Source organism: Schistocerca americana, chromosome 10, assembly GCF_021461395.2.
Source record: "Schistocerca americana isolate TAMUIC-IGC-003095 chromosome 10, iqSchAmer2.1, whole genome shotgun sequence".
NCBI lineage: Eukaryota > Metazoa > Arthropoda > Insecta > Orthoptera > Acrididae > Schistocerca > Schistocerca americana.
In genome coordinates this window covers 39,481,079-39,553,167 of record NC_060128.1, presented here as the reverse complement: position 1 = coordinate 39,553,167, position 72,089 = coordinate 39,481,079, and positions in this window count along the sequence as shown.

Here is a 72,089-nt window from a genome sequence, read left to right as displayed (position 1 = left end):
GACTCAAAGGAGTGGTTCAAATCATAGATAGCTAGAGTGTCAGTACTCTTGTACTGAAGTCGGCATTGTTTCTTTTGAATTTAATTCCGATGCAATTTCTGTGTTTCATCGTCAATAAGAAGCTGCAAGTTATACAGTAAACCAGAAGTGACGCATCGGAATCTAAAACTGGACTCACAGGAGAGGTTCAAATCATAGAGTGTTGGAGTGTCAGTCCTCTTTACTTAAGTCGGCATTGTGCCTTTTGAATTTAATTCCGACGCAATTTCTGTTTTTCATCGTCAATAAGAAGGTGCAAGGTATACAGTAAACCTGAAGTGAAGCATCGGAATCGAAAACTGGACACACAGGAGAGGTTCAAATCATAGAAAGAGAGAGTGTCAGACCTCTTTTACTTAAGTCGGCATTGTGCCATTTGTATTAAATTCGGATGCAATTTCTGTATGTCATCGTCAATAAGAAGGTCCAAGTGATACAGTAAACCTGAAGTGAAGCATCGGAATCTAAAACTGGACTCACAGGAGAGATTCAAATCATAGAAAGAGCGAGTGTCACTTCTCTTTTACTTAAGTCTGCATTGTGCCTTTTATATTAAATTCCGATGCAATTTCTGTGTTTCATCGTCAATAATATGATCCAAAGGATACAGTAAACCGGAAGTGAAGCATCGGAATCTAAAACTGGTCTCACAGGAGAGGTTCAAATCATAGAAAGAGAGAGTGTCAGTCCTCTTTTACTTAAGTCGGCATTGAGCCTTTTGTATTAAATTCGGATGCAATTTCTGTGTTTCATCGTCAATAAGAAGGTCCAAGGGATACAGTAAACCTGAAGTGAAGCATCGGAATCTGAAACTGGACTCACAGGAGAGGTTCAAACCATAGATAGTTAGAGTGTCAGTCCTCTTGCACTTAAATCGGCATTGTGCTTTTTGAATTTAATTCCGATGCAATTTCTGTGTTTCATCGTCATTAAGAAGGTGCAAGGTATACAGTAAACCTGACGTGAAGCATCGTAATCTAAAACTGGACTCACAGGAGAGGTTCAAATCATAGAAAGTGAGAGTGTCAGTCCTCTTGTACTTAAGTCTGCATTGTACCTTTTGAATTTAATTCCGATGCAATTTTTGTGTTTCATCGTCAATATGACGGTGCAAGGTATACAGTAAACCTGAAGTGAAGCATCGGAATCTAAAACTGGACTCACAGGAGAGGTTCAAATCATAGAAAGTGAGAGTGGCAGTCCTCTTTTCTTAAGTCGGCATTGTGCCTTTTGTATTAATTTCGGATGCAATTTATGTGTTTCATCGTCAATTGGAAGGTCCAAGGGATACAGTAAACCTGAAGTGACGCATCGGAATCTTAAACTGGACTCACAGGAGAGGTTCAAATCATAGAAAGTGAGAGTGTCAGTCCTCAAGTATATAAGCCGTCATTGTGCCTTTTGTATTAAATTCGGATGCAATCTCGGTGTGTCATCGTCAATAAGAAGGGCCAAGGGATACAGTAAACCTGAAATGAAGCATCGGAATTTAAAACTGGACTCACAGGGAAGGTTCAAATCATAGAAAGTTAGAGTGTCAGTCCTCTTGTATTTAAGTCAGCATTGTGCCTTTTGAATTCAATTCCCATGCAATTTCTGTGTTTCATCGTCAATAAGAAGGTGCAAGGTATACAGTAAACCTGAAGTGAAGCATCGGAATCTAAAATTGGACTCACAGGAGAGGTTCAAAACATAGAAAGTGAGAGTGTCAGTCCTCTTTTTACTTAAGTCGGCATTGTGGTTTTGTATTAAATTCCGAAGCAATTTCTGTGTTTCATCGTCAATAAGAAGGTGCAAGGTATACAGTAAACTGGAAGTGAAGCATCGGAATCTAAAACTGGACTCACAGTAGAGGATTAAATCATAGAAACAGAGAGTGTCAGTTCTCTTTTACTTAAGTCGGCATTGTGCCTTTTGTATTAAATTCCGATGCAATTTCTGTGTTTCATCGTCAATAAGAAGGTCCAAGGGATACAGTAAACCTGAAGTGAAGCATTGGAATCTAAATATGGACTCACAGGAGAGGTTCAAATCATAGAAAGAGAGAGTGGCAGTCCTCTTTTACTTAAGTCCGCATTGTGCCTTTTGTATTAAATTCGGATGCAATTTCTGTGTTTCATCGTCAATAATATGATTCAAGCGATACAGTAAACCGGAAGTGAAGCATCGGAATCTAAAACTGGACTCACAGGAGAGGTTCAAATTATAGAAAGTGAGAGTGTTAGTCCTCTTGTACTTAAGTCGGCATTGTGCCTTTTGTATTAAATTGCGATGCAATTTCTGAGTTTCATCGTCAATAAGAAGTTGCAAGGTACACAGTAAACCTGAAGTGAAGCATCGGAATCTAAAACTGGACTCACAGGAGAGGTTCAAATCATAGAAAGTGAGAGTGGCAGTCCTCTTTTACTTAAGTCGGCATTGTGCCTTTTGTATTAAATTCGGATGGAATTTATGTGTTTCATCGACAATTGGAAGGTCCAAGGGATACAGTAAACCTGAAGTGAAGCATCGGAATCTAAAACTGGACTCACAGGAGAGGTTCAAATCATAGAAAGTGAGAGTGTCAGTCCTCAAGTATTTAAGTCGTCATTGTGCCTTTTGTATTAAATTCGGATGCAATTTCGGTGTGTCATCGTCAATAAGAAGGGCCAAGGGATACAGTAAACCTGAAATGAAGCATCGGAATCTAAAACTGGACTCACAGGGAAGGTTCAAATCATAGAAAGTTAGAGTGTCAGTCCTCTTGTACTTAAGTCAGCATTGTGCCTTTTGAATTTAATTCCGATGCAATTTCTGTGTTTCATCGTCAATAAGAAGGTGCAAGGTATACAGTAAACCTGAAGTGAAGCATCGGAATCTAAAACTGGACTCACAGGAGAGGTTCAAATCATAGAAAGTGAGAGTGTCAGTCCTCAAGTATTTAAGTCGTCATTGTGCCTTTTGTATTGAATTCGGATGCAATTTCGGTGTGTCATCGTCAATAAGAAGGGCCAAGGGATACAGTAAACCTGAAATGAAGCATCGGAATCTAAAACTGGACTCACAGGGAAGGTTCAAATCATAGAAAGTTAGAGTGTCAGTCCTCTTGTACTTAAGTCAGCATTGTGCCTTTTGAATTTAATTCCGATGCAATTTCTGTGTTTCATCGTCAATAAGAAGTTGCAAGGTATACAGTAAACCTGAAGTGAAGCATCAGAATCTAAAACTGGACGCACAGGGAAGGTTCAAATCATAGAAAGTTAGAGTGTCAGTCCTCTTGTACTTAAGTCGGCATTGTGCCTTTTGTATTAATTTCGGATGCAATTTATGTGTTTCATCGTCAATTGGAAGGTCCAAGGGATACAGTAAACCTGAAGTGAAGCATCGGAATCTTAAATTTGGACTCACAGGAGAGATTCAAATCATAGAAAGTGAGAGTGTCAGTCCTCAAGTATTTAAGTCGTCATTGTGCCTTTGTATTAAATTCGGATGCAATTTCGGTGTGTCATCGTCAATAAGGAGGGCCAAGGGATACAGTAAACCTGAAATGAAGCATCGGAATCTAAAACTGGACTCACAGGGAAGGTTCAAATCATAGAATGTTAGAGTGTCAGTCCTCTTGTACTTAAGTCAGCATTGTGCCTTTTGAATTTAATTCCGATGCAATTTCTGTGTTTCATCGTCAATAAGAAGGTGCAAGGTATACAGTAAACCTGAAGTGAAGCATCAGAATCTAAAACTGGACTCACAGGGAAGGTTCAAATCATAGAAAGTTAGAGTGTCAGTCCTCTTGTACTTAAGTCAGCATTGTGCCTTTTGAATTTAATTCCGATGCAATTTCTGTGTTTCATCGTCAATAAGAAGGTGCAAGGTATACAGTAAACCTGAAGTGAGCATCGGAATCTAAAACTGGACTCACAGTAGAGGATCAAATCATAGAAAGAGAGAGTGTCAGTCCTCTTTTACTTAAGTCGGCATTGTGCCTTTTGTATTAAATTCCGATGCAATTTCTGTGTTTCATCGTCAATAAGAAGGTCCAAGGGATACAGTAAACCTGAAGTGAAGCATTGGAATCTAAATCTGGACTCACAGGAGAGGTTCAAATCATAGAAAGAGAGAGTGGCAGTCCTCTTTTACTTAAGTCGGCATTGTGCCTTTTGTATTAAATTCGGATGCAATTTCTGTGTTTCATCGTCAATCATATGATCCAAGGGATACAGTAAACCGGAAGTGAAGAATCGGAATCTAAAACTGGACTCACAGGAGAGGTTCAAATCATAGAAAGTGAGAGTGTTAGTCCTCTTGTACTTAAGTCATCATTGTGAATTTTGTATTAAATTGCGATGCAATTTCTGAGTTTCATCGTCAATAAGAAGTTGCAAGGTATACAGTAAACCTGAAGTGAAGCATCGGAATCTAAAACTGGACTCACAGGAGAGGTTCAAATCATAGAAAGTGAGAGTGTCAGTCCTCTTGTACTTAAGTCAGCATTGTGCCTTTTGAATTTAATTCCGATGCAATTTCTGTGTTTCATCGTCAATAAGAAGGTGCAAGGTATACAGTAAACCTGAAGTGAAGCATCGGAATCTAAAACTGGACTCATAGGAGAGGTTCAAAACATAGAAAGTGAGAGTGTCAGTCCTCTTTTTACTTAAGTCGGCATTGTGCCTTTTGTATTAAATTCCGAAGCAATTTCTGTGTTTCACCGTCAATAAGAAGGTGCAAGGTATACAGTAAACTGGAAGTGAAGCATCGGAATCTAATACTGGACTCACAGTAGAGGATCAAATCATAGAAAGAGAGAGTGTCAGTCCTCTTTTACTTAAGTCGGCATTGTGCCTTTTGTATTAAATTCCGATGCAATTTCTGTGTTTCATCATCAATAAGAAGGTCCAAGGGACACAGTAAACCGGAACTGAAGTATCGGAATCTAAATCTGGACTCACAGGAGAGGATCAAATCATAGAAAGAGAGAGTGGCAGTCCTCTTTTACTTAAGTCGGCATTGTGCCTTTTGTATTAAATTCCGATGGAATTTCTGTGTTTCATCATCAATAAGAAGGTCCAAGGGACACAGTAAACCGGAACTGAAGTATCGGAATCTAAATCTGGACTCACAGGAGAGGTTCAAATCATAGAAAGAGAGAGTGTCAGTCCTCTTGTATTTAAGTCGGCATTGTGCCTTTTGTATTAAATTCGGATGTAATTTCTGTATTTCATCGTCAATAAGATGTTCCAAGGAATACAGTAGACCTGAAGTGAAGCATCAAAATCTAAAACTGGACTCACAGGAGAGGTTCAAATCATAGAAAGTGGGAGTGTCAGTCCTCTTGTACTTATGTCGGAATTGTGCCTTTTGAATTTAATTCCGATGCAATATGTGTGTTTCATCGTCAATAAGAAGGTGCAAGGTATACAGTAAACCTGAAGTGAAGCATCGGAATCCAAAACTGGACTCACAGGGGAGGTTCAAATCATAGAGAGTTAGAGTGTCAGTCCTCTTGTACTTAAGACGGCATTGTGCCTTTTGAATTTAATTCCGATGCAATTTTTGTGTTTCATCGTAAATAAGAATGTGCAAGGTATACAGTAAACCTGAAGTGAAGCATTGGAATCTAAAACTGGACTCACAGGAGAGGTTCAAAGCATAGAAGGTTATGTGTCAGTCCTCTTGAACTTAAGTCTCCATTGTGCCTTTTGTATTATATTCGGATGCAATTTCTGTATTTCATCGTCAATAAGAAGGACCAAGGGATACAGTAAACCTGAAGTGAAGCATCGGAATCTAAAACTGCACTCACAGGAGAGGTTCAAAACATAGAAAGTTAGAGTGTCAGTCCTCTTGTACTTAAGTCTTCATTGTTCCTTTTGAATTTAATTCCGATGCAATTTTTGCTTTCATCGTCAATAAGACGGTGAAAGGCATACAATAAACCTGAAGTCAAGCATCGGAAACTAAAACTGGAATCACAGGAGGGGTTCAAATCATAGAAAGTGAGAGTGTCAGTCCTCTTGTACTTAAGTCGGCAATGTGCCTTTTGTATTAAATTCCGATGCAATTTTTGTGTTTCAGCGTCAATAAGAATGTGCAAGGTTTACAGTAAACCTGAAGTTAAGCATCGGAATCTAATACTGGACTCACAGGATAGGTTCAAATCATAGCAAGTGAGTGTTTCAGTCCTCTTTTACTTATGTCGGTATTGTGCCTTTTGTATTAAATTCGGATGCTATATCTGTGTTTCATCGTCAATAAGAAGGTCCAAGGGATACAGTAAACCTGAAGTGAAGCATCGGAATCTAAAACTGGACTCACAGGAGAGGTTCAAAACATAGAAAGTGAGAGTGTCAGTCCTCATGTATTTAGGTCGTCATTGTGCCTTTTGTATTAATTTCGGATGCAATTTCTGTGTGTCATTGCCAATTAGAAGGTCCAAGGGATACAGTAAACCTGAAATGAAGCATCGGAATTTAAAACTGGACTCACAGGAGAGGTTCAAATCATAGAAAGTTAGAGTGTCAGTCCTCTTGTACTTAAGTCGGCATTGTGCCTTTTGAATTTAATTCCGATGCAATTTCTGTGTTTCATCGTCAATAAGAAGGTGCAAGGTATACAGTAAACCTGAAGTGAAGCATCGTAATCTAAAACTCGACTCACAGGAGAGGTTCAAATCACAGAAAGTGAGTGTGTCAGTCCTCTTTTACTTAAGTCGGCATTGTGCCCTTTTTTATTAACTCGGATGCAATTTCTGTGTTTTATCGTCAATAAGAAGGTCCAAGGGATACAGTAAACCTGAAGTGAAGCATCGGAATCTAAAACTAGACTCACAGGTGACGTTCTAATCATAGAAAGTTAGAGTGTCAGTCCTCTTGTTCTTAAGTCGGCATTGTGCCTTTTGTATTAAATTCGGATGCAAACTCTGTGTTTCATCGTCAATAAGAAGGTCCAGGGAATACAGTAAACCTGAAGTTAAGCATCGGAATCCAAAAGTGGACTCATAGGAGAGGTTCTAATCATAGAAAGTGAGAGTGTCAGTCCTCATTTTACTTAAGTCGGCATTGTGCCTTTTGTATTAAATTCCGATGCAATTTCTGGGTTTCATCGTCAATAAGGAGGTGCGAGGTATACAGTAAACCTGAAGTTAAGCATCGGAATCTAAAACTGGACTCACAGGAGAGGTTCAAATCATAGAAAGAGAGACTGACAGTCCTCTTTTACTTAAGTCGGCATTGTGCCTTTTGTATTAAATTCAGATGGAATTTCTGTGTTTCATCGTCAATAAGAAGGTTCAAGGTATACAGTAAACCTGATGTGAAGCATCGGAATCTAAAACTGGACTCACAGGAGAGGTTCAAATAGTAGAAAGTTAGAGTGTCAGTCCTCGTGTACTTAAGTCGGCATTGTGCCTTTGTATTAAAATTGGATGCAATTTCTGTATTTCATCGTCAATAAGAAGGTCAAGGCGATACAGTAAACCTGAAGTGAAGCATCAGAATCAAAAACTCGACTCACAGGAGAGGTTCAAATCATAGAAAGTTAGAGTGTCAGTCCACTTTTACTTAAGTCTGTATTGTACCTTTTGAATTTAATTCCGATGCAATTTTTGTGCTTCATCGTCAAGAAGACGGTGCAAGGTGTACAGTATACCTGACGTGAAGCATCGGAATCTAAAACTGGAATCACAGGAGAGGTTCAAATCATAGAAAGTGGGAGTGTCAGTCCTCTTGTACTTAAGTCGGCATTGTGCCTTTTGTATTAAATTCGGATACAATTTCTGTGTTTCATCGTCAATATGAAGGTCCAAGGGATACAGTAAACCTTTAGTGAAGCATCGGAATCTAAAACCGGACTCACAGGATCGGTTCAAATCATAGATAGCTAGAGTGTCTGTACTCTTGTACTGAAGTCGGCATTGTTTCTTTTGAATTTAATTCCGATGCAATTTCTGTGTTTCATCGTCAATAAGAAGCTGCAAGTTATACAGTAAACCAGAAGTGACGCATCGGAATCTAAAACTGGACTCACAGGAGAGGTTCAAATCATAGAGTGTTGGAGTGTCAGTCCTCTTTACTTAAGTCGGCATTCTGCCTTTTATATTAAATTCCGATGCAATTTCTGTGTTTCATCGTCAATATTATGATCCAAAGGATACAGTAAACCGGAAGTGAAGCATCGGAATCTAAAACTGGTCTCACAGGAGAGGATCAAATCATAGAAAGAGAGAGTGTCAGTCCTCTTTTACTTACGTCGGCATTGAGCCTTTTGTATTAAATTCGGATGCAATTTCTGTGTTTCATCGTCAATAAGAAGGTCCAAGGGATACAGTAAACCTGAAGTGAAGCATCGGAATCTGAAACTGGACTCACAGGAGAGTTTCAAACCATAGATAGTTAGAGTGTCAGTCCTCTTGTACTTAAATCGGCATTGTGCCTTTTGAATTTAATTCCGATTCAATTTCTGTGTTTCATCGTCATTAAGAAGGTGCAAGGTATACAGTAAACCTAACGTGAAGCATCGTAATCTAAAACTGGACTCACAGGAGAGGTTCAAATCATAGAAAGTGAGAGTGTCAGTCCTCTTGTACTTAAGTCTGCATTGTACCTTTTGAACTTAATTCCGATGCAATTTTTGTGTTTCATCGTCAATATGACGGTGCAAGGTATACAGTAAACCTGAAGTGAAGCATCTGAATCTAAAACTGGAATCACAGGAGAGGTTCAAATCTTAGAGAGTGTCAGTCCTCTTGTACTTAAGTCGGCATTGTGCCTTTTGTATTAAATTCGGATCCAATTTCTGTGTTTCATCGTCAATAAGAAGGTCCAAGGGATACAGTAAACCTGTAGTGGAGCATCGGAATCTAAAACTGGACTCAGAGGACAGCTTCAAATCATAGAAAGGGAGAGTGTCAGTCCTTTTGTACGTAAGTCGGCATTGTGCCTATTGTATTAAATTCAGATGCAATTTCTGTGTTTCATCGTCAATAAGAAGGTGCAAGGTATACAGTAAACCTGAACTGAAGCATCGGAATTTAAAACTGGACTCACAGGAGGGGTTCAAATCATAGAAAGTGAGAGTGTCAGTCCTCTTGTACTTAAGTCGGCATTGTGTCTTTTGAATTTAATTCCGATGCAATTTCTGTGTTTCATCGTCAATAAGAATTTGCAAGGTATGCAGAAAACCAGAAGTGAAGCATCGGAATCTAAAACTGGACACTCAGGAGAGGTTCAAATCATAGAAAGAGAGAGTGTCAGTTCTCTTTTACTTAAGTCGGCAGTGTGCCTTTTGTATTAAATTCGGATGCAATTTCTGTGTGTCATCGTCAATAAGAAGGTCCAAGGGATACAGTAAACCTGAAGTTAAGCATCGGAATGTAAAACTGGACTCACAGGAGAGGTTCAAATCATAGAAAGTGAGAGTGTTAGTCCTCTTGTACTTAAGTCGGCATTGTGAATTTAGTATTAAATTCCGATGCAATTTCTGTATTTCATCGTCAATAAGAAGGTGCAAGGTATACAGTAAACCTGAAGTGAAGCATCGGAATCTAAAACTGGACTCACAGGTGAGGCTCAAATCATAGAAAGAGAAAGTGACAGTCCTCTTTTACTTAAGTCGGCATTGTGCCTTTTGTATTAAATTCGGATGCAATTCCTGTGTTTTTATCGTCAATAAGAAGGTGCAAAGTATACAGTAAACCAGAAGTGAAGCGTCGGACTCTAAAACTGGACTCGCAGGAGAGGTTCAAATCATAGAAAGAGAGAGTGACAGTCCTCTTTTACTTAAGTCGGCATTGTGCCTTTAGTATTAAATTCGGATGCAATTTCTGTGTTTCATCGTCAATAAGAAGGTCCAAGTGATACAGTAAACCTGAAGTAGAGCATCGGAATCTAAAACTGGACTCACAGGAGAGGTTCAAATCATAGAAAGGGAGAGTCTCGGTCCTCTTGTACTTAAGTCTGCATTGTGCCCTTTGTATTAAATTCGGATGCAATTTCTGTGTTTCATCGTCAATAAAAAGGTGCAAGGTATACAGTAAACTTGAAGTGAAGCATCGGAATCTAAAACTGGACTCACAGGAGAGGTTCAAATCATAGAAAGTTAGAGTGTCAGTCCTATTGTACATAAGTCGGCATTGTGCCTTTTGTATTAAATTCGGATGCAATTTCTGTGTTCCATCGTTAATAAGATGTCCAAGGGATACAGTAAACCGTAAGTGAAGCATCGGAATCCATAACCTGACTCACAGGAGAAGTTCAAATCATCGAAAGTAAGAGTGGCAGTTCTCTTGTACTTAAGTCGACATTGTGCCTTTTGTATTTAATTCCGATGCAATTTCTGTGTTTCATCGTCAATAAGAAGGTGCAAGGTATACAGTAAACCTGAAGTGAAGCATCGGAATCTAAAACTGGACTCACAGGAGAGGTTCACATCATATAAAGAGAGAGTGTCAGTCCTCATGTATTTAAGTCGCCATTGTGCCTTTTGTATTAAATTCGAATGCAATTTCTGTGTTTCATCGTCAATAAGAAGGTGCAAGGTATACAGTAAACCTGAACTGAAGCATCGGAATTTAAAACTGGACTCACAGGAGAGGTTCAAATCATAGAAAGTGAGAGTGTCGGTCCTCTTGTACTTAAGTCGGCATTGTGTCTTTTGAATTTAATTCCGATGCAATTTCTGTGTTTCATCGGCAATAAGAAGCTGCAAGGTATACAGTAAACCAGAAGTGAAGCATCAGAATCTAAAACTGGACTCACAGGAGAGGTTCAAATCATAGAGAGTTAGAGTGTCAGTCCTCTTTACTTAAGTCGGCATTGTGCCTTTTGAATTTAATTCCGATGCAATTTCTGTGATTCATTGTCAATAAGAAGGCTCAAGGTATACAGTAAACCAGAAGTGAAGCATTGGAATCTAAAACTGGACTCACAGGAGAGGTTCAAATCATAGCAAGTGAGTGTTTCAGTCCTCTTTTACTTATGTCGGTATTGTGCCTTTTGTATTAAATTCGGATGCTATATCTGTGTTTCATCGTCAATAAGAAGGTCCAAGGGATACAGTAAACCTGAAGTGAAGCATCGGAATCTAAAACTGGACTCACAGGAGAGGTTCAAAACATAGAAAGTGAAAGTGTCAGTCCTCATGTATTTAGGTCGTCATTGTGCCTTTTGTATTAATTTCGGATGCAATTTCTGTGTGTCATTGCCAATTAGAAGGTCCAAGGGATACAGTAAACCTGAAATGAAGCATCGGAATTTAAAACTGGACTCACAGGAGAGGTTCAAATCATAGAAAGTTAGAGTGTCAGTCCTCTTGTACTTAAGTCGGCATTGTGCCTTTTGAATTTAATTCCGATGCAATTTCTGTGTTTCATCGTCAATAAGAAGGTGCAAGGTATACAGTAAACCTGAAGTGAAGCATCGTAATCTAAAACTCGACTCACAGGAGAGGTTCAAATCACAGAAAGTGAGTGTGTCAGTCCTCTTTTACTTAAGTCGGCATTGTGCCCTTTTTTATTAACTCGGATGCAATTTCTGTGTTTTATCGTCAATAAGAAGGTCCAAGGGATACAGTAAACCTGAAGTGAAGCATCGGAATCTAAAACTAGACTCACAGGTGACGTTCTAATCATAGAAAGTTAGAGTGTCAGTCCTCTTGTACTTAAGTCGGCATTGTGCCTTTTGTATTAAATTCGGATGCAAACTCTGTGTTTCATCGTCAATAAGAAGGTCCAGGGAATACAGTAAACCTGAAGTTAAGCATCGGAATCCAAAAGTGGACTCATAGGAGAGGTTCTAATCATAGAAAGTGAGAGTGTCAGTCCTCATTTTACTTAAGTCGGCATTGTGCCTTTTGTATTAAATTCCGATGCAATTTCTGGGTTTCATCGTCAATAAGAAGGTGCGAGGTATACAGTAAACCTGAAGTTAAGCATCGGAATCTAAAACTGGACTCACAGGAGAGGTTCAGATCATAGAAAGAGAGACTGACAGTCCTCTTTCACTTAAGTCGGCATTGTGCCTTTTGTATTAAATTCAGATGGAATTTCTGTGTTTCATCGTCAATAAGAAGGTTCAAGGTATACAGTAAACCTGATGTGAAGCATCGGAATCTAAAACTGGACTCACAGGAGAGGTTCAAATAGTAGAAAGTTAGAGTGTCAGTCCTCGTGTACTTAAGTCGGCATTGTGCCTTTGTATTAAAATTGGATGCAATTTCTGTATTTCATCGTCAATAAGAAGGTCAAGGCGATTCAGTAAACCTGAAGTGAAGCATCAGAATCAAAAACTCGACTCACAGGAGAGGTTCAAATCATAGAAAGTTAGAGTGTCAGTCCACTTTTACTTAAGTCTGTATTGTACTATTTGAATTTAATTCCGATGCAATTTTTGTGCTTCATCGTCAAGAAGACGGTGCAAGGTGTACAGTATACCTGACGTGAAGCATCGGAATCTAAAACTGGAATCACAGGAGAGGTTCAAATCATAGAAAGTGGGAGTGTCAGTCCTCTTGTACTTAAGTCGGCATTGTGCCTTTTGTATTAGATTCGGATACAATTTCTGTGTTTCATCGTCAATATGAAGGTCCAAGGGATACAGTAAACCTTTAGTGAAGCATCGGAATCTAAAACCGGACTCACAGGATCGGTTCAAATCATAGATAGCTAGAGTGTCTGTACTCTTGTACTGAAGTCGGCATTGTTTCTTTTGAATTTAATTCCGATGCAATTTCTGTGTTTCATCGTCAATAAGAAGCTGCAAGTTATACAGTAAACCAGAAGTGACGCATCGGAATCTAAAACTGGACTCACAGGAGAGGTTCAAATCATAGAGTGTTGGAGTGTCAGTCCTCTTTACTTAAGTCGGCATTCTGCCTTTTATATTAAATTCCGATGCAATTTCTGTGTTTCATCGTCAATATTATGATCCAAAGGATACAGTAAACCGGAAGTGAAGCATCGGAATCTAAAACTGGTCTCACAGGAGAGGATCAAATCATAGGAAGAGAGAGTGTCAGTCCTCTTTTACTTACGTCGGCATTGAGCCTTTTGTATTAAATTCGGATGCAATTTCTGTGTTTCATCGTCAATAAGAAGGTCCAAGGGATACAGTAAACCTGAAGTGAAGCATCGGAATCTGAAACTGGACTCACAGGAGAGTTTCAAACCATAGATAGTTAGAGTGTCAGTCCTCTTGTACTTAAATCGGCATTGTGCCTTTTGAATTTAATTCCGATTCAATTTCTGTGTTTCATCGTCATTAAGAAGGTGCAAGGTATACAGTAAACCTAACGTGAAGCATCGTAATCTAAAACTGGACTCACAGGAGAGGTTCAAATCATAGAAAGTGAGAGTGTCAGTCCTCTTGTACTTAAGTCTGCATTGTACCTTTTGAACTTAATTCCGATGCAATTTTTGTGTTTCATCGTCAATATGACGGTGCAAGGTATACAGTAAACCTGAAGTGAAGCATCTGAATCTAAAACTGGAATCACAGGAGAGGTTCAAATCTTAGAGAGTGTCAGTCCTCTTGTACTTAAGTCGGCATTGTGCCTTTTGTATTAAATTCGGATCCAATTTCTGTGTTTCATCGTCAATAAGAAGGTCCAAGGGATACAGTAAACCTGTAGTGGAGCATCGGAATCTAAAACTGGACTCAGATGACAGCTTCAAATCATAGAAAGGGAGAGTGTCAGTCCTTTTGTACGTAAGTCGGCATTGTGCCTATTGTATTAAATTCAGATGCAATTTCTGTGTTTCATCGTCAATAAGAAGGTGCAAGGTATACAGTAAACCTGAACTGAAGCATCGGAATTTAAAACTGGACTCACAGGAGAGGTTCAAATCATAGAAAGTGAGAGTGTCAGTCCTCTTGTACTTAAGTCGGCATTGTGTCTTTTGAATTTAATTCCGATGCAATTTCTGTGTTTCATCGTCAATAAGAATTTGCAAGGTATGCAGAAAACCAGAAGTGAAGCATCGGAATCTAAAACTGGACACTCAGGAGAGGTTCAAATCATAGAAAGAGAGAGTGTCAGTTCTCTTTTACTTAAGTCGGCATTGTGCCTTTTGTATTAAATTCGGATGCAATTTCTGTGTGTCATCGTCAATAAGAAGGTCCAAGGGATACAGTAAACCTGAAGTTAAGCATCGGAATGTAAAACTGGACTCACAGGAGAGGTTCAAATCATAGAAAGTGAGAGTGTTAGTCCTCTTGTACTTAAGTCGGCATTGTGAATTTAGTATTAAATTCCGATGCAATTTCTGTATTTCATCGTCAATAAGAAGGTGCAAGGTATACAGTAAACCTGAAGTGAAGCATCGGAATCTACAACTGGACTCACAGGTGAGGCTCAAATCATAGAAAGAGAAAGTGACAGTCCTCTTTTACTTAAGTCGGCATTGTGCCTTTTGTATTAAATTCGGATGCAATTCCTGTGTTTTTATCGTCAATAAGAAGGTGCAAAGTATACAGTAAACCAGAAGTGAAGCGTCGGACTCTAAAACTGGACTCGCAGGAGAGGTTCAAATCATAGAAAGAGAGAGTGACAGTCCTCTTTTACTTAAGTCGGCATTGTGCCTTTAGTATTAAATTCGGATACAATTTCTGTGTTTCATCGTCAATAAGAAGGTCCAAGTGATACAGTAAACCTGAAGTAGAGCATCGGAATCTAAAACTGGACTCACAGGAGAGGTTCAAATCATAGAAAGGGAGAGTCTCGGTCCTCTTGTACTTCAGTCTGCATTGTGCCCTTTGTATTAAATTCGGATGCAATTTCTGTGTTTCATCGTCAATAAAAAGGTGCAAGGTATACAGTAAACTTGAAGTGAAGCATCGGAATCTAAAACTGGACTCACAGGAGAGGTTCAAATCATAGAAAGTTAGAGTGTCAGTCCTATTGTACATAAGTCGGCCTTGTGCCTTTTGTATTAAATTCGAATGCAATTTCTGTGTTTCATCGTCAATAAGAAGGTGCAAGGTATACAGTAAACCTGAACTGAAGCATCGGAATTTAAAACTGGACTCACAGGAGAGGTTCAAATCATAGAAAGTGAGAGTGTCGGTCCTCTTGTACTTAAGTCGGCATTGTGTCTTTTGAATTTAATTCCGATGCAATTTCTGTGTTTCATCGGCAATAAGAAGCTGCAAGGTATACAGTAAACCAGAAGTGAAGCATCAGAATCTAAAACTGGACTCACAGGAGAGGTTCAAATCATAGAGAGTTAGAGTGTCAGTCCTCTTTACTTAAGTCGGCATTGTGCCTTTTGAATTTAATTCCGATGCAATTTCTGTGATTCATTGTCAATAAGAAGGTGCAAGGTATACAGTAAACCAGAAGTGAAGCAACGGTATCTAAAACTGGACACACAGGAGAGGTTCAAATCATAGAAAGAGAGAGTGTCAGAACTCTTTTACTTAAGTCGGCATTGTGCCTTTTGTACTAAATTCAGATGCAATTTCAGTATTTCATTGTCAACAAGAAGGTCCAAGGGATACAGTAAACCTGCAGTTAAGCATGGGAATCTAAAACACGACTCACAGGAGAGGTTCAAATCATAGAAAGTGAGAGTGTCAGTCCTCTTTTACTTAAGTCTGCATTGTGCCTTTTGTATTAAATTCGGATGCAATTTCTGTGTTTCATCGTCAATTAGAAGGCGCAAGGTATGCAGTAAACTTGAAGTGAAACATCGGAATCTAAAACTGGACTCACAGGAGAGGTTCAAATCATAGAAAGTTAGAGTGTCAATCCTATTGTACTTAAGTCGGCATTGTGCCTTTTGTATTAAATTCGGATGTAATTTCTGTGTTCCATCGTTAACAAGATGTCCAAGGGATACAGTAAGCCGTAAGTGAAGCATTGGAATATATAACCTGACTCACAGGAGACGTTCAAATCATAGAAAGTGAAAATGTCAGTCCTCTTGTACTTAAGTCGACATTGTGCCTTTTGTAATTAATTCCGATGTAATTTCTGTGTTTCATCGTCAATAAGAAGGTGCAAGGTATACAGTAAACCTGCAGTGAAGCATCGGAATCTAAAACTGGACTCACAGGGGAGGTTCAAATCATATAAAGAGAGAGTAACAGTCCTCTTTTACTTAAGTCGGCATTGTGCCTTTTGTATTAAATTCGAATGCAATTTCTGTGTTTCATCGTCAATAAGAACTTGCAAGGTATACAGTAAACCTGAACTGAAGCATCGGAATTTAAAACTGGACTCACAGGAGAGGTTCAAATCATAGAAAGTGAAAGTGTCAGTCCTCTTGTACGTAAGTCGGCATTGTGTCTCTTGAATTTAATTCCGATGAAATTTCTGTGTTTCATCGTCAATAAGAAGCTGCAAGGTATACAGTAAACGAGAAGTGAAGCATCGGAATCTAAAACTGGACTCACAGGGAAGGTTCAAATCATAGAGAGTTAGAGTGTCAGTCCTCCTTACTTAAGTCGGCATTGTGCCTTTTGAATTTAATTCCGATGCAATTTCTGTGATTCATTGTCAATAAGAAGGTGCAAGGTACAGTAAACCAGAAGTGAAGCAACGAAATCTAAAACTGGACACACAGGACAGGTTCAAAACATAGAAAGAGAGAGTGCCAGAACTCTGTTACTTAAGTCGGCATTGTGCCTTTTGTATTAAATTCGGATGTAATTTCTGTGTTCCGTCGTTAATAAGATGTCCAAGGGATACAGTAAACCGTAAGTGAAACACTGGAATATATAACCTGACTCACAGGAGAGGTTCAAATCATAGAGTGTTAGAGTGTCAGTCCTCTTTACTTAAGTCGGCATTGTGCCTTTTGTATTAAATTCAGATGCAATTTCTGTATTCCATTGTCAACAAGAAGTTCCAAGGGATACAGTAAACCTGCAGTTAAGCATCGGAATCTAAAACTGGACTCACAGGTGAGGCTCAAATCATAGAAAGAGAGGGTGACAGTCCTCTTTTACTTAAGTCGGCATTGTGCCTTTTGTATTAATTTCGGATGCAATTCCTGTGTTTTTATCGTCAATAAGAAGGTGCAAGGTGTACAGTAAACCAGAAGTGAAGCATCGGAATACAAAACTGGACTCACAGGAGAGGTTCAAATCTTAGAAGGAGAGAGTGACAGTCCTCTTTTACTTAAGTCGGCCATGTGCCTTTTGTATTAAATTCGGATGCAATTTCTGTGTTTCATCGTCAATAAGAAGGTCCAAGGGATATAGTAAACCTGAAGAGGAGCATCGGAATCAAAAACTGGACTCACAGGAGAAGTTCAAATCATAGAAAGGGAGAGTGTCGGTCCTTTTGTACTTAAGTCGGCATTGTGCATTTTGTATTAATTTCGGATGCAATTTCTGTGTTTCATCGTCAATAAGAAGGTGCATGGTATACAGTAAACCTGAAGTGAAGCATCGGAATCTAACAATGGCGTCACAGGTGAGGTTCAAATCATAGAAAGTGAGAGTTTCAGTCCTCTTGTACTTAAGTCGGCATTGTGCCTTTTGTATTAAATTTGGATGCAACTTCTGTATTTCATCGTCAATAACAAGGTCCAAAAGATACAGTAAACCTGAAGTGAAGCATCATAATCTAAAACCGGACTCACAGGAGAGGTTCAAATCATAGATAGTAGAGTGTCAGTCCTCTTGTAATTAAGTCGGCATTGTGTCTTTTGAATTTAATTCCGATGCAATTTCTAGGTTTCATCGTCAATATGAAGATGCAAGGTATACAGTAAACCAGAAGTGAAGCATCGGAATCTAAAACTGGACTCACAGGAGCGGTTCAAATCATAGATTGTTAGAGTGTCAGTCCTCTTTACTTAAGTCGGCATTGTGCCTTTTGAATTTAATTCCGATGCAATTTCTGTGTTTCATCGTCAATAAGAAGGTGCAAGGTATACAGTAAAGCTGAAGTGAAGCATCGGAATCTAAAAATGGACACACAGGAGAGGTTCAAATCATAGAAAGAGAGAGTGTCAGTCCTCTTTTACTTAAGTAGGCATTATGCCTTTTATATTAAATTCCGATGCAATTTTTATGTTTCATCGTCAATAATATGGTCCAAGGGATACAGGAAACCGGAAGTGAAGTATCGGAATCTAAAACTGGACTCACAGGAGAGGTTCAAATCATAGAACGGGAGAGGCTCGGTCCTCTTGTACTTAAGTCTGCATTGTGCTTTTGTATTAAATTCGGATGCAATTTCTGTGTTTCATCGTCAATTAGAAGGTGCAAGGTATACAGTAAACTTGAAGTGAAACATCGGAATCTAAAACTGGACTCACAGGAGAGGTTCAAATCGTAGAAAGTTAGAGTGTCAGTCCTATTGTACTTAAGGCGACATTGTGCCTTTTGTATTTAATTCCGATGCAATTTCTGTGTTTCATCGTCAATAGGAAGGTGCAAGGTATACAGTAAACCTGAACTGAAGCATCGGAATTTAAAACTGGACCAACAGGAGAGGTTCAAATCATAGAAAGTGAGAGTGTCAGTCCTCTTGTACTTAAGTCGGCATTGTGTCTTTTGAATTTAATTCCGATGCAATTTCTGTGTTTCACCGTCAATAAGAAGCTGCAAGGTATACAGTAAACCAGAAGTGCAGCATCGGAATCTAAAACTGGACTCACAGGAGAGGTTCAAATCATAGAGAGTTAGAGTGTCAGTCCTCTTTACTTAAGTCGGCATTGTGCCTTTTGAATTTAATTCCGATGCAATTTCTGTGATTCATTGTAAATAAGAAGGTGCAAGGTATACAGTAAACCAGAAGTGAAGCAACGGAATCTAAAACTGGACTCACAAGAGAGGTTCAAATCATAGGAAGTGAGAGTGGCAGTCCTCATGTACTTTAGTCGGCATCGTGCCTTTTGTATTAAAATCGGATGCAATTTCTGTGTGTCATCGTCAATAAGAAGGTCCAAGGGATACAGTAAACCTGAAGTTAAGCATCACAATCTAAAACTGGACTCACAGGAGAGGTTCAAATCATAGAAAGTGAGAGTGTTAGTCCTCTTGTACTTAAGTCGGCATTGTGCTTTTTGTATTAAATTCCGATGCAATTTCTGAGTTTTATCGTCAATAAGAAGGTGCAAGGTATACAGTAAACCTGAAGTGAAGCATCGGAATCTAAAACTGGACTCACAGGTGAGGCTCGAATCATAGAAAGAGAGGGTGACAGTCCTCTTTTACTTAAGTCGGCATTGTGCCTTTTGTATTAATTTCGGATGCAATTCCTGTGTTTTTATCGTCAATAAGAAGGTGCAAGGTGTACAGTAAACCAGAAGTGAAGCATCGGAATGTAAAACTGGACTCACAGGAGAGGTTCAAATCTTAGAAAGAGAGAGTGACAGTCCTCTTTTACTTAAGTCGGCAATGTGCCTTTTGTATTAAATTCGGATGCAAGTTCTGTGTTTCATCGTCAATAAGAAGGTCCAAGGGATACAGTAAACCTGAAGTGGAGCATCGGAATCAAAAACTGGACTCACAGGAGAGGTTCAAATCATAGAAAGGGAGAGTGTTGGTCCTTTTGTACTTAAGTCGGCATTGTGCCTTTTGTATTAATTTCGGATGCAATTTCTGTGTTTCATCGTCAATAAGAAGGTGCATGGTATACAGTAAACCTGAAGTGAAGCCTCGGAATCTAACTATGGCCTCACAGGTGAGTTTCAAATCCTAGAAAGTGAGAGTGTCAGTCCTCTTGTACTTCAGTCGGCATTGTGACTTTTGTATTATATTCGGATGCAATTTCTGTGTTTCATCGTCAATAAGAAGGTCCAAAAGATACAGTAAACCTGAAGTGAAGCATCGGAATCTAAAACCGGACTCACAGGAGAGGTTCAAATCATAGATAGTAGAGTGTCAGTCCTCTTGTACTTAAGTCGGCATTGTGTCTTTTGAATTTAATTCCGATGCAATTTCTGTGTTTCATCGTCAATAAGAAGGTGCAAGGTATACAGTAAACCTGAAGTGAAGCATCGGAATCTAAAAATGGACACACAGGAGAGGTTCAAATCATAGAAAGAGAGAGTGTCAGACCTCTTTTACTTAAGTCGGCATGTGCCTTTTGTATTAAATTCGGATGCAATTTCTGTATGTCATCGTCAATAAGAAGGTCCAAGGGATACAGTAAACCTGAAGTGAAGTATCGGAATCTAAAACTGGACTCACTGGAGAGATTCAAATCATAGAAAGAGAGAGTGTCAGTCCTCTTTTACTTAAGTAGGCATTATGCCTTTTATATTAAATTTCGATTCAATTTTTATGTTTCATCGTCAATAATATGGTCCAAGGGATACAGGAAACCGGAAGTGAAGCATCGGAATCTAAAACTGGACTCACAGGAGAGGTTCAAATCATAGAAAGGAAGAGTGTCTGTCCTCTTTTACCTAAGTCGGCATTGTGCCTTTTGTATTAAATTCGGATGCAATTTCTGTGTTTCATCGTCAATAAGAAGGACCAAGGGATACAGTAAACCTGAAGTGAAGCATCGGAATCTAACACTGGACTCACAGGAGAGGTTCAAACCATAGATAGTTAGAGTGTTAGTCCTCTTGCACTTAAATCATCATTGTGCCTTTTGAATTTATTTACGATGCAATTTCTGTGTTTCATCGTCAATAAGAAGGTGCAAGGTATACAGTAAACCTGAAGTGAAGCATCGGAATATAAAACTGGACTCACAGGAGAGGTTCAAATCATAGAAAGGGAGAGTGTCGGTCCTCTTGTACTTAAGTCGGCATTGTGCCTTTTGTATTAAATTCGAATGCAATTTCTGTGTTTCATCGTCAATAAGAAGGTGCAAGGTATACAGTAAACCTGAACTGAAGCATCGGAATTTAAAACTGGACTCATAGGAGAGGTTCAAATCATAGAAAGTGAGAGTGTCGGTCCTCTTGTACTTAAGTCGGCATTGTGTCTTTTGAATTTAATTCCGATGCAATTTCTGTGTTTCATCGTCAATAAGAAGCTGCAAGGTATACAGTAAACCAGAAGTGGAGCATCAGAATCTAAAACTGGACTCACAGGAGAGTTTCAAATCATAGAGAGTTAGAGTGTCAGTCCTCTTTATTTAAGTCGGCATTGTGCCTTTTGAATTTAATTATGATGCAATTTCTGTGATTCATTGTCAATAAGAAGGTGCAAGGTATACAGTAAACCAGAAGTGAAGCAACGGTATCTAAAACTGGACACACAGGAGAGGTTCAAATCATAGAAAGAGAGAGTGTCAGAACTCTTTTACTTAAGTCGGCATTGTGCCTTTTGTACTAAATTCAGATGCAATTTCAGTATTTCATTGTCAACAAGAAGGTCCAAGGGATACAGTAAACCTGCAGTTAAGCATGGGAATCTAAAACACGACTCACAGGAGAGGTTCAAATCATAGAAAGTGAGAGTGTCAGTCCTCTTTTACTTAAGTCTGCATTGTGCCTTTTGTATTAAATTCGGATGCAATTTCTGTGTTTCATCGTCAATTAGAAGGCGCAAGGTATACAGTAAACTTGAAGTGAAACATCGGAATCTAAAACTGGACTCACAGGAGAGGTTCAAATCATAGAAAGTTAGAGTGTCAATCCTATTGTACTTAAGTCGGCATTGTGCCTTTTGTATTATATTCGGATGTAATTTCTGTGTTCCATCGTTAACAAGATGTCCAAGGGATACAGTAAACCGTAAGTGAAGCATTGGAATATATAACCTGACTCACAGGAGAGGTTCAAATCATAGAAAGTGAGAGTGTCAGTCCTCTTGTACTTAAGTCGACATTGTGCCTTTTGTATTTAATTCCGATGCAATTTCTGTGTTTCATCGTCAATAAGAAGGTGCAAGGTATACAGTAAACCTGCAGTGAAGCATCGGAATCTAAAACTGGACTCACAGGGGAGGTTCAAATCATATAAAGAGAGAGTGACAGTCCTCTTTTACTTAAGTCGGCATTGTGCCTTTTGTATTAAATTCGAATGCAATTTCTGTGTTTCATCGTCAATAAGAACTTGCAAGGTATACAGTAAACCTGAACTGAAGCATCGGAATTAAAAACTGGACTCACAGGAGAGGTTCAAATCATAGAAAGTGAGAGTGTCAGTCCTCTTGTACTTAAGTCGGCATTGTGTCTTTTGAATTTATTTCCGATGAAATTTCTGTGTTTCATCGTCAATAAGAAGCTGCAAGGTATACAGTAAACCAGAAGTGAAGCATCGGAATCTAAAACTGGACTCACAGGGAAGGTTCAACTCATAGAGAGTTAGAGTGTCAGTCCTCCTTACTTAAGTCGGCATTGTGCCTTTTGAATTTAATTCCGATGCAATTTCTGTGATTCATTGTCAATAAGAAGGTGCAAGGTACAGTAAACCAGAAGTGAAGCAACGGAATCTAAAACTGGACACACAGGACAGGTTCAAATCATAGAAAGAGAGAGTGCCAGAACTCTGTTACTTAAGTCGGCATTGTGCCTTTTGTATTAATTTCGGATGTAATTTCTGTGTTCCGTCGTTAATAAGATGTCCAAGGGATACAGTAAACCGTAAGTGAAACATTGGAATATATAACCTGACTCACAGGAGAGGTTCAAATCATAGAGAGTTAGAGTGTCAGTCCTCTTTACTTAAGTCGGCATTGTGCCTTTTGTATTAAATTCAGATGCAATTTCTGTATTTCATTGTCAATAAGAAGGTCCAAGGGATATAGTAAACCTGAAGTGGAGCATCGGAATCAAAAACTGGACTCACAGGAGAAGTTCAAATCATAGAAAGGGAGAGTATCGGTCCTTTTGTACTTAAGTCGGCATTGTGCATTTTGTATTAATTTCGGATGCAATTTCTGTGTTTCATCGTCAATAAGAAGGTGCATGGTATAGAGTAAACCTGAAGTGAAGCATCGGAATCTAACAATGGCGTCACAGGTGAGGTTCAAATCATAGAAAGTGAGAGTGTCAGTCCTCTTTTACTTAAGTCGGCATTGTGCCTTTTGTATTAAATTTGGATGCAACTTCTGTATTTCATCGTCAATAACAAGGTCCAAAAGATACAGTAAACCTGAAGTGAAGCATCATAATCTAAAACCGGACTCACAGGAGAGGTGCAAATCATAGATAGTAGAGTGTCAGTCCTCTTGTACTTAAGTCGGCATTGTGTCTTTTGAATTTAATTCCGATGCAATTTCTAGGTTTCATCGTCAATATGAAGCTGCAAGGTATACAGTAACCCAGAAGTGAAGCATCGGAATCTAAAACTGGACTCACAGGAGCGGTTCAAATCATAGAGTGTTAGAGTGTCAGTCCTCTTTACTTAAGTCGGCATTGTGCCTTTTGAATTTAATTCCGATGCAATTTCTGTGTTTCATCGTCAATAAGAAGGTGCAAGGTATACAGTAAAGCTGAAGTGAAGCATCGGAATCTAAAAATGGACACACAGGAGAGATTCAAATCATAGAAAGAGAGAGTGTCAGTCCTCTTTTACTTAAGTAGGCATTATGCCTTTTATATTAAATTCCGATGCAATTTTTATGTTTCATCGTCAATAATATGGTCCAAGGGATACAGGAAACCGGAAGTGAAGCATCGGAATCTAAAACTGGACTCACAGGAGAGGTTCAAATCATAGAACGGGAGAGGCTCGGTCCTCTTGTACTTAAGTCTGCATTGTGCTTTTGTATTAAATTCGGATGCAATTTCTGTGTTTCATCGTCAATTAGAAGGTGCAAGGTATACAGTAAACTTGAAGTGAAACATCGGAATCTAAAACTGGACTCACAGGAGACGTTCAAATCGTAGAAAGTTAGAGTGTCAGTCCTATTGTACTTAAGTCGTCATTATGCCTTTTGTATTTAATTCCGATGCAATTTCTGTGTTTCATCGTCAATAAGAAGGTGCAAGGTATACAGTAAACCTGAACTGAAGCATCGGAATTTAAAACTGGACCCACAGGAGAGGTTCAAATCATAGAAAGTGAGAGTGTCAGTCCTCTTGTACTTAAGTCGGCATTGTGTCTTTTGACTTTAATTCCGATGCAATTTCTGTGTTTCACCGTCAATAAGAAGCTGCAAGGTATACAGTAAACCAGAAGTGCAACATCGGAATCTAAAACTGGACTCACAGGAGAGGTTCAAATCATAGAGAGTTAGAGTGTCAGTCCTCTTTACTTAAGTCGGCATTGTGCCTTTTGAATTTAATTCCGATGCAATTTCTGTGATTCATTGTAAATAAGAAGGTGCAAGGTATACAGTAAACCAGAAGTGAAGCAACGGAATCTAAAACTGGACTCACAGGAGAGGTTCAAATCATAGGAAGTGAGAGTGGCAATCCTCATGTACTTTAGTCGGCATCGTGCCTTTTGTATTAAAATCGGATGCAATTTCTGTGTGTCATCGTCAATAAGAAGGTCCAAGGGATACAGTAAACCTGAAGTTAAGCATCAGAATCTAAAACTGGACTCACAGGAGAGGTTCAAATCATAGAAAGTGAGAGTGTTAGTCCTCTTGTACTTAAGTCGGCATTGTGCTTTTTGTATTAAATTCCGATGCAATTTCTGAGTTTTATCGTCAATAAGAAGGTGCAAGGTATACAGTAAACCTGAAGTGAAGCATCGGAATCTAAAACTGGACTCACAGGTGAGGCTCGAATCATAGAAAGAGAGGGTGACAGTCCTCTTTTACTTAAGTCGGCATTGTGCCTTTTGTATTAATTTCGGATGCAATTCCTGTGTTTTTATCGTCGATAAGAAGGTGCAAGGTGTACAGTAAACCAGAAGTGAAGCATCGGAATGTAAAACTGGACTCACAGGAGAGGTTCAAATCTTAGAAAGAGAGAGTGACAGTCCTCTTTTACTTAAGTCGGCAATGTGCCTTTTGTATTAAATTCGGATGCAATTTCTGTGTTTCATCGTCAATAAGAAGGTCCAAGGGATACAGTAAACCTGAAGTGGAGCATCGGAATCAAAAACTGGACTCACAGGAGAGGTTCAAATCATAGAAAGGGAGAGTGTTGGTCCTTTTGTACTTAAGTCGGCATTGTGCCTTTTGTATTAATTTCGGATGCAATTTCTGTGTTTCATCGTCAATAAGAAGGTGCATGGTATACAGTAAACCTGAAGTGAAGCCTCGGAATCTAACTATGGCCTCACAGGTGAGTTTCAAATCGTAGGAAGTGAGAGTGTCAGTCCTCTTGTACTTCAGTCGGCATTGTGACTTTTGTATTATATTCGGATGCAATTTCTGTGTTTCATCGTCAATAAGAAGGTCCAAAAGATACAGTAAACCTGAAGTGAAGCATCGGAATCTAAAACCGGACTCACAGGAGAGGTTCAAATCATAGATAGTAGAGTGTCAGTCCTCTTGTACTTAAGTCGGCATTGTGTCTTTTGAATTTAATTCCGATGCTATTTCTAGGTTTCATTCTCAATAAGAAGCTGCAAGGTATACAGTAAACCAGAAGTGAAGCATCGGAATCTAAAACTGGACTCACAGGAGAGGTTCAAATCATAGAGTGAAAAAGTGTCAGTCCTCTTTACTTAAGTCGGCATTGTGCCTTTTGAATTTAATTCCGATGCAATTTCTGTGTTTCATCGTCAATAAGAAGGTGCAAGGTATACAGTAAACCTGAAGTGAAGCATCGGAATCTAAAAATGGACACACAGGAGAGGTTCAAATCATAGAAAGAGAGAGTGTCAGACCTCTTTTACTTAAGTCGGCATGTGCCTTTTGTATTAAATTCGGATGCAATTTCTGTATGTCATCGTCAATAAGAAGGTCCAAGGGATACAGTAAACCTGAAGTGAAGTACCGGAATCTAAAACTGGACTCACTGGAGAGATTCAAATCATAGAAAGAGAGAGTGTCAGTCCTCTTTTACTTAAGTAGGCATTATGCCTTTTATATTAAATTCCGATGCAATTTTTATGTTTCATCGTCAATAATATGGTCCAAGGGATACAGGAAACCGGAAGTGAAGCATCGGAATCTATAACTGGACTCACAGGAGAGGTTCAAATCATAAAAGGGAGAGTGTCTGTCCTCTTTTTCCTAAGTCGGCATTGTGCCTTTTGTATTAAATTCGGATGCAATTTCTGTGTTTCATCGTCAATAAGAAGGACCAAGGGATACAGTAAACCTGAAGTGAAGCATCGGAATCTAACACTGGACTCACAGGAGAGGTTCAAACCATAGATAGTTAGAGTGTTAGTCCTCTTGCACTTAAATCGTCATTGTGCCTTTTGAATTTATTTACGATGCAATTTCTGTGTTTCATCGTCAATAAGAAGGTGCAAGGTATACAGTAAACCTGAAGTGAAGCATCGGAACCTAAAACTGGACTCACAGGAGAGGTTCAAATCATAGAAAGGGAGAGTGTCGGTCCTCTTGTACTTAAGTCGGCATTGTGCCTTTTGTACTAATTCGGATGCAATTTCTGTGTTTCATCGTCAATAAGAAGGGGCAAGGTATACAGTAAACCTGAAGTGAAGCATCGGAATCTAAAACTGGACTCACAGGAGAGGTTCAAATCATAGAAAGTTAGAGTGTCAGTCCTCTTGTACTTAAGTCGGCATTGTGCCTTTAGTATTAAATTCCGATGCAATTTCTGTATTTCATCGTCAATAAGAAGGTGCAAGGTATACAGTAAATCTGAAGTGAAGCATCGGAATCTAAAACTGGACTCACAGGTGAGGCTCAAATCATAGAAAGAGAGAGTGACAGTCCTCTTTTACTTAAGTCGGCATTGTGCCTTTTGTATTAAATTCGGATGCAATTCCTGTGTTTTTATCGTCAACAAGAAGGTCCAAGTGATACAGTAAACCTGAAGTGGAGCATCGGAATCTAAAACTGGACTCATAGGAGAGGTTCAAATCATAGAAAGGGAGAGTCTCGGTCCTCTTGTACTTAAGTCTGCATTGTGCCTTTTGTATTAAATTCGGATGCAATTTCTGTGTTTCATCGTCAATTAGTTGGCGCAAGGTATACAGTAAACTTGAAGTGAAACATCGGAATCTAAAACTGGACTCACAGGAGAGGTTCAAATCATAGAAAGTTAGAGTGTCAGTCCTCTTGTACTTAAGTCGGCATTGTGCCTTTAGTATTAAATTCCGATGCAATTTCTGTATTTCATCGTCAATAAGAAGGTGCAAGGTATACAGTAAATCTGAAGTGAAGCATCGGAATCTAAAACTGGACTCACAGGTGAGGCTCAAATCATAGAAAGAGAGAGTGACAGTCCTCTTTTACTTAAGTCGGCATTGTGCCTTTTGTATTAAATTCGGATGCAATTCCTGTGTTTTTATCGTCAACAAGAAGGTCCAAGTGATACAGTAAACCTGAAGTGGAGCATCGGAATCTAAAACTGGACTCATAGGAGAGGTTCAAATCATAGAAAGGGAGAGTCTCGTTCCTCTTGTACTTAAGTCTGCATTGTGCCTTTAGTATTAAATTCCGATGCAATTTCTGTATTTCATCGTCAATAAGAAGGTGCAAGGTGTACAGTAAACCTGAAGTGAAGCATCGGAATCTAAAACTGGACTCACAGGGGTGGTTCAAATCATATAAAGAGAGAGTGACAGTCCTCTTTTACTTAAGTCGGCATTGTGCCTTTTGTATTAAATTCGAATGCAATTTCTGTGTTTCATCGTCAATAAAAAGGTGCAAGGTATACAGTAAACCTGAACTGAAGCATCGGAATTTAAAACTGGACTCACAGGAGAGGTTCAAATCGTAGAAAGTGAGAGTGTCAGTCCTCTTGTACTTAAGTCGGCATTGTGTCTTTTGAATTTAATTCCGATGCAATTACTGTGTTTCATCGTCAATAAGAAGCTGCAAGGTATACAGTAAACCAGAAGTGAAGCATCGGAATCTAAAACTGGACTCACAGGAGAGGTTCAAATCATAGAGAGTTAGAGTGTCAGTCCTCTTTACTTAAGTCGGCATTGTGCCTTTTGAATTTAATTCCGATGCAATTTCTGTGATTCATTGTCAATAAGAAGGTGCAAGGTACAGTAAACCAGAAGTGAAGCAACGGAATCTAAAACTGGACACACAGGACAGGTTCAAATCATAGATAGAGAGAGTGCCAGAACTCTGTTACTTAAGTCGGCATTGTGCCTTTTGTATTAAATTCGGATGTAATTTCTGTGTTCCATCGTTAATAAGATGTCCAAGGGATACAGTAAACCGTAAGTGAAACATTGGAATATATAACCTGACTCACAGGAGAGGTTCAAATCATAGAAAGTGAGAGTGTCAGTCCTCTTTTACTTAAGTCGGCATTGTGCCTTTTGTATTAAAGTCGGATGCAATTTCTGTGTTTCATCTTCAATAAGAAGGTCCAAGGGATAGAGTAAACCTTTAGTGAAGCATCAGAAACTAAAACTGTACTCACAGGAGAGGTTCAAATCATAGGAAGTGAGAGTGGCAGCCCTCATGTACTTTAGTCGGCATCGTGCCTTTTGTATTAAAATCGGATGCAATTTCTGTGTGTCATCGTCAATAAGAAGGTCCAAGGGATACAGTAAACTTGAAGTGAAGCATCGGAATCTAAAACTGGACTCACAGGTGAGGCTCAAATCATAGAAAGAGAGGGTGACAGTCCTCTTTTACTTAAGTCGGCATTGTGCCTTTTGTATTAATTTCGGATGCAATTCCTGTGTTTTTATCGTCAATAAGAAGGTGCAAGGTGTACAGTAAACCAGAAGTGAAGCATCGGAATACAAAACTGGACTCACAGGAGAGGTTCAAATCTTACAAAGAGAGAGTGACAGTCCTCTTTCACTTAAGCCGGCATTGTGCCTTTTGTATTAAATTCGGATGCAATCTCTGTGTTTCATCGTCATTAAGAAGGTCCAAGGGATATAGTAAACCTGAAGTGGAGCATCGGAATCAAAAACTGGACTCACAGGAGAAGTTCAAATCATAGAAAGGAAGAGTGTCGGTCCTTTTGTACTTAAGTCGGCATTGTGCCTTTTGTATTAATTTCGGATGCAATTTCTGTGTTTCATCGTCAATAAGAAGGTGCATGGTATACAGTAAACCTGAAGTGAAGCATCGGAATCTAACAATGGCGTCACAGGTGAGGTTCAAATCATAGAAAGTGAGAGTGTCAGTCCTCTTGTACTTAAGTCGGCAATGTGCCTTTTGTATTAAATTCGGATGCAACTTCTGTGTTTCATCGTCAATAACAAGGTCCAAAAGATACAGTAAACCTGAAGTGAAGCATCGGAATCTAAAACCGGACTCACAGGAGTGGTTCAAATCATAGATAGTAGAGTGTCAGTCCTCTTGTACATATGTCGGCATTGTGTCTTTTGAATTTAATTCCGATGCAATTTCTGTATGTCATCGTCAATACGAAGGTCCAAGGGATACAGTAAACCTGAAGTGAAGTATCGGAATCTCAAACTGGACTCACAGGAGAGATTCAAATCATAGAAAGAGAGAGTGTCAGTCCTCTTTTACTTAAGTAGGCATTATGCCTTTTATATTAAATTCCGATGCAATTTTTATGTTTCATCGTCAATAATATGGTCCAAGGGATACAGGAAACCGGAAGTGAAGTATCGGAATCTAAAACTGGACTCACAGGAGAGGTTCAAATCATAGAAGGGGAGAGGCTCGGTCCTCTTGTACTTAAGTCTGCATTGTGCTTTTGTATTAAATTCGGATGCAATTTCTGTGTTTCATCGTCAATTAGAAGGTGCAAGGTATACAGTAAACCTGAACTGAAGCATCGGAATTTAAAACTGGACCCACAGGAGAGGTTCAAATCATAGAAAGTGAGAGTGTCAGTCCTCTTGTACTTAAGTCGGCATTGTGTCTTTTGAATTTAATTCCGATGCAATTTCTGTGTTTCACCGTCAATAAGAAGCTGCAAGGTATACAGTAATCCAGAAGTGCAGCATCGGAATCTAAAACTGGACTCACAGGAGAGGTTCAAATCATAGAGAGTTAGAGTGTCAGTCCTCTTTACTTAAGTCGGCATTGTGCTTTTTGAATTTAATTTCGATGCAATTTCTGTGATTCATTGTAAATAAGAAGGTGCAAGGTATACAATAAACCAGAAGTGAAGCAACGGAATCTAAAACTGGACACGCAGGAGAGGTTCAAATCATAGAAAGAGAGAGTGTCAGAACTCTTTTACTTAAGTCGGCATTGTGCCTTTCATATTAAATTCGGATGCAATTTCTGTGTTTCATCATCAATAAGAAGGTCCAAGGGATAGAGTAAACCTTAAGTGAAGCATCAGAAACTAAAACTGGACTCACAGGAGAGGTTCAAATCATAGGAAGTGAGAGTGGCCGTCCTCATGTACTTTAGTCGGCATCGTGCCTTTTGTATTAAAATCGGATGCAATTTCTGTGTGTCATCGTCAATAAGAAGGTCCAAGGGATCCAGTAAACCTGAAGTTAAGCATCAGAATCTAAAACTGGACTTACAGGAGAGGTTCAAATCATAGAAAGTGAGAGCGTTAGTCCTCTTGTACTTAAGTCGGCATTGTGCTTTTTGTATTAAATTCCGATGCAATTTCTGAGTTTTATCGTCAATAAGAAGGTGCAAGGTATACAGTAAACCTGAAGTGAAGCATCGGAATCTAAAACTGGACTCACAGGTGAGGCTCAAATCATAGAAAGAGAGGGTGACAGTCCTCTTTTACTTAAGTCGGCATTGTGCCTTTTGTATTAATTTCGGATGCAATTCCTGTGTTTTTATCGTCAATAAGAAGGTGCAAGGTGTACAGTAAACCAGAAGTGAAGCATCGGAATGTAAAACCGGACTCAAAGGAGAGGTTCAAATCATAGATAGTGGAGTGTCAGTCCTCTTGTACTTAAGTCGGCATTGTGTCTTTTGAATTTAATTCCGATGCAATTTCTAGGTTTCATCGTCAATAAGAAGCTGCAAGGTATACAGTAAACCAGAAGTGAAGCATCGGAATCTAAAACTGGACTCACAGGAGAGGTTCAAATCATAGAGTGTTAAAGTGTCAGTCCTCTTTACTTAAGTCGGCATTGTGCCTTTTGAATTTAATTCCGATGCAATTTCTGTGTTTCATCGTCAATAAGAAGGTGCAAGGTATTCAGTAAACCTGAAGTGAAGCATCGGAATCTAAAAATGGACACACAGGAGTGGTTCAAATCATAGAAAGAGAGAGTGTCAGACCTCTTTTACTTAAGTCGGCATGTGCCTTTTGTATTAAATTCGGATGCAATTTCTGTATGTCATCGTCAATAAGAAGGTCCAAGGGATACAGTAAACCTGAAGTGAAGTATCGGAATCTAAAACTGGACTCACTGGAGAGATTCAAATCATAGAAAGAGAGAGTGTCAGTCCTCTTTTACTTAAGTAGGCATTATGCCTTTTATATTAAATTCCGATGCAATTTTTATGTTTCATCGTCAATAATATGGTCCAAGGGATACAGGAAACCGGAAGTGAAGCATCGGAATCTAAAACTGGACTCACAGGAGATGTTCAAATCACAGAAAGGGAGAGTGTCTGTCCTCTTTTACCTAAGTCGGCATTGTGCCTTTTGTATTAAATTCGGATGCCATTTCTGTGTTTCATCGTCAATAAGAAGGACCAAGGGATACAGTAAACCTGAAGTGAAGCATCGGAATCAAACACTGGACTCACAGGAGAGGTTCAAACCATAGATAGTTAGAGTGTCAGTCCTCTTGTACTTAAATCGTCATTGTGCCTTTAAATTTATTTACGATGCAATTTCTGTGTTTCATCGTCAATAAGAAGGTGCAAGGGATACAGTAAACCTGAAGTGAAGCATCGGAATCTAAAACTGGACTCACAGGAGAGGTTCAAATCATAGAAAGTGAGAGTGTCGGTCCTCTTGTACTTAAGTCGGCATTGTGCCTTTTGTATTAAATTCGGATGCAATTTCTGTGTTTCATCGTCAATAAGAAGGGGCAAGGTATACAGTAAACCTGAAGTGAAGCATCGGAATCTAAAACTGGACTCACAGGAGAGGTTCAAATCATAGAATGTGAGAGTGTCAGTCCTCTTGTACTTAAGTCGGCATTGTGCCTTTTGTATTAAATTCGGATCCAATTTCTGTGTTTCATCGTCAATAAGAAGGTCCCAGGGATACAGTAAACCTGTAGTGGAGCATCGGAATCTAAAACTGGACTCAGAGGAGAGCTTCAAATCATAGTAAGGGAGAGTGTCAGTCCTCTTGTACGTAAGTCGGCATTGAGCCTTTTGTATTAAATTCGGATGCAATTTCTGTGTTTCATCGCCCATAAGAAGGTGCAAGGTATACAGTAAACCTGAACTGAAGCATCGGAATTTAAAACTGGGCTCACAGGAGAGATTCAAATGATAGAAAGTGAGAGTGTCAGTCCTCTTGTACTTAAGTCTGCATTGTGACTTTTGTATTTAATTCATATGCAATTTCTGTGTTTCATCGTCAATAAGAAGGCCCAAGGTATACAGTAAACCTGAAGTGAAGAATCGGAATCTAAAACTGGACTCACAGGAGAGGTTCAAATCATAGAAAGTGAGAGTGTCAGTCCTCTTGTACTTAAGTCGGCATTGTGCCTTTTGTATTAAATTCGGATCCAATTTCTGTGTTTCATCGTCAATAAGAAGGTCCAAGGGATACAGTAAACCTGTAGTGGAGCATCGGAATCTAAAACTGGACTCAGAGGAGAGCTTCAAATCATAGAAAGGGAGAGTGTCAGTCCTCTTGTACGTAAGTCGGCATTGAGCCTTTTGTATTAAATTCGGATGCAATTTCTGTGTTTCATCGCCCATAAGAAGGTGCAAGGTATACAGTAAACCTGAACTGAAGCATCGGAATGTAAAACTGGGCTCACAGGAGAGATTCAAATCATAGAAAGTGAGAGTGTCAGTCCTCTTGTACTTAAGTCGGCATTGTGACTTTTGTATTTAATTCATATGCAATTTCTGTGTTTCATCGTCAATAAGAAGGCCCAAGGGATACAGTAAACCCGAAGTGAAGCATCGGAATCTAAAGCTGGACTCACAGGAGAGGTTCAAATCATAGATAGTTAGAGTGTCAGTGCTCTTGTACTTAAGTCGGCTTTGTGTCTTTTAAATGTAATTCCGATGCAATTTCTGTGTTTCATCGTCAATAAGAAGCTGCAAGGTATACAGTAAACCAGAAGTGCAGCATCGGAATCTAAAACTGGACTCACAGGAGAGGTTCAAATCATAGAGAGTTAGAGTGTCAGTCCTCTTTACTTAAGTCGGCATTGTGCCTTTTGAATTTAATTCCGATGCAATTTCTGTGATTCAATGTAAATAAGAAGGTGCAAGGTATACAGTAAACCTGAAGTGAAGCAACGGAATCTAAAACTGGACACACAGGAGCGGTTCAAATCATAGAAAGAGAGAGTGTCAGAACTCTTTTACTTAAGTCGGCATTGTGCCTTTTGTATTAAATTCAGATGCAATTTCTGTATTTCATTGTCAACAAGAAGGTCCAAGGGATACAGCAAACCTGCAGTTAAGCATCAGAATCTAAAACTGGACTCACAGGAGAGGTTCAAATCATAGGTAGTTAGAGTGTCAATCCTCTTGTACTTGAGTCGGCTTTGTGTCCTTTGAATTTAATTCCGATGCAATTTCTGTGTTTCATCGTCAATAAGAAGGTCCAAAAGCTACAGTAAACCTGAAGTGAAGCATCGGAATCTAAAACCGGACTCACAGGAGAGGTTCAAATCATAGATAGTAGAGTGTCAGTCCTCTTGTACTTAAGTCGGCATTGTGTCTTTTGAATTTAATTCCGATGCAATTTCTAGGTTTCATCGTCAATAAGAAGCTGCAAGGTATACAGTAAACCAGAAGTGAAGCATCGGAATCTAAAACTGGACTCACAGGAGAGGTTCAAATCATAGAGTGTTAAAGTGTCAGTCCTCTTTACTTAAGTCGGCATTGTGCCTTTTGAATTGAATTCCGATGCAATTTCTGTGTTTCATCGTCAATAAGAAGGTGCAAGGTATACATTAAACCTGAAGTGAAGCATCGGAATCTAAAAATGGACACACTGGAGAGGTTCAAATCATAGAAAGAGAGAGTGTCAGACCTCTTTTACTTAAGTCGGCATGTGCCTTTTGTATTAAATTCGGATGCAATTTCTGTATGTCATCGTCAATAAGAAGGTCCAAGGGATACAGTAAACCTGAAGTGAAGTATCGGAATCTAAAACTGGACTCACTGGAGAGATTCAAATCATAGAAAGAGAGAGTGTCAGTCCTCTCTTACTTAAGTAGGCATTATGGCTTTTATATTAAATTCCGATGCAATTTTTATGTTTCATCGTCAATAATATGGTCCAAGGGATACAGGAAACCGGAAGTGAAGCATCGGAATCTCAAACTGGACTCACAGGAGAGGTTCAAATCATAGAAAGGGAGAGTGTCTGTAATCTTTTACCTAACTCGGCATTGTGCCTTTTGTATTAAATTCGGATGCAATTTCTGTGTTTCATCGTCAATAAGAAGGACCAAGGGATACAGTAAACCTGAAGTGAAGCATCGGAATCGAACACTGGACTTACAGGAGAGGTTCAAACCATAGATAGTTAGAGTGTCAGTCCTCTTGTACTTAAATCGTCATTGTGCCTTTTGAATTTATTTACGATGCAATTTCTGTGTTTCATCGTCAATAGGAAGGTGCAAGGTATACAGTAAACCTGAAGTGAAGCATCGGAACCTAAAACTGGACTCACAGGAGAGGTTCAAATCATAGAAAGGGAGAGTGTCGGTCCTCTTGTACTTAAGTCGGCATTGTGCCTTTTGTATTAAATTCGGATGCAATTTCTGTGTTTCATCGTCAATAAGAAGGTGCAAGGTATACAGTAAACCTGAAGTGAAGCATCGGAACCTAAAACTGGACTCACAGGTGAGGTTCAAATCATAGAAAGGGAGAGTGTCGGTCCTCTTGTACTTAAGTCGGCATTGTGCCTTTTGTATTAAATTCGGATGCAATTTCTGTGTTTCATCGTCAATAAGAAGGTGCATGGTATACAGTAAACCTGAAGTGAAGCATCGGAATCTAACAATGGCGTCACAGGTGAGGTTCAAATCATAGAAAGTGAGAGTGTCAGTCCCCTTGTATTTAAGTCGGCATTGTGCCTTTTGTATTAAATTCGGATGCAACTTCTGTGTTTCATCGTCAGTAACAAGGTCCAAAAGATACAGTAAACCTGAAGTGAAGCATCGGAATCTAAAACCTGACTCACAGGAGATGTTCAAATCATAGAAAGAGAGAGTGTCAGACCTCCTTTACTTAAGTCGGCATTGTGCCTTTTACATTAAATTCGGATGCAATTTCTGTATGTCATCGTCAATAAGAAGGTCCAAGGGATACAGTATACCTGAAGTGAAGTATCGGAATCTCAAACTGGACTCACAGGAGAGATTCAAATCATAGAAAGAGAGAGTGTCAGTCCTCTTTTACTTAAGTAGGCATTATGCCTTTTATATTAAATTCCGATGCAATTTTTATGTTTCATCGTCAATAATATGGTCCAAGGGATACAGGAAACCGGAAGTGAAGTATCGGAATCAAAAACTGGACTCACAGGAGAGGTTCAAATCATAGAAGGGGAGAGGCTCGGTCCTCTTGTACTTAAGTCTGCATTGTGCTTCTGTATTAAATTCGGATGCAATTTCTGTGTTTCATCGTCAATTTGAAGGTGCAAGGTATACAGTAAACCTGAACTGAAGCATCGGAATTTAAAACTGGACCCACAGGAGAGGTTCAAATCATAGAAAGTGAGAGTGTCAGTCCTCTTGTACTTAAGTCGGTATTGTGTCTTTTGAATTTAATTCCGATGCAATTTCTGTGTTTCACCGTCAATAAGAAGCTGCAAGGAATACAGTAAACCAGAAGTGCAGCATCGGAATCTAAAACTGGACTCACAGGAGAGGTTCAAATCATAGAGAGTTAGAGTGTCCGTCCTCTTTACTTAAGTCGGCATTGTGCTTTTTGAATTTAATTCCGATGCAATTTCTGTGATTCATTGTAAATTAGAAGGTGCAAGGTATACAGTAAACCAGAAGTGAAACAACGGAATCTAAAACTGGACACACAGGAGAGGTTCAAATCATAGAAAGAGAGAGTGTCAGAACTCTTTTACTTAAGTCGGCATTGTGCCTTTTGTATTAAATTCAGATGCAATTTCTGTATTTCATTGTCAACAAGAAGGTCCAAGGGATACAGTAAACCTGCAGTTAAGCATCGGAATCTAAAACTGGACTCACAGGAGAGGTTCAAATCATAGAAAGTGAGAGTGTCAGTCCTCTTTTACTTAAGTCGGCATTGTGCCTTTTGTATTAAATTCGGATCCAATTTCTGTGTTTCATCGTCAATAAGAAGGTCCAAGGGATACAGTAAACCTGTAGTGGAGCATCGGAATCTAAAACTGGACTCAGAGGAGAGTTTCAAATCATAGAAAGAGACAGTGTCAGAACTCTTTTACTTAAGTCGGCATTGTGCCTTTTGTATTAAATTCAGATGCAATTTCTGTATTTCATTGTCAATAAGAAGGTCCAAGGGATACAGTAAACCTGTAGTGGAGCATCGGAATCTAAAACAGGACTCAGAGGAGAGCTTCAAATCATAGAAAGGGAGAGTGTCAGTCCTCTTGTACGTAAGTCGGCATTGAGCCTTTTGTATTAAATTCGGATGCAATTTCTGTGTTTCATCGCCCATAAGAAGGTGCAAGGTATACAGTAAACCTGAACTGAAGCATCGGAATTTAAAACTGGGCTCACAGGAGAATATCAAATCATAGAAAGTGAGAGTGTCAGTCCTCTTGTACTTAAGTCGGCATTGTGACTTTTGTATTTAATTCGGATGCAATTTCTGTGTTTCATCGTCAATAAGAAGGCCCAAGGGATACAGTAAACCCGAAGTGAAGCATCGGAATCTAAAAATGGACACACAGGAGAGGTTCAAATCATAGAAAGAGAGAGTGTCAGACCTCTTTACTTAAGTCGGCATGTGCCTTTTGTATTAAATTCGGATGCAATTTCTGTATGTCATCGTCAATAAGAAGGTCCAAGGGATACAGTAAACCTGAAGTGAAGTAACGGAATCTAAAACTGGACTCACTGGAGAGATTCAAATCATAGAAAGAGAGAGTGTCAGTCCTCTTTTACTTAAGTAGGCATTATGACTTTTATATTAAATTCCGATGCAATCTTTACGTTTCATCGTCAATAATATGGTCCAAGGGATACAGGAAACCGGAAGTGAAGCATCGGAATCTCAAACTGGACTCACAGGAGAGGTTCAAATCATAGAAAGGGAGAGTGTCTGTCCTCTTTTACCTAAGTCGGCATTGTGCCTTTTGTATTAAATTCGGATGCAATTTCTGTGTTTCATCGTCAATAAGAAGGACCAAGGGATTCAGTAAACCTGAAATGAAGCATCGGAATCTAACACTGGACTCACAGGAGAGGTTCAAACCATAGATAGTTAGAGTGTCAGTCCTCTTGTACTTAAATCGTCATTGTGCCTTTTGAATTTATTTACGATGCAATTTCTTTGTTTCATCGTCAATAAGAAGGTGCAAGGTATACAGTAAACCTGAAGTGAAGCATGGAACCTAAAACTGGACTAACAGGAGAGGTTCAAATCATAGAAAGGGAGAGTGTCGGTCCTCTTGTACTTAAGTCGGCACTGTGCTTTTGTATTAAATTCGGATGCAATTTCTGTGTTTCATCGTCAATAAGAAGGGGCAAGGTATACAGTAAACCTGAAGTGAAGCATCGGAATCTAAAACTGGACTCACAGGAGAGGTTCAAATCATAGAAAGTTAGAGTGTCAGTCCTCTTGTACTTAATTCGGCATTGTGCCTTTTGTATTGAATTCGGATCCAATTTCTGTGTTTCATCGTCAATAAGAAGGTCCAAGGGATACAGTAAACCTGTAGTGGAGCATCGGAATCTAAAACTGGACTCAGAGGAGAGCTTCAAATCACAGAAAGGGAGAGTGTCAGTCCTCTTGTACGTAAGTCGGCATTGAGCCTTTTGCATTAAATTCGGATGCAATTTCTGTGTTTCATCGCCCATAAGAAGGTGCAAGGTATACAGTAAACCTGAACTGAAGCATCGGAATTTAAAACTGGGCTCACAGGAGAGGTTCAAATCATAGAAAGTGAGAGTGTCAGTCCTCTTGTACTTAAGTCGGCATTGTGACTTTTGTATTTAATTCGGATGCAATTTCTGTGTTTCATCGTCAATAAGAAGGCCCAAGGGATACAGTAAACCCGAAGTGAAGCATCGGAATCTAAAACTGGACTCACAGGAGAGGTTCAAATCATAGATAGTTAGAGTGTCAGTCCTCTTGTACTTAAGTCGGCTTTGTGTCTTTTGAATTTAATTCCGATGCAATTTCTGTGTTTCATCGTCAATAAGGAGCTGCAAGGTATACAGTAAACCAGAAGTGAAGCATTGGAATCTAAAACTGAACTCACAGGACAGGTTCAAATCATAGAGAGTTAGAGTGTCAGTCCTCTTTACTTAAGTCGGCATTGTGCCTTTTGAATTTAATTCCGATGCAATATCTGTGATTCATCGTCAATAAGAATTTGCAAGGTATACAGAAAACCGGAAGTGAAGCATCGGAATCAAAAACTGGACACACAGGAGAGGTTCAAATCATAGAAAGAGAGAGTGTCAGATCTCTTTTACTTAAGTCGGCATTGTGCCTTTTGTATTAAATTCGGATGCAATTTCTGTGTGTCATCGTCAGTAAGAAGGTCCAATTGATACAGTAAACCTGAAGTTAAGCATCGGAATCTAAAACTGGACTCACAGGAGAGGTTCAAATCATAGAAAGTGAGAGTGTTAGTCCTCTTTTACTTAAGTCGGCATTGTGCCTTTAGTATTAAATTCCGATGCAATTTCTGTATTTCATCGTCAATAAGAAGGTGCAAGGTGTACAGTAAATCTGAAGTGAAGCATCGGAATCTAAAACTGGACTCACAGGTGAGGCTCAAATCATAGAAAGAGAGAGTGACAGTCCTCTTTTACTTAAGTCGGCATTGTGCCATTTGTATTAAATTCGGATGCAATTCCTGTATTTTTATCGTCAATAAGAAGGTGCAAGGTATACATTAAACCAGAAGTGAAGCGTCGGACTCTAAAACTGGACTCACAGGAGAGGTTCAAATCATAGAAAGAGAGAGTGACTGTACTCTTTTACTTAAGTCGGCATTGTGCCTTTAGTATTAAATTCGGATGCAATTTCTGTGTTTCATCGTCAATAAGAAGGTCCAAGTGATACAGTAAACCTGAAGTGGAGCATCGGAATCTAAAACTGGACTCACAGGAGAGGATCAAATCATTGAAAGGGAGAGTCTCGGTCCTCTTGTACTTAAGTCTGCATTGTGCCTTTTGTATTAAATTCGGATGCAATTTCTGTGTTTCATCGTCAATAAGAAGGTGCAAGGTATACAGTAAACTTGAAGTGAAGCTTCGGAATCTAAAACTGGACTCACAGGAGAGGTTCAAATCATAGAAAGTTAGAGTGTCAGTCCAATTGTACTTAAGTCGGCATTGTGCCTTTTGTATTAAATTCGGATGCAATTTCTGTGTTGCATCGTTAATAAGATGTCCAAGGGATACAGTAAACCGTAAGTGAAGCATCGGAATCTATAACCTGACTCACAGGAGAGGTTCAAATCATAGAAAGTAAGAGTGCCAGTCCTCTTGTACTTAAGTCGACATTGTGCCTTTTGTATTTAATTCCGATGCAATTTCTGTGCTTCATCGTCAATAAGAAGGAGCAAGGTATACAGTAAACCTGAAGTGAAGCATCGGAATCTAAAACTGGACTCACAGGGGAGTTTCAAATCATATAAAGAGAGAGTGACAGTCCTCTTTTACTTAAGTCGGCTTGTGCTTTTTGTATTAAATTCTAATGCAATTTCTGTGTTTCATCGTCAATAAGAAGGTGCAAGGTATACAGTAAACCTGAACTGAAGCATCGGAATTTAAAACTGGACTCACAGGAGAGGTTCAAATCATAGAAAGTGAGAGTGTCAGTCCCCTTGTACTTAAGTCGGCATTGTGTTTTTGAATTTAATTCCGATGCAATTTCTGTGTTTCATCGACAATAAGAAGCTGCAAGGTATACAGTAAACCAGAAGTGAATCATCGGAATCTAATACTGGACTCACAGGAGAGGTTCAAATCATAGAGAGTTAGAGTGTCAGTCCTCTTTACTTAAGTCGGCATTGTGCTTTTTGAATTTAATTCCGATGCAATTTCTGTGATTCATTGTCAATAAGAAGGTGCAAGGTATACAGTAAACCAGAAGTGAAGCAACGGAATCTAAAACTGGACACACAGGAGAGGTTCAAATCATAGAAAGAGAGAGTGTCTGAACTCTTTTACTTAAGTCGGCATCGTGCCTTTTGTATTAAATTCGGATGCAATTTCTGTGTGTCATCGTCAATAAGAAGGTCCAAGGGATTCAGTAAACCTGAAGTTAAGCATCGGAATCTTAAACTGGACTCACAGGAGAGGTTCAAATCATAGAAAGTGAGAGTGTTAGTCCTCTTGTACTTAAGTCGGCATTGTGCCTTTTGTATTTAATTCCGATGCAATTTCTGAGTTTTATCGTCAATAAGAAGGTGCAAGGTATACAGAAAACCTGAAGTGAAGCATCGGAATCTAAAACTGAACTCACAGGTGAGGCTCAAATCATAGAAAGGGAGGGTGACAGTCCTCTTTTACTTAAGTCGGCATTGTGCCTTTTGTATTAATTTCGGATGCAATTCCTCTGTTTTTATCGTCAATAAGAAGGTGCAAGGTGTACAGTAAACCAGAAGTGAAGCATCGGAATGTAAAACTGGACTCACAGGAGAGATTCAAATCTTAGAAGGAGAGAGTGAAAGTCCTCTTTTACTTAAGTCGGCATTGTGCCTTTTGTATTAAATTCGGATGCAATTTCTGTGTTTCATCGTCAATAAGAAGGTCCAAGGGATACAGTACACCTGAAGTGGAGCATCGGAATCAAAAACTGGACACACAGGAGAGGTTCAAATCATAGAAAGGGAGAGTGTCGGTCCTTTTGTACTTAAGTCGGCATTGTGCCTTTTGTATTAATTTCGGATGCAATTTCTGTGTTTCATCGTCAATAAGAAGGTGCATGGTATACAGTAAACCTGAAGTGAAACATCGGAATCTAAAAATGGCCTCACAGGTGAGGTTCAAATCATAGAAAGTGAGAGTGTCAGTCCTCTTGTACTTAAGTCGGCATTGTGCCTTTTGTATTAAATTCGGATGCAATTTCTGTGTTTCATCGTCAATAAGAAGCTCCAAAAGATACAGTAAACCTGAAGTGAAACATCGGAATCTAAAACCGGACTCACAGGAGAGGTTCAAATCATAGATAGTAGAGTGTCAGTCCTCTTTTACTTAAGTCGGCATTGTGTATTTTCAATTTAATTCCGATGCAATTTCTAGGTATCATCGTCAATAAAAAGCTGCAAGGTATACAGTAAACCAGAATGAAGCATCGGAATCTAAGACTGGACTCACAGGAGAGGTTCAAATCGTGCAGTGTTAGAGTGTCAGTCCTCTTTACTTAAGTCGGCATTGTGCCTTTTGAATTTAATTCCGATGCAATTTCTGTGTTTCATCGTCAATAAGAAGGTGCAAGGTATACAGTAAACCTGAAGTGAAGCATTGGAATCTAAAAATGGACACACAGGAGAGGTTCAAATCATAGAAAGAGAGAGTGTCAGACCTCTTTTACTTAAGTCGGCATTGTGCCTTTTGTATTAAAATCGGATGCAATTTCTGTATGTCATCGTCAATAAGAAGGTCCAAGGGATACAGTAAACCTGAAGTGAAGCATCGGAATCTATAACCTGACTCACAGGAGAGGTTCTAATCATAGATAGTAAGAGTGTCAGTCCTCTTGTACTTAAGTCGACATTGTGCCTTTTGTATTTAATTCCGATGCAATTTCTGTGTTTCATCGTCAATAAGATGGTGCAAGGTACACAGTAAACCTGACGTGAAGCATCAGAATCTAAAACTGGACTCACAGGAGAGGTTCAAATCATATAAAGAGATAGTGACAGTCCTCTTTTACTTAAGTCGGCATTGTGCCTTTTGTATTAAATTCGAATGCAATTTCTGTGTTTCATCGTCAATAAAAAGGTGCAAGGTATACAGTAAACCTGGACTGAAGGATCGGAATTTAAAACTGGACTCACAGGAGAGGTTCAAATCATAGAAAGTGAGAGTGTCAGTCCTCTTGTACTTAAGTCGGCATTGTGCCTTTTGTATTAAATTCGGATGCAATTTCTGTGTTTCATTGTCAATAAGAAGGTCCAAGGGATACAGTAAACCTAAAGTGAAGCATCGGAATCTAAAACTGGACTCACAGGAGAGGTTCAAATCATAGAGAGTTAGAGTGCCAGTCCTCTTTACTTAAGTCGGCATTGAGCCTTTTGATTTTATTTCCGATGCAATTTCTGTGATTCATCGTCAATAAGAAATTGCAAGGTATACAGTAAACCAGAAGTGAAGCAACGGAATCTAAAACTGGACACACAGGAGAGGTTCAAATCATAGAAAGTGGGAGTGTCAGTCCCCTTTTACTTAAGTCGGCATTGTGCCTTTTGTATTAAATTCGGATGCAATTTCTATGTTTCATCATCAATAAGAAGGTCCAAGGGATTGAGTCAACCTTAAGTGAAGCATCAGAAACTAAAACTGGACTCACAGGAGAGGTTCAAATCATAGGAAGTGAGAGTGTCAGTCCTCATGTACTTTAGTCGGCATCGTGCCATTTGTATTAAAATCGGATGCAATTTCTGTGTGTCATCGTCAATAAGAAGGTCCAAGGGATACAGTAAACCTGAAGTTAAGCATCGGAATCTAAAACTGGACTCACAGGAGAGGTTCAAATCATAGAAAGTGGGAGTGTCAGTCGCCTTTTACTTAAGTCGGCATTGTGCCTTTTGTATTTAATTCGGATGCAATTTCTGTGTTTCATCGTCAATAAGAAGGTGCAAGGGATAGAGTAAACCTTTAGTGAAGCATCAGAATCTAAAACTGGACTCACAGGTGAGGTTCAAATCATAGAAAGTGAGAGTGTCAGTCCTCTTGTACTTAAGTCGGCATTGTGTCTTTTGAATTTAATTCCGATGCAATTTCTGTGTTTCATCGTCAATAAGAAGCTGCAAGGTATACAGTAAACCAGAAGTGAAACATCGGAATCTAAAACTGGACTCACAGGAGAGGTTCAAATCATAGAGAGTTAGAGTGTCAGTCCTCTTTACTTAAGTCGGCATTGTGCCTTTTGAATTTAATTCCGTTGCAATTTCTGTGTTTCATCGTCAATACGAAGGTGCAAGGTATACAGTAAACCTGAAGTGAAGCATCGGAATCTAAAACTGGACACACAGGAGAGGTTCAAATCATAGAAAGAGAGAGTGTCAGACCTCTTTTACTTAAGTCGGCATTGTGCCTTTTGTATTAAATTCGGATGCAATTTCTGTATGTCATCGTCAATAAGAAGGTCCAAGGGATACAGTAAACCTGAAGTGAAGCATCGGAATTTAAAACTGGACTCACAGGAGAGGTTCAAACCATAGATAGTGAGTGTGTCAGTCCTCTTGTACTTAAGTCTGCATTGATCCTTTTGAATTTAATTCCGATGCAATTTTTGTGTTTCATCGTCAACATGACGGTGCAAGGTATACAGTAAACCTGAAGTGAAGCATCGGAATCTAAAACTGGACTCACAGGAGAGGTTCAAATCATAGAAATTTAGAGTGTCAGTCCTCTTGTACTTAATTCGCCGTTGTGCCTTTTGTATTAAATTCGGATCCAATTTCTGTGTTTCATCGTCAATAAGATGGTCCAAGGGATACAGTAAACTTGTAGTGGAGCATCGGAATCTAAAACTGGACTCAGAGGAGAGCTTCAAATCATAGAAAGGGAGAGTGTCAGTCCTCTTGTACGTAAGTCGGCATTGTGCCTTTTGTATTAAATTCGGATGCAATTTCTGTGTTTCATCGCCCATAAGAAGGTGCAAGGTATACAGTAAACCTGAACTGAAGCATCGGAATTTAAAACCGGGCTCACAGGAGAGGTTCAAATCATAGAAAGTGAGAGTGTCAGTCCTCTTGTACTTAAGTCGGCACTGTGACTTTTGTATTTAATTCGGATGCAATTTCTGTGTTTCATCGTCAATAAGAAGGCCCAAGGGATACAGTAAACCCGAAGTGAAGCATCGGAATCTAAAACTGGACTCACAGGAGAGGTTCAAATCATAGATAGTTAGAGTGTCAGTCCTCTTGTACTTAAGTCGGCTTTGTGTCTTTTGAATTTAATTCCGATGCAATTTCTGTGTTTCATCGTCAATAAGAAGCTGCAAGGTATACAGTAAACCAGAAGTGAAGCATTGGAATCTAAAACTGAACTCACAGGAGAGGTTCAAATCATAGAGAGTTAGAGTGTCAGTCCTCTTTACTTAAGTCGGCATTGTGCCTTTTGAATTTAATTCCGATGCAATATCTGTGATTCATCGTCAATAAGAATTTGCAAGGTATACAGAAAACCGGAAGTGAAGCATCGGAATCTAAAACTGGACACACAGGAGAGGTTCAAATCATAGAAAGAGAGAGTGTCAGATCTCTTTTACTTAAGTCGGGATTGTGCCTTTTGTATTAAATTCGGATGCAATTTCTGTGTGTCATCGTCAATAAGAAAGTCCAGGGGATACAGTAAACCTGAAGTTAAGCATCGGAATCTAAAACTGGACTCACAGGAGAGGTTCAAATCATAGAAAGTGAGAGTGTTAGTCCTCTTGTACTTAAGTCGGCATTGTGCCTTTAGTATTAAATTCCGATGCAATTTCTGTATTTCATCGTCAATAAGAAGGTGCAAGGTGTACAGTAAATCAGAAGTGAAGCATCGGAATCAAAAACTGGACTCACAGGTGAGGCTCAAATCATAGAAAGAGAGAGTGACAGTGTTCTTTTACTTAAGTCGGCATTGTGCCTTTTGTATTAAATTCGGATGCAATTCCTGTATTTTTATCGTCAATAAGAAGGTGCAAGGTATACAGTAAACCAGAAGTGAAGCGTCGGACTCTAAAACTGGACTCACAGGAGAGGTTCAAATCATAGAAAGAGATTGTGACAGTACTCTTTTACTTAAGTCGGCATTGTGCCTTTAGTATTAAATTCGGATGCAATTTCTGTGTTTCATCGTCAGTAAGAAGGTCCAAGTGATACAGTAAACCTGAAGTGGAGCATCGGAATCTAAAACTGGACTCACAGGAGAGGTTCAAATCATTGAAAGGGAGAGTCTCTGTCCTCTTGTACTTAAGTCTGCATTGTGCCTTTTGTATTAAATTCGGATGCAATTTCTGTGTTTCAACGTCAATTACAAGGTGCAAGGTATAGAGTAAACTTGAAGTGAAGCATCGGAATCTAAAACTGGACTCACAGGAGCGGTTCAAATCATAGAAAGTTAGAGTGTCAGTCCAATTGTACTTAAGTAGGCATTGTGCCTTTTGTATTAAATTCGGATGCAATTTCTGTGTTGCATCGTTAATAAGATGTCCAAGGGATACAGTAAACCGTAAGTGAAGCATCGGAATCTATAACCTGACTCACAGGAGAGGTTCAAATCATAGAAAGTAAGAGTGTCAGTCCTCTTGTACTTAAGTCGACATTGTGCCTTTTGTATTTAATTCCGATGCAATTTCTGTGTTTCATCGTCAATAAGAAGGAGCAAGGTATACAGTAAACCTGAAGGGAAGCATCGGAATCTAAAATTGGACTCACAGGGGAGTTTCAAATCATATAAAGAGAGAGTGACAGTCCTCTTTTACCTAAGTCGGCATTGTGCCTTTTGTATTTAATTCTAATGCAATTTCTGTGTTTCATCGTCAATATGAAGGTGCAAGGTATACAGTAAACCTGAACTGAAGCATCGGAATTTAAAACTGGACTCACAGGAGAGGTTCAAATCATAGAAAGGGAGAGTGTCAGTCCTCTTGTACTTAAGTCGGCATTGTGTTTTTGAATTTAATTCCGATGCAATTTCTGTGTTTCATCGTCAATAAGAAGCTGCAAGGTATACAGTAAACCAGAAGTGAAGCAACGGAATCTAAAACTGGACACACAGGAGAGGTTCAAACCATAGAAAGAGAGAGTGTCTGAACTCTTTTACTTAAGTCGGCATCGTGCCTTTTGTATTAAAATCGGATGCAATTCCTGTGTGTCATCGTCAATAAGAAGGTCCAAGGGATACAGTAAACCTGAAGTTAAGCATCGGAATCTAAAACTGGACTCACCGGAGAGGTTCAAATCATAGAAAGTGAGAGTGTTAGTCCTCTTGTACTTAAGTCGGCATTGTGCCTTTTGTATTAAATTCCGATGCAATTTCTGAGTTTTATCGTCAATAAGAAGGTGCAAGGTATACAGAAAACCTGAAGTGAAGCATCGGAATCTAAAACTGAACTCACAGGTGAGGCTCAAATCATAGAAAGAGAGGGTGACAGGCCTCTTTTACTTAAGTCGGCATTGTGCCTTTTGTATTAATTTCGGATGCAATTCCTGTGTTTTTAACGTCAATAAGAAGGTGCAAGGTGTACAGTAAACCAGAAGTGAAGCATCGGAATGTAAAACTGGACTCACAGGAGAGATTCAAATCTTACAAAGAGAGAGTGACAGTCCTCTTTTACTTAAGCCGGCATTGTGCCTTTTGTATTAAATTCGGATGCAATTTCTGTGTTTCATCGTCAATGAGAAGGTCCAAGGGATACAGTACACCTGAAGTGGAGCATCGAAATCAAAAACTGGACTCACAGGAGAGGTTCAAATCATATAAAGAGAGAGTGACAGTCCTCTTTTACTTAAGTCGGCATTGTGCCTTTTGTATTAAATTCGAATGCAATTTCTGTGTTTCATCGTCAATAAGAAGGTGCAAGGTATACAGTAAACCTGGACTGAAGGATCGGAATTTAAAACTGGACTCACAGGAGAGGTTCAAATCATAGAAAGTGAGAGTGTCAGTCCTCTTGTACTTTAGTCGGCATTGTGCCTTTTGTATTAAATTCGGATGCAATTGCTGTGTTTCATCGTCAATAAGAAGGTCCAAGGGATACAGTAAACCTAAAGTGAAGCATCGGAATCTAAAACTGGACTCACAGGTGAGGTTCAAATCATAGATAGTTAGATTGTCGGTCCTCTTGTACTTAAGTCGGCATTGTGTCTTTTGAATTTAATTCCGATGCAATTTCTGTGTTTCATCGTCAATAAGAAGCTGCAAGGTATACAGTAAACCAGAAGTGAAGCATCGGAATCTAAAACTGGACTCACAGGAGAGGTTCAAATCATAGAGAGTTAGAGTGTCAGTCCTCTTTACTTAAGTCGGCATTGAGCCTTTTGATTTTAATTCCGATGCTATTTCTGTGATTCATCGTCAATAAGAAATTGCAAGGTATACAGTAAACCAGAAGTGAAGCAACGGAATCTAAAACTAAACACACAGGAGAGGTTCAAATCATAGAAAGAGAGAGTGTCAGATCTCTTTTACTTAAGTCGGCATTGTGCCTTTTGTATTAAATTCGGATGCAATTTCTGTGTTTCATCATCAATAAGAAGGTCCAAGGGATAGAGTCAACCTTAAGTGAAGCATCAGAAACTAAAACTGGACTCACAGGAGAGGTTCAAATCATAGGAAGTGAGAGTGTCAGTCCTCATGTACTTTAGTCGGCATCGTGCCATTTGTATTAAAATCGGATGCAATTTCTGTGTGTCATCGTCAATAAGAAGGTCCAAGGGATACAGTAAACCTGAAGTTAAGCATCGGAATCTAAAACTGGACTCACAGGAGACGTTCAAATCATAGAAAGTGGGAGTGTCAGTCCCCTTTTACTTAAGTCGGCATTGTGCCTTTTGTATTAAATTCGGATGCAATTTCTGTGTTTCATCATCAATAAGAAGGTCCAAGGGATAGAGTAAACCTTTAGTGAAGCATCAGAATCTAAAACTGGACTCACAGGTGAGGTTCAAATCATAGAGAGTTAGAGTGTCAGTCCTCTTTACTTAAGTCGGCATTGTGCCTTTTGAATTTAATTCCGATGCAATTTCTGTGTTTCATCGTCAATACGAAGGTGCAAGGTATACAGTAAACCTGAAGTGAAGCATCGGAATCTAAAACTGGACTCACAGGAGAGGTTCAAATCATAGAAAGTGAGAGTGTCAGTCATCTTGTACTTAAGTCGGCATTGTGTCTTTTGAATTTAATTCCGATGCAATTTCTGTGTTTCATCGTCAATAAGAAGCTGCAAGGTATACAGTAAACCAGAAGTGAAGCATCGGAATCTAAAACTTGACTCACAGGAGAGGTTCAAACCATAGATAGTGAGTGTGTCAGTCCTCTTGTACTTAAGTCTGCATTGTTGATTTTGAATTTAATTCCGATGCAATATTTGTGTTTCATCGTCAACATGACGGTGCAAGGTATACAGTAAACCTGAAGTGAAGCATCCGAATCTAAAACTGAACTCACAGGAGAGGTTCAAATCATAGAAAGTGAGAGTGTCAGTCATCTTGTACTTAAGTCGGCATTGTGTCTTTTGAATTTAATTCCGATGCAATTTCTGTGTTTCATCGTCAATAAGAAGCTGCAAGGTATACAGTAAACCAGAAGTGAAGCATCGGAATCTAAAACTTGACTCACAGGAGAGGTTCAAACCATAGATAGTGAGTGTGTCAGTCCTCTTGTACTTAAGTCTGCATTGTTCCTTTTGAATTTAATTCCGATGCAATTTTTGTGTTTTTATCGTCAATAAGAAGGTGCAAGGTATACAGTAACCAGAAGTGAAGCATCGGAATCTAAAACTGGACTCACAGGAGAGGTTCAAATCATAGAGAGTTAGAGTGTCAGTCCTCTTTACTTAAGTCGGCATTGTGCCTTTTGAATTTAATTCCGATGCAATTTCTGTGTTTCATCGTCAATACGAAGGTGCAAGGTATACAGTAAACCTGAAGTGAAGCAACGGAATCTAAAACTTGACTCACAGGAGAGGTTCAAACCATAGATAGTGAGTGTGTCAGTCCTCGTGTACTTAAGTCTGCATTGTTGATTTTGAATTTAATTCCGATGCAATATTTGTGTTTCATCGTCAACATGACGGTGCAAGGTATACAGTAAACCTGAAGTGAAGCATCCGAATCTAAAACTGAACTCACAGGAGAGGTTCAAATCATAGAAAGTGAGAGTGTCAGTCCTCTTGTACTTAAGTCGGCATTGTGTCTTTTCAATTTAATTCCGATGCAATTTCTGTGTTTCATCTTCAATAAGAATCTGCAAGGTATACAGGAAACCAGAAGTGAAGCATCGGAATCTATAACTGGACTCACAGGTGAGGTTCAAATCACAGAGAGTTAGAGTGTCAGTCCTCTTTTACTTAAGTCGGCATTGTGCCTTTTTTATTAAATTCCGATGCAATTTCTGTGTTTCATCGACAATAAGATGGTCCAAGGGATACAGTGAACCTGAAGTGGAGCTCGGAATCTGAACCTGGACTCACAGGAGAGGTTCAAATCATAGAAAGGGAGAGTGTCAGTCCTCTTGTACTTAAGTCGGCATTGTGCTTTTTGTATTAAATTCGGATGCAATTTCTGTGTTTCATCGTCAATAAGAAGGTGCAAGGTATACAGTAAACTTGAAGTGAAGCATCGGAATCTAAAACTGGACTCACTGGAGAGGTTCAAATCATAGAAAGTGAGAGTGTTAGTCCTCTTGTACTTAAGTCGGCATTGTGCCTTTTGTATTAAATTCCGATGCAATTTCTGAGTTTCATCGTCAATAAGAAGGTGCAAGGTATACAGTAAACCTGAAGTGAAGCATCGGAATCTAAAACAGGACTCACAGGTGAGGCTCAAATCATAGAAAGAGAGAGTGTCAGTCATCTTTTACTTAAGTCGGCATTGTGCCTTTTGTATTAAATTCGGATGCCATTTCTGTATGTCATCGTCAATAAGAAGGTCCAAGGGATACAGTAAACCAGAAGTGAAGCATCGGAATCTAAAACTGGACTCACAGGAGAGGTTCAAACCATAGATAGTTAGAGTGTCAGTCCTCATGTACTTAAATCGTCATTGTGCCTTTTGAATTTAATTCCGATGCAATTTCTGTGTTTCATCGTCAATAAGAAGGTGCAAGGTATACAGTAAATCTGAAGTGAAGCATCGGAATCTAAAAGTGGACTCACAGGAGAGGTTCAAATCATAGAAAGTGAGTGTGTCAGTCCTCTTGTACTTAAGTCTGCATTGTTCTTTTGAATTTAATTCCGATGAAATTTTTGCGTTTCATCGTCAACATGACGGTGCAAGGTATACAGGAAACCTGAAGTGAAGCATCGGAATCTAAAACTGGACTCACAGGAGAGGTTCAAATCATAGAAAGTGAGAGTGTTAGTCCTCTTGTACTTAAGTCGGCATTGTGCCTTTTGTATTAAATTACGATGCAATTTCTGAGTTTCATCGTCAATAAGAAGGTGCATGGTATACAGTAAACATGAAGTGAAGCATCGGAATCTAAAACTGGACTCACAGGTGAGGCTCAAATCATAGAAAGAGAGAGTGTCAGTCCTCTTTTACTTAAGTCGGCATTGTGCCTCTTGTATTAAATTCGGATGCAATTCCTGTGTTTTTATCGTCAATAAGAAGGTGCAAGGTATACAGTATACCAGAAGTGAAGCATCGGAATCTATAACTGGACTCACAGGAGAGGTTCAAAACATAAAAAGAGAGAGTGACAGTCCTCTTTTACTTAAGTCGGCATTGTGCCTTTTGTATTAAATTCGGATGCAATTTCTGTGTTTCATCGTCAATAAGAAGGTCCAAGGGATACAGTAAACCTGAAGTGGAGCATCGGAATCTAAAACTCGACTCAGAGGAGTGGTTCAAATCATTGAAAGGGAGAGTGTCGGAACTCTTGTATTTAAGTCGGCATTGTGCCTTTTGTATTAAATTCGGATGCAATTTCTGTGTTTCATCGTCAATAAGAAGGTGTAAGGTATACAGTAAACCCGAAGTGAAGCATTGGAATCTAAAACTGAACTCACATGAGAGGTTCAAATCATAGAAAGTGAGAGTGTCAGTCCTCTTGTACTTAAGTCGGTATTGTGCCTTTTGTATTAAATGCGGATGCAATTTCTGTGTTTCATCGTCATAAGGAGGTCCAAGGGATACAGTAAACCTGAAGTGAAGCGTCGGAATCTTTAACCGGACTCACAGGAGAGGTTCAAATCATAGATAGTTAGAGTGTCAGTCCTCTTGTACTTAAGTCGGCATTGTGTCTTTTCAATTTAATTCCGATGCAATTTCTGTGTTTCATCGTCAATAAGAATCTGCAAGGTATACAGCAAAACCAGAAGTGAAGCATCGGAATCTAAAACTGGACTCACAGGTGAGGTTCAAATCACAGAGAGTTAGAGTGTCAGTCCTCTTTTACTTAAGTCGGCATTGTGCCTTTTTTATTAAATTCCGATGCAATTTCTGTGTTTCATCGACAATAAGAAGGTCCAAGGGATACAGTAAACCTGAAGTGAAGCATCGGAATCTAAAACTGGACTCACAGGAGAGGTTCAAATCATAGAAAGTGAGTGTGTCTGTCCTCTTGTACTTAAGTCGGCATTGTGTCTTCTCAATTTAATTCCGATGCAATTTCTGTGTTTCATCGTCAATAAGAAGGTGCAAGGTATACAGTAAACTTGCAGTGACGCATCGGAAACTAAAAGTGGACTCACAGGAATGGTTCAAATCATAGAAAGTGAGAGTGTTAGTCCTCTTGTACATAAGTCGGCATTGTGCCTTTTGTATTAAATTCCGATGCAATTTCTGAGTTTCATCATCAATAAGAAGGTGCAAGGTATACAGTAAACCTGAAGTGAAGCATCGGAATCTAAAACAGGACTCACAGGTGAGGCTCAAATCATAGAAAGAGAGAGTGTCAGTCCTCTTTTACTTAAGTCGGCATTGTGCCCTTTGTATTAAATTCGGATGCAATTTCTGTATGTCATCGTCAATAAGAAGGTCCAAGGGATACAGTAAACCTGAAGTGAAGCATCGAAATCTAAAACTGGACTCACAGGAGAGGTTCAAACCATAGATAATTAGAGTGTCAGTCCTCACGTACTTAAATCGTCATTGTGCCTTTTGAATTTAATTCCGATGCAATTTCTGTGTTTCATCGTCAATAAGAAGGTGCAAGGTATACAGTAAACCTGAAGTGAAGCATCGGAATCTAAAACTGGACTCACAGGAGAGGTTCAAATCACAGAAAGTGAGTGTGTCAGTCCTCTTGTACTTAAGTCTGCATTGTTCCTTTTGAATTTAATTCCGATGCAATTTTTGTGTTTCATCGTCAACATGACGGTGCAAGGTATACAGTAAACCTGAAGTGAAGCATCGGAATCTAAAACTGGAATCACAGGAGACGTTCAAATCATACAAAGTGAGAGTGTTAGTCCTCTTGTACTTAAGTCGGCATTGTGCCTTTTGTATTAAATTCCGATGCAATTTCTGAGTTTCATCGTCAATAAGAAGGTGCAAGGTATACAGTAAACCTGAAGTGAAGCATCGGAATCTAAAACTGGACTCACAGGTAAGGCTCAAATCATAGAAAGAGAGAGTGTCAGTCCTGTTTTACTTAAGTCGGCAATGTGCCTTTGTATTAAATTCGGATGCAATTCCTGTGTTTTTATCGTCAATAAGAAGGTGCAAGGTATACAGTATACCAGAAGTGAAACATCGGAATCTAAAACTGGACTCACAGGAGAGGTTCAAATCATAGAAAGAGAGAGTGACAGTCCTCTTTTACTTAAGTCGGCATTGTGCCTTTTTTATTAAATTCGGATGCAAGTTCTGTGTTTCATCGTCAATAAGAGGGTCCAAGGGATACAGTAAACCTGAAGTGGAACATCGGAATCCAAAACTGGACTCACAGGAGTGGTTCAAATCATTGAAAGGGAGAGTGTCGGTCCTCTTGTATTTAAGTCGGCATTGTGCCTTTTGTATTAAATTCGGATGCAATTTCTGTGGTTCATCGTCAATAAGAGGGTGCAAGGTATACAGTAAACCTGAAGTGAAGCATCGGAATCTAAAACTGAACTCACAGGAGAGGTTCAAATCATAGAAAGTGAGAGTGTCAGTCCTCTTGTACTTAAGTCGGTATTGTGCCTTTTGCATTAAATTCGGATGCAATTTCTGTGTTTCATCGTCAATAAGAAGGTCCAAGGGATACAGTAAACCTGAAGTGAAGCGGCGGAATCTAAAACCGGACTCACAGGAGAGGTTCAAATCATAGATAGTTAGAGTGTCAGTCCTCTTGTACTTAAGTCGGCATTGTGTCTTTTGAATTTAATTCCGATGCAATTTCTGTGTTTCATCGTCAATAAGAATCTGCAAGGTATACAGTAAACCAGAAGTGAAGGATCGGAATCTAAAACTGGACTCACAGGTGAGGTTCAAATCACAGAGAGTTAGAGTGTCAGTCCTCTTTTACTTAAGTCGGCATTGTGCCTTTTTTATTAAATTCCGATGCAATTTCTGTGTTTCATCGACAATAAGAAGGTCCAAGGGATACAGTGAACCTGAAGTGGAGCATCGGAATCTGAAACTGGACTCACAGGAGAGGTTCAAATCATAGAAAGGGAGAAAGACAGTCCTCTTGTACTTAAGTCGGCGTTGTGCCTTTTGTATTAAATTCGGATGCAATTTCTGTGTTTCATCGTCAATAAGAAGGTGCAAGGTATGCAGTAAACTTGAAGTGAAGCATCGGAATGTAAAACTGGACCCACAGGAGAGGTTCAAATCATAGAAAGAGAGAGTGACAGTGTTCTTTTACTTAAGTCGGCATTGTGCCTTTTGAATTAAATTCGGATGCAATTTCTGTGTTTCATCGTCAATAAGAAGGTCCAAGGGATACAGTAAACCTGAAGTGGAGCATCGGAATCTAAAACTGGACTCACAGGTGAGGTTTAAATCATAGAAAGAGAGAGTGTCAGTCCTCTTTTACTTAAGTCGGCATTGTGCCTCTTGTATTAAATTCGGATGCAATTCCTGTGTTTTTATCGTCAACAAGAAGGTGCAAGGTATACAGTATACCAGAAGTGAAGCATCGGAATCTAAAACTGGACTCACAGGAGAGGTTCAAATCATAGAAAGAGAGAGTGACAGTCCTCTTTTACTTAAGTCGACATTGTGCCTTTTGTATTAAATTCGGATGCAATTTCTGTGTTCCATCGTCAATAAGAAGGTCTAAGGAATACAATAAACCTGAAGTGGAGCATCGGAATCTAAAACTGGACTCACAGGAGTGGTTCAAATCATTGAAAGGGAGGGTGTCGGTCCTCTTGTATTTAAGTCGGCATTGTGCCTTTTGTATTAAATTCGGATGCAATTTCTGTGTTTCATCGTCAATAAGAAGGTGCAAGGCATACAGTAAACCTGAAGTGAAGCATCCGAATCTAAAACTGAACTCACAGGAGAGGTTCAAATCATAGAAAGTGAGAGTGTCAGTCCTCTTGTACTTAAGTCGGCATTGTGTCTTTTCAATTTAATTCCGATGCAATTTCTGTGTTTCATCTTCAATAAGAATCTGCAAGGTATACAGGAAACCAGAAGTGAATCATCGGAATCTAAAACTGGACTCACAGGTGAGGTTCAAATCACAGAGAGTTAGAGTGTCAGTCCTCTTTTACTTAAGTCGGCATTGTGCCTTTTTTATTAAATTCCGATGCAATTTCTGTGTTTCACGACAATAAGATGGTCCAAGGGATACAGTGAACCTGAAGTGGAGCTCGGAATCTGAAACTGGACTCACAGGAGAGGTTCAAATCATAGAAAGGGAGAGTGTCAGTCCTCTTGTACTTAAGTTGGCATTGTGCTTTTTGTATTAAATTCGGATGCAATTTCTGTGTTTCATCGTCAATAAGAAGGTGCAAGGTATACAGTAAACTTGAAGTGAAGCATCGGAATCTAAAACTGGACTCACTGGAGAGGTTCAAATCATAGAAAGTGAGAGTGTTAGTCCTCTTGTACTTAAGTCGGCATTGTGCCTTTTGTATTAAATTCCGTTGCAATTTCTGAGTTTCATCGTCAATAAGAAGGTGCAAGGTATACAGTAAACCTGAAGTGAAGCATCGGAATCTAAAACAGGACTCACAGGTGAGGCTCAAATCATAGAAAGAGAGAGTGTCAGTCATCTTTTACTTAAGTCGGCATTGTGCCTTTTGTATTAAATTCGGATGCCATTTCTGTATGTCATCGTCAATAAGAAGGTCCAAGGGATACAGTAAACCAGAAGTGAAGCATCGGAATCTAAAACTGGACTCACAGGAGAGGTTCAAACCATAGATAGTTAGAGTGTCAGTCCTCATGTACTTAAATCGTCATTGTGCCTTTTGAATTTAATTCCGATGCAATTTCTGTGTTTCATCGTCAATAAGAAGGTGCAAGGTATACAGTAAATCTGAAGTGAAGCATCGGAATCTAAAAGTGGACTCACAGGAGAGGTTCAAATCATAGAAAGTGAGTGTGTCACTCCTCTTGTACTTAAGTCTGCATTGTTCTTTTGAATTTAATTCCGATGCAATTTTTGCGTTTCATCGTCAACATGACGGTGCAAGGTATACAGGAAACCTGAAGTGAAGCATCGGAATCTAAAACTGGACTCACAGGAGAGGTTCAAATCATAGAAAGTGAGAGTGTTAGTCCTCTTGTACTTAAGTCGGCATTGTGCCTTTTGTATTAAATTACGATGCAATTTCTGAGTTTCATCGTCAATAAGAAGGTGCAAGGTATACTGTAAACATGAAGTGAAGCATCGGAATCTAAAACTGGACTCACAGGTGAGGCTCAAATCATAGAAAGAGAGAGTGTCAGTCCTCTTTTACTTAAGTCGGCATTGTGCCTCTTGTATTAAATTCGGATGCAATTCCTGTGTTTTTATCGTCAATAAGAAGGTGCAAGGTATACAGTATACCAGAAGTGAAGCATCGGAATCTATAACTGGACTCACAGGAGAGGTTCAAAACATAGAAAGAGAGAGTGACAGTCCTCTTTTACTTAAGTCGGCATTGTGCCTTTTGTATTAAATTCGGATGCAATTTCTGTGTTTCATCGTCAATAAGAAGGTCCAAGGGATACAGTAAACCTGAAGTGGAGCATCGGAATCTAAAACTCGACTCAGAGGAGTGGTTCAAATCATTGAAAGGGAGAGTGTCGGAACTCTTGTATTTAAGTCGGCATTGTGCCTTTTGTATTAAATTCGGATGCAATTTCTGTGTTTCATCGTCAATAAGAAGGTGCAAGGTATACAGTAAACCTGAAGTGAAGCATTGGAATCTAAAACTGAACTCACAGGAGAGGTTCAAATCATAGAAAGTGAGAGTGTCAGTCCTCTTGTACTTAAGTCGGTATTGTGCCTTTTGTATTAAATGCGGATGCAATTTCTGTGTTTCATCGTCATAAGGAGGTCCAAGGGATACAGTAAACCTGAAGTGAAGCGTCGGAATCTTTAACCGGACTCACAGGAGAGGTTCAAATCATAGATAGTTAGAGTGTCAGTCCTCTTGTACTTAAGTCGGCATTGTGTCTTTTCAATTTAATTCCGATGCAATTTCTGTGTTTCATCGTCAATAAGAATCTGCAAGGTATACAGTAAACCAGAAGTGAAGCATCGGAATCTAAAACTGGACTCACAGGTGAGGTACAAATCACAGAGAGTTAGAGTGTCAGTCCTCTTTTACTTAAGTCGGCATTGTGCCTTTTTTATTAAATTCCGATGCAATTTCTGTGTTTCATCGACAATAAGAAGGTTCAAGGGATACAGTAAACCTGAAGTGAAGCATCGGAATCTAAAACTGGACTCACAGGAGATGTTCAAATCATAGAAAGTGAGTGTGTCTGTCCTCTTGTACTTAAGTCGGCATTGTGTCTTCTCAATTTAATTCCGATGCAATTTCTGTGTTTCATCGTCAATAAGAAGGTGCAAGGTATACAGTAAACTTGAAGTGACGCATCGGAAAGTAAAAGTGGACTCACAGGAATGGTTCAAATCATAGAAAGTGAGAGTGTTAGTCCTCTTGTACATAAGTCGGCATTGTGCCTTTTGTATTAAATTCCGATGCAATTTCTGAGTTTCATCATCAATAAGAAGGTGCAAGGTATACAGTAAACCTGAAGTGAAGCATCGGAATCTAAAACAGGACTCACAGGTGAGGCTCAAATCATAGAAAGAGAGAGTGTCAGTCCTCTTTTACTTAAGTGGGCATTGCCTTTTGTATTAAATTCGGATGCAATTTCTGTATGTCATCGTCAATAAGAAGGTCCAAGGGATACAGTAAACCTGAAGTGAAGCATCGAAATCTAAAACTGGACTCACAGGAGAGGTTCAAACCATAGATAGTTAGAGTGTCAGTCCTCACGTACTTAAATCGTCATTGTGCCTTTTGAATTTAATTCCGATGCAATTTCTGTGTTTCATCGTCAATAAGAAGGTGCAAGGTATACAGTAAACCTGAAGTGAAGCATCGGAATCTAAAACTGGACTCACAGGAGAGGTTCAAATCATAGAAAGTGAGTGTGTCAGTCCTCTTATACTTAAGTCTGCATTGTTCCTTTTGAATTTAATTCCGATGCAATTTTTGTGTTTCATCGTCAACATGACGGTGCAAGGTATACAGTAAACCTGAAGTGAAGCATCGGAATCTAAAACTGGAATCACAGGAGAGGTTCAAATCATACAAAGTGAGAGTGTTAGTCCTCTTGTACTTAAGTCGGCATTGTGCCTTTTGTATTAAATTCCGATGCAATTTCTGAGTTTCATCGTCAATAAGAAGGTGCAAGGTATACAGTAAACCTGAAGTGAAGCATCGGAATCTAAAACTGGACTCACAGGTAAGGCTCAAATCATAGAAAGAGAGAGTGTCAGTCCTGTTTTACTTAAGTCGGCAATGTGCCTTTTGTATTAAATTCGGATGCAATTCCTGTGTTTTTATCGTCAATAAGAAGGTGCAAGGTATACAGTATACCAGAAGTGAAACATCGGAATCTAAAACTGGACTCACAGGAGAGGTTCAAATCATAGAAAGAGAGAGTGACAGTCCTCTTTTACTTAAGTCGGCATTGTGCCTTTTTTATTAAATTCGGATGCAAGTTCTGTGTTTCATCGTCAATAAGAGGGTCCAAGGGATACAGTAAACCTGAAGTGGAACATCGGAATCCAAAACTGGACTCACAGGAGTGGTTCAAATCATTGAAAGGGAGAGTGTCGGTCCTCTTGTATTTAAGTCGGCATTGTGCCTTTTGTATTAAATTCGGATGCAATTTCTGTGGTTCATCGTCAATAAGAGGGTGCAAGGTATACAGTAAACCTGAAGTGAAGCATCGGAATCTAAAACTGGACTCACAGGTAAGGCTCAAATCATAGAAAGAGAGAGTGTCAGTCCTGTTTTACTTAAGTCGGCAATGTGCCTTTTGTATTAAATTCGGATGCAATTCCTGTGTTTTTATCGTCAATAAGAAGGTGCAAGGTATACAGTATACCAGAAGTGAAACATCGGAATCTAAAACTGGACTCACAGGAGAGGTTCAAATCATAGAAAGAGAGAGTGACAGTCCTCTTTTACTTAAGTCGGCATTGTGCCTTTTTTATTAAATTCCGATGCAATTTCTGTGTTTCATCGACAATAAGAAGGTCCAAGGGATACAGTGAACCTGAAGTGGAGCGTCGGAATCTGAAACTGGACTCACAGGAGAGGTTCAAATCATAGAAAGGGAGAGTGTCAGTCCTCTTGTACTTAAGTCGGCATTGTGCCTTTTGTATTGAATTCGGATGCAATTTCTGTGGTTCATCGTCAATAAGAAGGTGCAAGGTATGCAGTAAACTTGAAGTGAAGCATCAGAATGTAAAACTGGACCCACAGGAGAGGTTCAAATCATAGAAAGAGAGAGTGACAGTGTTCTTTTACTTAAGTCGGCATTGTGCCTTTTGTATTAAATTCGGATGCAATTTCTGTGTTTCATCGTCAATAAGAAGGTCCAAGGGATACAGTAAACCTGAAGTGGAGCATCGGAATCTAAAACTGGACTCACAGGAGTGGTTCAAATCATTGAAAGGGAGAGTGTCGGTCCTCTTGTATTTAACTCGGCATTGTGTCTTTTGAATTTAATTCCGATGCAATTTCTGTGTCTCATCGTCAATAAGAAGGTGCAAGATATACAGTAAACTTGAAGTGAAGCATCGGAATCTAAAACTGGACTCACAGGAGAGGTTCAAATCATTGAAAGTTAGAGTGTCAGTCCTCTTGTACTTAAGTCGGCATTGTGCCTTTTGTATTAAATTCCGATGCAATTTCTGAGTTTCATCGTCAATAAGAAGGTGCAAGGTATACAGTAAACCTGAAGTGAAGCATCGGAATCTAAAACTGGACTCACAGGTGAGGCTCAAATCATAGAAAGAGAGAGTGTCAGTCCTCCTTTACTTAAGTCGGCAATGTGCCTTTTGTATTAAATTCGGATGCAATTCCTGTGTTTTTATCGTCAATAAGAAGGTGCAAGGTATACAGTATACCAGAAGTGAAGCATCGGAATCTAAAACTGGACTCACAGGAGAGGTTCAAATCATTGAAAGGGAGAGTGTCGGTCCTCTTGTATTTAAGTCGGCATTGTGCCTTTTGTATTAAATTCGGATGCAATTTCTGTGTTTCATCGTCAATAAGAAGGTGCAAGGTAGACAGTAAACCTGAAGTGACTCATCGGAATCTAAGACTGAACTCACAGGAGAGATTCAAATCATAGAAAGTGAGAGTGTCAGTCCTCTTGTACTTAAGTCGGTATTGTGCCTTTTGTATTAAATTCGGATGCAATTTCTGTGTTTCATCGTCAATAAGAAGGTCCAAGGGATACAGTAAACCTGAAATGAAGCGTTGGAATCTAAAACCGGACTCACAGGAGAGGTTCAAATCATAGATAGTTAGAGTGTCAGTCCTCTTGTACGTAAGTCGGCATTGTGTCTTTTGAATTTAATTCCGATGCAATTTCTGTGTTTCATCGTCAATAAGAATCTGCAAGGTATACAGTAAACTAGAAGTGAAGCATCGGAATCTAAAACTGGACTCACAGGTGAGGTTCAAATCACAGAGAGTTAGAGTGTCAGTCCTCTTTTACTTAAGTCGGCATTGTGCCTTTTTTATAAAATTCCGATGCAAATTCTGTGTTTCATCGACAATAAGAAGGTCCAAGGGATACAGTGAACCTGAAGTGGAGCATCGGAATCTGAAACTGGACTCACAGGAGATGTTCAAATCATAGAAAGGGAGAGTGTCAGTCCTCTTGTACTTAAGTCGGCATTGTGCCTTTTGTATTAAATTCGGATGCAATTTCTGTGTTTCATCGTCAATAAGAAGGTGCAAGGTATACAGTAAACTTGAAGTGAAGAATCGGAATCTAAAACTGGACTCACAGGAGAGGTTCAAATCATAGTAAGTTAGAGTGTCAGTCCTCTTGTACTTAAGTCGGCATTGTGCCTTTGGATTAAATTCGGATGCAATTTCTGTGTTCCATCGTCAATAAGAAGGTCCAAGGGATACAGTAAACCTGAAGTGAAGCTTCGGAATCTAAAACCTGACTCACAGGAGAGGTCCAAATCGTAGAAAGTAAGAGTGTCAGTCCTCTTGTACTTAAGTCGGCATTGTGCCTTTTGATTTTAATTCCGATGCAATTTTTGTGTTTCATCGTCAATATGACGGTGCAAGGTATACAGTAAATCTGAAGTGAAGCATCTGAATCTAAAACAGGATTAACAGGAGAGGTTCACATCTTAGAGAGTGTCAGGCCTCTTGTACTTAAGTCGGCATTGTGCCTTTTGTATTAAATTCCGATGCAATTTCTGTGTTTCATCGTCAATAAGAAGGTGCAAGGTATTCAGTAAACCTGAACTGAAGCATCGGAATTTAAAACTGGACTCACAGGAGAGGTTCAAATCATAGAAAGAGAGAGTGTCAGTCCTCTTGTACTTAAGTCGGCATTGTGCCTTTTGTATTAAATTCGGATGCAATTTCTGTGTTTCATCGTCAATAAGAAGGTCCAAGGGATACAGTAAACCTGAAGTGAAGCATCGGAATCTAAAACTGGACTCACAGGAGAGGTTCAAATCATAGATAGTAAGAGTGTTAGTCCTCTTGTAATTAAGTCGGCATTGATACTTTTGAATTTAATTCCGATGCAATTTCTGTGTTTCATCGTGAATAAGAAGCTGCAAGGTATACGGTAAACCAGAAGTGAAGCATCGGAATCTAAAACTGGACTCACAGGTGAGGTTCGAATCACAGAGAGTTATAGTGTCAGTCCTCTTTCACTTAAGTCGGCATTGTGCCTTTTTTATTAAATTCCGATGCAATTTCTGTGTTTCATCGACAATAAGAAGGTCTAAGGGATACAGTGAACCTGAAGTGGAGCATCGGAATCTGAAACTGGACTCACAGGAGAGGTTCAAATCATAGAAAGGGAGAGTGTCAGTCCTCTTGTATTAAGTCGGCATTGTGCCATTTGTATTAAATTCGGATGCAATTTCTGTGTTTCATCGTCAATAAGAAGGTGCAAGGTATACAGTAAACTTGAAGTGAAGAATCGGAATCTAAAACTGGACTCACAGGAGAGGTTCAAATCATAGAGAGTTAGAGTGTCAGTCCTCTTTACTTAAGTCGGCATTGTGCCTTTTGAATTTAATTCCGATGCAATTTCTGTGATTCATCGTCTATAAGAAGGTGCAAGGTATACAGTAAACCAGAATTGAAGCATCGCAATCTAAAACTGGACACACAGGAGAGGTTCAAATCATAGAGAGTGTCAGACCTCTGGTACTTAAGTCGGCATTGTGCCTTTTGAATTTCATTCCGATGCAATTTTTGTGTTTCATCGTCATTAAGAGGGCGCAAGGTATATAGTAAACCAGAAGTGAAGCATCGGAATCTAAAACTGGACTCACAGGAGAGGTTCAAATCATAGAGAGTTAGAGTGTCAGTCCTCTTTACTTAAGTCGGCATTGTGCCTTTTGAATTTAATTCCGATGCAATTTCTGTGATTCATTGTCAATAAGAAGGTGCAAGGTATACAGTAAACCTGAAGTGAAGTATCGGAATCTAAAACTGGACTCACAGGAGAGATTCAAATCATAGAAAGAGAGAGTGTCAGTGCTCTTTTACTTAAGTAGGCATTATGCCTTTTATAATAAATTCCTATGCAATTTTTATGTTTCATCGTCAATAATATGGTCCAAGGGATACAGGAAACCGGAAGTGAAGCATCGGAATCTAAAACTGGACTCACAGGAGAGGTTAAATCATAGAAAGAGAGAGTGTCTGTCCTCTTTTACTTAAGTCGGGATTGTGCCTTTTGTATTAAATTCGGATGCAATTTCTGTGTTTCATCGTCAATAAGAAGGACCAAGGGATACAGTAAACCTGAAGTGAAGCATCGGAATCTAACACTGGACTCACAGGAGAGGTTCAAACCATAGATAGTTAGAGTGTCAGTCCTCTTGTACTTAAATCGTCATTGTGCCTTTTGAATTTATTTCCGATGCAATTTCTGTGTTTCATCGTCAATAAGAAGGTGCAAGGTATACAGTAAACCTGAAGTGAAGCATCGGAACCTAAAACTGGACTCACACGAGAGGTTCAAATCATAGAAAAGGAGAGTGTCGGTCCTCTTGTACTTTGGTCGGCATTGTGCCTTTTGTATTAAATTCGGATGGAATTTCTGTGTTTCATCGTCAATAAGAAGGGGCAAGGTATACAGTAAACCTGAAGTGAAGCATCGGAATCTAAAACTGGACTCACAGGAGAGGTTCAAATCATATAAAGTGAGAGTGTCAGTCCTCTTGTACTTAAGTCGGCATTGTGCCTTTTGTATTAAATTCGGATGCAATTTCTGTGTTTCATCGTCAATAAGAAGGTCCAAGGGATACAGTAAACCTAAAGCGAAGCATCGGAATCTAAAACTGGACTCACAGGAGGGGTTCAAATCATAGATAGTTAGAGTGTCAGTCCTCTTTACTTAAGTCGGCATTGTGCCTTTTGAATTTAATTCCGATGCAATTTCTGTGTTTCATCGTCAATACGAAGGTGCAAGGTATACAGTAAACCTGAACTGAAGCATCGGAATCTAAAACTGGACCCACAGGTGAGGTTCAAATCATAGAAAGTGAGAGTATCAGTCCTCTTGTACTTAAGTCGGCATTGTGTCTTTTGAATTTAATTCCGATGCAATTTCTGTGTTTCATCGTCAATAAGAAGCTGCAAGGTATACAGTAAACCAGAAGTGAAGCATCGGAATCTAAAATTGGACTCACAGGAGAGGTTCAAATCATAGAGAGTTAGAATGTCAGTCCTCTTTACTTAAGTCGGCATTGTGCCTTTTGAATTTAATTCCGATGCAATTTCTGTTTCATCGTCAGTACGAAGGTGCAAGGTATACAGTAAACCTGAAGTGAAGCGACGGAATCTAAAACTGGACACACAGGAGAGGTTCAAATCATAGAAAGAGAGAGTGTCAGACCTCTTTTACTTAAGTCGGCATTGTGCCTTTTGTATTAAATTCGGATGCAATTTCTGTATGTCATCGTCAATAAGAAGGTCCAAGGGATACAGTAAACCTGAAGTGAAGCATCGGAATCTAAAACTGGACTCACAGGAGAGGTTCAAACCATAGATAGTTAGAGTGTCAGTCCTCATGTACTTAAATCGTCATTGTGAATTTTGAATTTAATTCCGATGCAATTTCTGTGTTTCATCGTCAATAAGAAGGTGCATGGTATACAGTAAACCTGAAGTGAAGCATCAGAATCTAAAACTGGACTCACAGTAGAGGTTCAAATCATAGAAAGTGAGTGTGTCAGTCCTCTTGTACTTAAGTCTGCATTGTTCCTTTTGAATTTAATTCCGATGCAATTTTTGTGTTTCATCGTCAACATGACGGTGCAAGGTATACAGTAAACCTGAAGTGAAGCATCGGAATCCAAAACAGGACTCACTCGAGAGGTTCATCTAATTGAAAGGGAGAGTGTCGGTCCTCTTGTATTTAAGTCGGAATTGTGCCTTTTGTGTTAAATTCGGATGCAATTTCTGTGTTTCATCGTCAATAAGAATCTGCAAGGTATACAGTAAACCAGAAGTGAAGCATCGGAATCTAAAACTGGACTCACAGGTGAGGTTCAAATCACAGAGAGTTAGAGTGTCAGTCCTCTTTTACTTAAGTCGGCATTGTGCATTTTTTATTAAATTCCGATGCAATTTCTGTGTTTCATCGACAATAAGAAGGTCCAAGGGATACAGTGAACCTGAAGTGGAGCATCGGAATCTGAAACTGGACTCACAGGAGTGGTTCAAATCATAGAAAGGGAGAGTGTCAGTCCTCTTGTACTTAAGTCGGCATTGTGCCTTTTGTACTAAATTCGGATGCAATTTCTGTGTTTCATCGTCAATAAGAAGGTGCAAGGTATACAGTAAACCTGAAGTGAAGCATCGGAATCTAAAACTGGACTCAAAGGAGAGGTTCAAATCATAGATAGTAAGAGTGTCAGTCCTCTTGTACTTAAGTCGGCATTGTGTCTTTTGAATTTAATTCCGATGCAATTTCTGTGTTTCATCGTCAATAAGAAGTTGCAAGGTATACGGTAAACCAGAAGTGAAGCATCAGAATCTAAAACTGGACTCACTGGAGAGGTTAAAATCATAAATAGAGAGAGTGACAGTCCTCTTTTACTTAAGTCGGCATTGTGCCTTTTGTATTAAATTCGAATGCAATTTCTGTGTTTCATCGTCAATAAGAAGGTGCAAGGTATACAGTAAACCTGGACTGAAGCATCGGAATTTAAAACTGGACTCACAGGAGAGGTTCAAATCATAGAACGTGAGAGTGTCAGTCCTCTTGTACTTAAGTCGGCATTGTGTCTTTTGAATTTAATTCCGATGCAATTTCTGTGTTTCATCGTCAATAAGAAGCTGCAAGATATACAGTAAACCAGAAGTGAAGCATCGGAATCTAAAACTGGACTCATAGGCGAGGTTCAAATCATAGAGAGTTAGAGTGTCAGTCCCCTTTACTTAAGTCGGCATTGTGCCTTTTGAATTAAATTCGGATGCAATTTCTGTATGTCATCGTCAATAAGAAGGTCCAAGGGATACAGTAAACCTGAAGTGAAGCATCGGAATCTAAAACTGGACTCACAGGAGAGGTTCAAACCATAGATAGTTTGAGTGTCAGTCCTCATGTACTTAAATCGTCATTGTGCCTTTTGAATTTAATTCCGATGCAATTTCTGTGTTTCATAGTCAATAAGAAGGTGCAAGGTATACAGTAAACCTGAAGTGAAGCATCAGAATCTAAAACTGGACACACAGGAGAGGTTCAAATCATAGAAAGTGAGTGTGTCAGTCCTCTTGTACTTAAGTCTGCATTGTGCCTTTTGAATTTAATTCCGATGCAATTTTTGTGTTTCATCGTCAACATGACGGTGCAAGGTATTCAGTAAACCTGAAGTGAAGCATCGGAATCTAAAACTGGACTCACAGGAGAGGTTCAAATCATAGAAAGTGAGAGTGTTAGTCCTCTTGTACTTAAGTCGGCATTGTGCCTTTTGTATTAAATTCCGATGCAATTTCTGAGTTTCATCGTCAATAAGAAGGTGTAAGGTATACAGTAAACCTGAAGTGAAGCATAGGAATCTAGAACTGGACTCACAGGTGAGGCTCAAATCATAGAAAGAGAGAGTGTCAGTCCTCTTTTACTTAAGTCGGCATTGTGTATTTTGTATTAAATTCCGATGCAATTCCTGTGTTTTTATCGTCAATATGAAGGTGCAAGGTATACAGTATACCAGAAGTGAAACATCGTAATCTAAAACTGGACTCACAGGAGAGGTTCAAATCATAGAAAGAGAAAGTGACAGTCCTCTTTTACTTAAGCCGGCATTGTGCCATTTGTATTTAATTCGGATGCAATTTCTGTGTTTCGTCGTCAATAAGGAGGTCCAAGGGTTCAGTAAACCTGAAGTGGAGCATCGGAATCTAAAACTGGACTCACAGGAGAGGTTCATCTCATTGAAAGGGAGAGTGTCGGTCCTCTTGTATTTAAGTCGGAATTGTGCCTTTTGTATTAAATTCGGATGCAATTTCTGTGTTTCATCGTCAATAAGAAGGTGCAAGGTATACAGTAAACCTGAAGTGAAGCATCGGAAATTAAAACTGAACTCACAGGAGAGGTTCAAATCATAGAAAGTGAGAGTGTCAGTCCTCTTGTACTTAAGTCGGTATTGTGCCTTTTGTATTAAATTCGGATGCAATTTCTGTGTTTCATCGTCAATAAGAAGGTCCAAGGGATACAGTAAACCTGAAGTGAAGCGTCGGAATCTAAAACCGGACTCACAGGAGAGGTTCAAATCATAGATAGTTAGAGTGTCAGTCCTCTTGTACTTAAGTCGGCATTGTGTCTTTTGAATTTAATTCCGATGCAATTTCGGTGTTTCATCGTCAATAAGAATCTGCAAGGTATACATTAAACCAGAAGTGAAGCATCGGAATCTAAAACTGGTCTCACAGGTGAGGTTCAAATCACAGAAAGTTAGAGTGTCAGTCCTCTTTTACTTAAGTCGGCATTGTGCATTTTTTATTAAATTCCGATGCAACTTCTGTGTTTCATCGACAATAAGAAGGTCCAAGGGATACAGTGATCCTGAAGTGGAGCATAGGAATCTGAAACTGGACTCACAGGAGAGGTTCAAATCATAGATAGGGAGAGTGTCAAGCCTCTTGTACTTAAGTCGGCATTGTGCCTTTTGTATTAAATTCGGATGCAATTTCTGTGTTTCATCGTCAATAAGAAGGTGCAAGGTATACAGTAAACTTGAAGTGAAGCATCGGAATCTAAAACTGGACTCACAGGAGAGGTTCAAATCATAGATAGTTAGAGTGTCAGTCCTCTTGTACTTAAGTCGGCATTGTGCCTTTTGTATTAAATTCGGATGCAATTTCTCTGTTCCATCGTCAATAAGAAGGTCCAAGGGATACAGTAAACCTGAAGTGAAGCATCGGAATCTAAAACTGGACTCAAAGGAGAGGTTCAAATCATAGATAGTACGAGTGTCAGTCCTCTTGTACTTAAGTCGGCATTGTGTCTTTTGAATTTAATTCCGATGCAATTTCTGTGTTTCATCGTCAATAAGAAGCTGCAAGGTATACGGTAAACCAGAAGTGAAGCATCAGAATCTAAAACTGGACTCACAGGAGAGGTTCAAATCATATAAAGAGAGAGTGACAGTCCTCTTTTACTTAAGTCGGCATTGTGCCTTTTGTATTAAATTCGAATGCAATTTCTGTGTTTGATCGTCAATAAGAAGGTGCAAGGTATACAGTAAACCTGGACTGAAGCATCGGAATTTAAAACTGGACTCACGGGAGAGGTTCAAATCATAGAAAGTGAGAGTGTCAGTCCTCTTGTACTTAAGTCGTCATTGTGTCTTTTGAATTTAATTCCGATGCAATTTCTGTGTATCATCGTCAATAAGAAGCTACAAGGTATACAGTAAACCAGAAGTGAAGCATCGGAATCTAAAACTGGACTCACAGGAGAGGTTCAAACCATAGATAGTTAGAGCGTCAGTCCTCATGTACTTAAATCGTCATTGTGCCTTTTGAATTTAATTCCGATGCAATTTCTGTGTTTCATCGTCAATAAGAAGTTGCAAGGTATACAGTAAACCTGAAGTGAAGCATCGGAATCTAAAACTGGACTCACAGGTGAGGTTCAAATCATAGAGAGTTAGAGTGTCAGTCCTCTTTACTTAAGTCGGCATTGTGCCTTTTGAATTTAATTCCGATGCAATTTCTGCGTTTCAACGTAAATACGAAGGTGCAAGGTATACAGTAAACCTGAAGTGAAGCATCGGAATCTAAAACTGGACACACAGGAGAGGTTCAAATCATAGAAAGAGAGAGTGTCAGACCTCTTTTACTTAAGTCGGCATTGTGCCTTTTGTATTAAATTCGGAAGCAATTTCTGTATGTCATCGTCAATAAGAAGGTCCAAGGGATACAGTAAACCTGAAGTGAAGCATCGGAATCTAAAACTGGACTCACAGGAGAGGTTCAAACCATAGATAGTTAGAGTGTCAGTCCTCATGTACTTAAATCGTCATTGTGCCTTTTGAATTTAATTCCGATGCAATTTCTGTGTTTCATCGTCAATTAGAAGTTGCAAGGTATACAGTAAACCTGAAGTGAAGCATCAGAATCTAAAACTGGACACACAGGAGAGGTTCAAATCATAGAAAGTGAGTGTGTCAGTCCTCTTGTACTTAAGTCTGCATTGTGCCTTTTGAATTTAATTCCGATGCAATTTTTGTGTTTCATCGTCAACATGACGGTGCAAGGTATACAGTAAACCTGAAGTGAAGCATCGGAATCTAAAACTGGACTCACAGGAGAGGTTCAAATCATAGAAAGTGAGAGTGTTAGTCCTCTTGTACTTAAGTCGGCATTGTGCCTTTTGTATTAAATTCCGATGCAATTTCTGAGTTTCATCGTCAATAAGAAGGTGCAAGGTATACAGTAAACCTGAAGTGAAGCATCGGAATCTAGAACTGGACTCACAGGTGAGGCTCAAATCATAGAAAGAGAGAGTGTCAGTCCTCTTGTACTTAAGTCGGCATTGTGTCTTTTGAATTTAATTCCGATGCAATTTCTGTGTTTCATCGTCAATAAGAATCTGCAAGGTATACATTAAACCAGAAGTGATGCATCGGAATCTAAAACTGGTCTCACAGGTGAGTTTCAAATCACAGAGTGTTAGAGTGTCAGTCCTCTTTTACTTAAGTCGGCATTGTGCATTTTTTATTAAATTCCGATGCAACTTCTGTGTTTCATCGACAATAAGAAGGTCCAAGGGATACAGTGAACCTGAAGTGGAGCATCGGAATCTGAAACTGGACTCACAGGAGAGGTTCAAATCATAGAAGGGGAGAGTGTCAGTCCTCTTGTACTTAAGTCGGCATTGTGCCTTTTGTATTAAATTCGGATGCAATTTCTGTGTTTCATCGTCAATAAGAAGGTGCATGGTATACAGTAAACTTGAAGTGAAGCATCGGAATCTAAAACTGGACTCACAGGAGAGGTTCAAATCATAGAGAGTTAAAGTGTCAGTCCTCTTGTACTTAAGTCGGCATTGTGCCTTTTGTATTAAATTCGGATGCAATTTCTCTGTTCCATCGTGAATAAGAAGGTCCAAGGGATACAGTAAACCTGAAGTGAAGCATCGGAATCTAAAACTTGACTCACAGGAGAGGTTCAAATCATAGAAAGTAAGAGTGTCAGTCCTCTTGTACTTAAGTCGGCATTGTGCCTTTTGTATTAAATTCGGATGCAATTTCTGTGTTCCATCGTCAATAAGAAGGTCCAAGGGATTCAGTAAACCTGAAGTGAAGCAACGGAATCTATAACCAGACTCACAGGAGAGGTTCTAATCATAGATAGTAAGAGTGTCAGTCCTCTTGTACTTAAGTCGACATTGTGCCTTTTGTATTGAATTCCGATGCAATTTCTGTGATTCATCGTCAATAAGAAATTGCAAGGTATACAGTAAACCAGAAGTGAAGCAACGGAATGTAAAACTGGACACACAGGAGAGGTTCAAATCATAGAAAGAGAGAGTGTCAGATCTCTTTTACTTAAGTCGGCATTGTGCCTTTTGTATTAAATTCGGATGCAACTTATGTATTTCATCGTCAAGAAGAAGGTCCAAGGGATACAGTAAACCTGCAGTTGAGCATCGGAATCTAAAACTGGACTCACAGGAGAGGTTCAAATCATAGAAAGTGGGAGTGTCAGTACCCTTTTACTTAAGTCGGCATTGTGCCTTTTGTATTAAATTCGGATGCAATTTCTGTGTTTCATCATCAATAAGAAGGTCCAAGTTATAGAGTCAACCTTTAGTGAAGCATCAGAAACTAAAACTGGACTCACAGGAGAGTTTCAAATCATTGGAAGTGAGAGTGTCAGTCCTCATGTACTTTAGTCGGCATCGTGCCTCTTGTATTAAAATCGGATGCAATTTCTGTGTGTCATCGACAATAAGAAGGTCCAAGGGATACAGTAAACCTGAAGTTAAGCATCGGAATCTAAAACTGGACTCACAGGAGAGGTTCAAATCATAGAAAGTGGGAGTGTCAGTCCCCGTTTACTTAAGTCGGCATTGTGCCTTTTGTATTAAATTCGGATGCAATTTCTGTGTTTCATCATCAATAAGAAGGTCCAAGAGATAGAGTAAACCTTTAGTGAAGCATCAGAATCTAAAACTGGACTCACAGGTGAGGTTCAAATCATAGAAAGTGGGAGTGTCAGTCCTCTTGTACTTAAGTCGGCATTGTGTCTTTTGAATTTAATTCCGATGCAATTTCTGTGTTTCATCGTCAATAAGAAGCTGCAAGGTGTACAGTAAACCAGAAGTGAAGCATCGGAATCTAAAACTGGACTCACAGGAGAGGTTCAAATCATAGAGAATTTGAGTGTCAATCCTCTTTACTTAAGTCGGCATTGTGCCTTTTGAATTTAATTCCGATGCAATTTCTGTGTTTCATCGTCAATACGAAGGTGCAAGGTATACAGTAAACCTGAAGTGAAGCATCAGAATCTAAAACTGGACTCACAGGAGAGGTTCAAATCATAGAAAGTGAGTGTGTCAGTCCTCTTGTACTTAAGTCTGCATTGTTCCTTTTGAATTTAATTCCGATGCAATTTTTGTGTTGCATCGTCAACATGACGGTGCAAGGTATGCAGTAAACCTGAAGTGAAGCATCGGAATCTAAAACTGGACTCACAGGAGAGGTTCAAATCATAGAAAGTGAGAGTGTTAGTCCTCTTGTACTTAAGTCGGCATTGTGCCTTTTGTATTAAATTCCGATGCAATTTCTGAGTTTCATCGTCAATAAGAAGGTGCAAGGTATACAGTAAACCTGAAGTGAAGCATCGGAATCTAAAACTGGACTCACAGGTGAGGCTCAAATCATAGAAAGAGAGAGTGTCAGTCCTCTTTTACTTAAGTCGGCATTGTGCCTTTTGTATTAAATTCGGATGCAATTCCTGTGTTTTTATCGTCAATAAGAAGGTGCAAGGTATACAGTATACCAGAAGTGAAGCATCGGAATCTCAAACTGGACTCACAGGAGAGGTTCAAATCATAGATAGTAAGAGTGTCAGTCCTCTTGTACTTAAGTCGGCATTGTGTCTTTTGAATTTAATTCCGATGCAATTTCTGTGTTTCATCGTCAATAAGAAGGTGCAAGGTATACGGTAAACCAGAAGTGAAGCATCAGAATCTAAAACTGGACTCACAGGAGAGGTTCAAATCATAGAGAGTTAGAGTGTCAGACCTCTGGTACTTATGTCGGCATTGTGCCTTTTGATTTTAATTCCGATGCAATTTTTGTGTTTCATCGTCAATATGACGGTGCAAGGTATACAGTAAACCTGAAGTGAAGTATCTGAATCTAAAACTGGAATAACAGGAGAGGTTCACATCTTAGAGAGTGTCAGGCCTCTTGTACTTTAGTCGGCATTGTGCGTTTTGTATTAAATTCCGATGCAATTTCTGTGTTTCATCGTCAATAAGAAGCTGCAAGGTATTCAGTAAACCTGAACTGAAGCATCGGAATTTAAAACTGGACTCACAGGAGAGGTTCAAATCATAGAAAGTGAGAGTGTCAGTCCTCTTGTACTTAAGTCGGCATTGTGCCTTTTGTATTAAATTCGGATGCAATTTCTGTGTTTCATCGTCAATAAGAATGTCCAAGGGTTACAGTAAACCTGAAGTGAAGCATCGGAATCTAAAACTGGACTCACAGGAGAGGTTCACATCATAGAGAATTTGAGTATCAGTCCTCTTTACTTAAGTCGGCATTGTGCCTTTTGAATTTAATTCCGATGCAATTTCTGTGTTTCATCGTCAATACGAAGGTGCAAGGTAAACAGTAAACCTGAAGTGAAGCATCAGAATCTAAAACTGGACTCACAGGAGAGGTTCAAATCATAGAAAGT